Source organism: Hypanus sabinus (assembly GCF_030144855.1).
Source record: "Hypanus sabinus isolate sHypSab1 chromosome X2 unlocalized genomic scaffold, sHypSab1.hap1 SUPER_X2_unloc_18, whole genome shotgun sequence".
Lineage (NCBI taxonomy): Eukaryota > Metazoa > Chordata > Chondrichthyes > Myliobatiformes > Dasyatidae > Hypanus > Hypanus sabinus.
In genome coordinates this window covers 200,807-272,895 of record NW_026778988.1, presented here as the reverse complement: position 1 = coordinate 272,895, position 72,089 = coordinate 200,807, and the positions used below count along the sequence as shown (strand labels likewise).

At 45.4% G+C, this 72,089-nt stretch overlaps 1 protein-coding gene across 1 annotated transcript; it reads right to left on the bottom strand.

The window, feature by feature from the left end:
- Positions 1-22,400: 22,400 nt before the first annotated feature.
- On the bottom strand, positions 22,401-42,455 carry LOC132385763 (zinc-binding protein A33-like). Its single transcript, XM_059957988.1, has 6 exons — positions 42,385-42,455; positions 41,600-41,695; positions 40,984-41,217; positions 39,340-39,362; positions 39,134-39,252; positions 22,401-23,150 (listed from the first exon to the last, which is right to left on the bottom strand). Exons 1-6 carry the CDS (start codon positions 42,415-42,417, stop codon positions 22,597-22,599), a joined length of 1,059 nt encoding a protein of 352 aa, XP_059813971.1. The 5' UTR covers positions 42,418-42,455; the 3' UTR covers positions 22,401-22,596.
- Between the last annotated feature and the right edge of the window lie 29,634 nt (positions 42,456-72,089).

Below are 72,089 nucleotides of genomic sequence, written 5' to 3'. Positions count from 1 at the left end.
GAGTGAGAGGGAGATAGAGATAGAGAGAGGGAGAGACAGAGGGGGAGATGAAAGAGAGTGTGTGAGAGAGAGAGAGAGAGACAGAGGGGGAGAGAGGCAGAGGAAAAGTGGGAGAGAGAGAGAGGGAGAGCGAGATATAGAGAGAGAGTAGACAGAGACAGAGAGACAGGCAGAGTGAGAGGGTGGGGAGAGAGTGAGATGGAGAGAGAGAGAGAGAGAGAGAGGGAGAGAGACAGAGGGGGGGAGAAAGAAAGGGAGAGAAAGAGAGTGAGAGAGAGAAAGAGAAAGACAGAGAGAGGGGGAGGCAGCGAGAGAGGAACAGTGGGAGAGAGAGAGAAACGGAGAGAAGGAGAGAAAGAGTGAGAGGGAGACAGAGAGAGAGGAACAGAGAGTGAGAGAGAGAATGAGAGGAACAGAGAGAGAGACAGGGACTGACAGGAAGAGAGAGACAGTGGGGAGCGAGTGAGAGAGACGAGGGAGAGACAGAAAGGGAGATAGAGAGAGAGGTTGAGAGGAACAGAGTGAGAGAGAAACAGAGGCAGAGAGAGTGGGAGCAGAAGCAGGGAGAGAGGGTGGGGAGAAAGTGAGAGAGGCAGACAGAGAGAGAGGGAGACAGAGGAAGACAGAGAGGGAGAGAGAATTGTGAGAGGGGAGAGAGAGAATGAGAGAACGAGAGAGGGACAGAGAGAGAGTGAGAGGAACAGAGAGTGAGTGAGAGAGAAACAGACAGAGAAAGATAGGGAGACAGACGAGAGGGATAGAGACAGAGAGAGAGAGAGCGTGGGGAGAGATTGACAGAAAGAGAAAGACAGGGGGGGGGAGAGAGGCAGAGCGAGAGGAACAGTGGGGGAGAGAGACAGAGAGAGAGTGAGAGGGTGAGGAGAGAGAGAGACAGCAAGAGAAAGACAGAGAGGAGGGTGGAGAGAGTGAATGAAAGAGACAGAGACAGAGACAGAGAATGAGAGGGAGATAGAGAGGGAGAGAGAAAGAGGGGTTTTGAGAGAGTGAGAGAGACCTTGGGGAGAGAGTGAGACAGAACTAGAGACGGGGGAGAGCAGCGAGAGAGGAACAATGGAAGAGAGAGACAGAGGCAGATGAAGAGAGAGGAGAAATGGAGAGGAAGAGACAGAGAGAGTGAGAGACAGACAGAGAGAGAGAAACAGAGAGTAAGAGAGGAACAGGGAGTGAGAGAAAACAGCGAGACAGGCAGAGGGAGAGAGGAACAGAGAGGGAGAGAGAGACAGGGAGAGGGATAGAGACAGAGAGAGATGGAGAGCGGGATACAGAGAGCGAAGGAGAGAGACAGATACAAGCCGGAGAGAGAGAGGGTCGGAGAGAGTGAGAGGGAGAGGCAGAGAGAGACAGAGGGAGAAAGAAAGAAAGGGAGAGACAGAGTGAGACAGAGAGTGGGGAGAGAGGCAGAGAGAGAGGAAGTGGGAGAGGGAGGGAGAGAGGAAGAGAGAGAGAGAGAGCGGGAGAGAGAGGAACAGAGAGGAGAGAGAGAAGAGAGAGAGAGGAACAGGGGGTGAGAGAGACAGAGAGAGAGGGAGCAAGAGAGAGTGTGAGAGACAGAGAGCAGGCAGAGAGAGATTGAGTGGGACAGAGACAGGCAAAGAGAGAGTAACAGAGAGAGAGAGAGAGACGGAGGAGAGAGGGAGAGAGAGGAACAGGGTGAGAGGGGAGAGAGAGAGGGAGAGCAAGTGAGAGAGTGAGAGAGACAGCGAGACAGGCAGAGGGAGAGGAACAGAGAGAGAGAGGGGCAGAGAGAGAGGGTGACAGAGAGAGATGGAGAGCGATACAGAGAGACAAAGCAGAGAGAGAGGGGGAGGGGAGAGAGATAGGGAGAGAGAGACAGAGAGGGGGGAGAGAGAGAAAGAGAGAGACAGAAAGTGAGACAGAGAGAGAGGAAAAGTGGGAGAGGTAGAGAGGGAAGAGAGAGAGAGGAGAGAGGGAGAGAGTGATGGAGAGACAGAAGGAGAGAGACAGAGAGAGAGGAACAGAGAGTGCGAGAAAGAGAGGAACAGGGTAGAGACTGAGCAAGAGAGGGAGAGTGAGAGAGAGACAGACAGGCAGGCAGAGAAGAACAGAGAGAGAGAGGGAGAGAGACAGAGAGAGACAAAGGCAGATAGAGAGAGAGAAGGAGAGAGGAACAGAGTGAGGAAAGACAGGAGAGAGAGGGAGAGAGAGAGAGTGGGGAGAGAGTGAGAGAGCTAGAGAGAGAGACAGAAAGAGCGAGACAGAGTGAGAGGGAGAGGAACTGAGAAAGAGACAGAGGCAGAGAGGGAGAGAGACAGAGAGAGAGGGTGGGGAGAGAGTGAGAGAGGGAGAGACAGAGAAAGAGTGAGTGAGAGATTGAAGGGAGAGAGACAGAGAATTGAGAGAGGGAGAAGAGAGAGAGAGAGAGAGAGAGAGAGAGAGGGAGAGAGACAGAGAGAGAGCGAGAGGAACTGAGAGTGAGAGAGAGAGACAAGGACAGAGAGAAAGAGATGGAGACAGAGAGAGGGATAGAGACAGAGGGTGAGAGACAGTGAGAGAGCGTGGGGGAGAGTGAGAGACAGAAAGAGAGAGAGGGGAGGTAGTAGAGAGAGAGGAACAGTGTGGGAGAGAGAAAGACAGAGAGAGTGAGAGGGTGGGGAGGGAGACAGCAAGAGAAAGACACAGGGTGGGGAGAGAGTGAGAGAGAGACAGAGAGTCAGACAGACAGAGACAAATAGAGGCAGAGAAGGGGAGAGAGTGAGAGACAGAAAAGGGGGGGGAGAGGCCGCGAGAGAGGAAAAGTGGGAGAGAGAGACAGACGGAGAGGAAGAGAGAGAGAGAGAGAGAGAGAGAGAGAGAGAGAGAGAGAGAGAGAGAGAGAGAGAGAGAGAGAGAGAGAGAGAGAGGAACAGGGAGAGAGATGGTGAGAGAAGAGGGAGAGCAAGAGAGATAGTGAGAGAGACAGCGAGACAGGCAGAGGGAGAGAGGAACAGAGAAAGAGGGAGAGACAGTGTGTGGGGAGAGAGAGGGAGAGAGACAGAGGGGGGAGAGAGAAAGGCAGAGACAGAAAGAGTGAGACAGAGAGAGAGGAAAAGTGGGAGAGAGAGGGAGAGGAAGAGAGAGAGGAGAGAGGGAGAGAGAGAGAGAGTGAGGGAGAGACAGAGAGAGGAACAGAGAGTGAGACAGAGAGAGGAACAGGGAGTGAGAGAGACTGACAGTGCAAGAGAGTGGGTGAGAGACAATGAGAGAGTGTGGGGAGAGATTGAGAGGGAGAGAGAAAGAGAGAGAGTGAGACAGAGAGAGAGAGAGAGAGAGAGAGAGTAGGGAGAGTGAGATGGAGAGGGTGAGAGTGAAATCTCTTTCCTGTCTGGTTCCATTTAGTCGTTTCTCCATCTTCCCAGTATCTCCTGCTTCTCAACTTCCCCCAAGCTCTTTACCCATTCTATCTCTCCTCCTACACTCTTACTTCTCCCCACACCTCGTCATCCCTTAGTCTCCCTCCTCCCTCGCCCCCTTCCCAATTCCCTCAACTGATTCGCTCTCTCTTCCCAATGGCCTGATACTTCCCCTCGCCCTCTCCCTCCATCTCCGTTGAGGGTTTTACAGTGAATCAGTCACCGGAAGTTGAGTAAATCCGTTGTCCTGCGGAAGCGACAGCAGATAAAGCCTTTCTTCTGGATGAGGAGGGCGCAGGAGGAAGTATGTTTCATATGAGTGATGTGGGATTCAGGAAGGTAGTGAGTAAGGAGAGGCTGAGGGATCAGTGTGAGAGTGGAGTAAGGCGGAGGGAGTGGGGTGTATTGGAGGAGAGTGAGGAGGAGGGATAGTAGAGTTTGGGATGAGAGTGGAGAAGCGGAGAGAGAGACTAGACAGAGGAAGGTGAAAGTGAGAAAAGTGAGAGAGAAGGACAAGATTCGGGGAAAGCGCGTAAATAGACCCTTCAGTCCGTCTGGACAGTTCCACTCGTGTTCACAGAGCCAGTGCTGTTTGCACACGGTTGGAATTTACTCCTGTAAACCTTCTCCACCCGCGTGTCGGGTCGGAGCTGGAGAGCTTTGTGACCTGGTATCAACACTCCCCACCCCCTCCATTTCACCAACACAATAGAGCTGGTTACTGACAACAGGAAGTCAGCCGGGGCGATGCAGACATTCCTGTTTACATCAACGGCAGATGATAATGGGGTTGAGAGCTCCAATCTCCTGAGAGTGAACACCACTGACAGCCTGTCCTTGTCCAGCCACAAGGACACTATCGCCAAGAAAGCTTAGCGGCATCTCTGCTTCTTTGAGAGGCTGAAGAAAATCGGCGCCTCCTGGACGACCATCATCTGTTTTATACAGAACGCATCCTGTGCGGAAACTAGTCGTGTTGTCACGGCAACAGCACTGACCACCACCGGAAACACTGCAGAGAGCTGTGAACAGGTTCAATACATCATGGAAACTGTGGACACTTTACACATTTCTCTGCCTCAATAAAACAGTCCACTTTATCAAAGACCCCACACACGTCGAACATTCTGGCTTCCTGAGAGATGGACCACTAACTTCACAATCTCCCTAATGCAGTGTTGTGATTAATAGGTCTGTATGATTCCTTAACTTAATTAATTGTCCCTTTACATTTCGCGACACCGCACTCCCAGTCTCGAGATGATGAATTGATCTTTATGGACGCACAGCGAATCAAAATTATCACTGTACGTTGATTCATTGAAAGCAAATGTCCCAATTTACGCTCACCTCGCTTCTCTTCTACCCCCCCCCCCCCCGCTGCCTGTCACTCTTTCTCTCTGTCTCTCTCTTTCTTCCCTTTCTCTTCCCCTCTCCATTCCCCTCTACTTCCCCCTCTTACGTCCTCATTTACCCTCCCTCTCCCCACTTCTCCACACTCCTCCGCCGCCTATTCTGCAGCATACTAAACGGAAACAAACATGCCTCTCCTAGAAACCACAAGACTTTATCTTCTGAGAGAACATTGAATCTTTCCAACCGACGAGAAATTATACAACATCTGTAATCCACTGAGTGTGTAAAACCGTCATCACAGTGCGGGGTGAGGGAGGGGTGCTGGTCTGGACGGGTGGGTGGTGGAGACAGCAAGCTGCAGGAAAGGGGGAATTGGGGAGAAAACGAGAGGCAAACGAAAGGTTAGGCATAAACGGAGCAAGAGACAATAAGGGAAAGATGCAGGTTAGTGACTGTGTCGGGAAGAATGTTTGGAGGAAAGAGTTGGAGGGTGTAAAAGAGAACGGATGAGGAAAAGAGGAGATAGAGAAATTGAGAATTGTATATGTATAGAGAGTGAGAGAGAGAGAGAGAGAGAGAGAGAGAGAGAGAGAGAGAGAGAGAGAGAGAGATAAGAGTTAAGGGTAGAGAGAGAGAGAGAGAAAAGGAGAGAGAGGACTGTGGAGCAGAGTGGAGTACCAGGGCACAGGTAAACATCATCTTTGAACTGTCCCACTCTCACCTTGAAATCACGTCCTCTGGTAATTGAGATATTCACCTGGTGAACAAACGATGTCGGTTCTCTTTTCTCAGATCTCTACTCAGCCTCAGTCTGCCTCTGGACTCCCCTCAGCCCCCATCGCTACAGAGGAAACAACTGAAGCCTCTCCAACCTTTTATTCCCTCTGATCCATGAGGCAACCCCTCCATTTCCAGAACATTAACTCTCACCCGATCATCCCTCCGCCGTAACAGGGTTAGAGTTCCTCCTGTTGTCAACCAACGGCCAGCGGTTCTGTGATGGCGATAGAGTCACCCGGATGGTGAGATGTGTCCAGGTGCCAGGGACAGGGATGACTCCGATCAGGTCCCTGGCATTCTAAAGGGGAAGGGCGAGCAACCAGACTTGTTGGCAAATATTGGCACCAATGACAGGTAGAAAATGTCAGCAGGCCCTGAAAAGATATTTTGTGAGTTAGGTAAGGGGTTTGTGAACCGATGTGCTACCGCCGAGGATGAGGTAGTTGGTTTGTAGACAGAGACAGAATGTTGTGAGACTGCTGGCAATGAGAGGCTGCTGATCGGGCAACCTGGCAGTCGACAGGATGAGTTGCAATGGAAAAGACGCACAGAATCTAAAAGACTGAACACAGGACTGAAGGTATTACATTTGAATGCGCGCATTGTACAGACTGACGTGGAGGAAGAGCTGCGGACTGGCATACATGAGGTTGTGGGCATCACTGACAGCGTGGCCCTGTTGGTAAACATAACAAAATCAAACCATCAGAAAGAGCTGGCATAGGGTCGGAAGGTGCTGAGTCGTTGTGGGGAGAGCTGAGGAACTGCAAGTGCAAAGAAAACCCTGGTGGAAGGTATGTGCAGACCCCCAAACAGTAGTAAGGACGTAGTCTACAAACTACAACGGGAGATAGAAAATGCAAGTCAGCAGGTCAACGTTACAATAGTCATGTGGGATTTCAGTTCACAAATAGATTGGGAAAGCCCGGTTGGTGCTCGATGCCCCGAGGGAGAATTTCTAGAATGCCTGCGAGGTGGCTTCAGAGAGCAGCTCGTGGGTAAGCCCACTATCGCCAAATCATATCGTTCCCTCGCGGCCCGGTACAGCATGTTTTGCGGCCTGGTGGCTGGGGACCACTGCACTAAGGGATCTGCTATTCTGGATAGGGTGTGATGCAATGAACCGGGATTGAATTTGCAATTTGAGAAGGGAAGCACAACGTAGAAGCAGTGTTGCAGTGGAATGAAGGAAACTGCAGAGGCGTGAGAGAGGAGCTGGCCAAAAGTGATTGGAAAAGACCTTTGGCACCGATAACGTCAAAGCAAGAATGGATGAAGTTTCGGGAAGCAATTCAGAAAGCGCAGGATATACACATCCCAAAGAGACAGAAGTGTTCAAAAGGCAGAAAGCCCATAAGACCATGAGGTGCTGGAGCAGGTTAGGACATTCGGCCCATCCACTCTGTTTCAACATATCACCATATCATCCTGGTTGATCCAATTTCGCACCAGACCCAATCTCCTGTCTTCTCCCCGTGTCCTTTCAGACCCTGAACAATCAGTAATATATGACCTTCTGTAGTAAATGTGCAGAGAGACTCGGCCTCCACCGCTGCCGTGGCAAAGAATCCCATAGATTCTCCACTCTGGCTAAAGAAACTCCTCCTCATTTCCGTTCTAACAGGATGCCCTCATGTCTCATCCGGTCTTAGACCCGCCAATCACAGGAAAAATCCTGCCCACATCCACTCTATCAAGGCTCCTCCTTCAACGAGTTCACCCCTTATTTTCTGAATTCTGGCTGAGAGACATCAATGGTGATATGACAACCTGTTCAATACTGAACCATTTTCGTGCCCCTCCTCTGAACCCCCTCGAGATTCAGCACATCCTTTCTGAGACAAGGAGCTCAAACCTGCTCAAAATACAAGTGAGGCCTCACCAGAGCTTTTTTAATGTTCCAACATTTCGTCCTTGCTTCTAACTTTTAGTCCTCATGAAATGAATGCTCTGTATACAATCTGCCGTTTCCAATCCTAATCTGTCTAGCTCCTTCTGTGGCCTCTCTACGTCCTCAGAACTACCTTTCCCTCCATCTCTGTTCATGTCCTCTGCAGACTTTGCAACAAAGCCATCAAATACATTATCCAAGTCATCTCCATATACCAGAGAATAATCGGTCCCATCACAGACCACTGTGGAATGCCATTGGACATCTGCAGCCAGACAGAAAACGCTCCTTTATTCATACTTTCTGCCTCCTGTCAATCAGCCACTGCTTTATCTGTGCAAGACTCTTTCTGTAATTTCATGGGCTCGTAGCTTTTTAAACAGCCTCATGTCTGCCACCTTTTCAAAGGCCTGAAATTCAAAGTACACAACATCAACCGATTGTCCTTTGTCTATCCCGCTTGTTATTTCTTCAATGAATTTCAACAGATTTGTCAGGAAACTATGCTGATTCCGGCCCTTTTTATCATTTGTCCAAAGAACCCTGAGACATCATTCTTAATAATCCAATCCAACATCTTCCCAAACACTGAGGTCAGACCAACTGGCCTTTAGTTTCCCTCCCTCTGTCTCTCTCGCTTCCTGACGAGTGGAGTGACACTGTTGTACTCCCCTTTCTCCGGAATCCCTCTTCCACAACACACTGGTCTTTACTTTTCTTCCTATTCAATACTTCTTCCTATTCAATTCCCTATTCTTCCTTATCTCTCTTCATCTCCCCACTCTTTCTCGCTCTTTCAATCCCCACTGTCCTCTCTCTCTCTCTCTCTCTCTCTCTCTCTCTCTCCCCCTCTCTCTCTCTCTCTCTCTCTCTCTCTCTCTCTCTCTCTCTCTCTCTCTCTCTCTCTCTCTCTCTCTCTCTCTCTCTCTCTCTCTCTCTCTCTCTCTCTCTCTCTCTCTCTCTCTCTCTCTCTCTCTCTCTCTCTCTCTCTCTCTCTCTCTCTCTCTCTCTCTCTCTCTCTCTCTCTCTCTCTTCCCCATACACTCCCTTTTCTCTTTACTACCCCACTACCCCGTCTCTTCATAACCACTCCCTGTCTCTCTCACGGACCCGACACCCCCTTCTCTCTTCTACTGCCCTCTCTCCCTAATCTCTCTCCCAGGCCCCACTCTCCCTTTTTTCCTCTTCCCACTCCCCAGTCTTTCTCCCCAATCTCCGTTCTCTGCATTGCAGGGGCAAATCTAGCTACAACAAGACCACCATCCGTCCCGCCACCAAACTTGAGGCAGGGGGCTCCCCCAGACCCCAGACTGCCCAGCCAGACCATGCCCATAGCAACCCACCCTCTGCACCTCCCTTACCTGATACTGCCTCGCCTGCCCTCAAGACAGAACTCAGAGAGTTCCTGAGACAGGAAATGCCCCACCTCAACCACCAAGGCGCCTCACCACAGGGGTGGCAGAAATTCTCCCCCCACCCATAGGATGAAGGCCAGGGCCCCCGGGGCATTTACTCTCTCGCCCTCTCCCGCCCGGGGGACCTGAGGCCACATATACCTGTCGTAGTGCACTGGGGAAAGGGAAACACGCAGAGGTGGATGGCACTTGTCGATACAGGTGCCCAGCACACCATCCTCCCAGGCAATCCCGCCGCATAGCGCGCTGCAGCCCCTTCGAGCGCTAGCTACTAGCCCGATACCTGGCGTTCATCGACACAGAACACCAAACAGGCACCGACCCTGTCGTCCTCCGCCCCCACATCCCCATAATGCGATGGGTCACGTCTCCTGATTCCTCCCACAAAGAGGGCCGTCCTCCATTGTCCAGTGGAAGCTACATTGCGGAGGGGGCTGAACCCGGTCCTGAAGGGGTCAGCCGCCTCCATGAACAAGTCGTGGCTTTCCCCCAGTCCCAGAACACTGCCCCGGACATCCCCAAGGTACAACCCTCCTCAGCGTGTTGGGGTCAACCCTTCGATTCCCTCCATCCCGACGACAAACTGCACGCCTGGTTCACGGACGGCTCCAGCCGCTGGAAAGGGGGAGACCATTGTGGACAGCGGCAGCACTTCATCCCGCCACGGGCAAAATTTACCACAGAGAGGGAGGGGGGGTTCCAGTCAACTTTCCGAGCTGGCAGCAGTAGCCCTCCCCCTCCCAAACACCACCGGACCAATCCACATCTACACTGACTCCTGGGCTAATGGCATTGCGGTGTGGATGGCCACCGGATGCATTCCGGCCCTCACCCCATCCTCCCGTCACCACAACAGGGACCGTGTTCCCCTCGTCCTCACCTACCACCCCATCAGCCTCCGGATCCGGCATATTATCCTCCGCCACCTTCAACAGGACCCCACCACTAAGCACATCTTTCCCTCTCTACCCCTCTCTGCTTTTCGCAGGGATCGTTCCCTCCGCGACTGCCTGGTCCACACGTTCCTCCCCACAGATCTCCCACCGGGTACTTATCCCTGCAAGCGTAAGTGCTACACCTGTCCCTACACCTCCTCTCTTACCACCATTCAGGGCCCCAGACAGTCCTTCCAGGTGAGGCAACACTTCACTTGAGAGTCTGTTGGGGTCATCTATTGCATCCAGTGCTCCCGGTGCGGCCTCCTCTACATTGGTGAGACCCGACACAGATTGGGGGATCGCTTCGTCGAGCACCTCCGCTCCGCCCGCCACAACAGACAGGATCTCCCGGTCGCCACCCACTTCAACTCTGCATTACATTCCCATTCGGATATGCCCATACATGGCCTCCTCTACTGCCATGATGAGGCTAAATCCATGTTGGAGGAGCAACATCTCATATACCGTCTGGGTAGTCTCCAGCCCCTTGGCATGAACACCAAATTCTCCAACTTCCGGTAATTCCCTCCCCCTCCCTTCCTCCATCCCACTGCCTCCTCTTCCAGCTGCCTATCACCTCTCTCATGATTCTACCTTCTTCTACTTCCCATAGTGCTTTCTCCTTACATTCCTTCATCACCCTTCCTGCCTATCCCCTCTCTGCTTCCACTCCCCTACCCCTCGATCTTTCCTCTGATTGTTTTTTCAACTGGCACCTACCAGCCGTCTCCTTCCCACCCTCAACCACCTTCTCTGTAGGGCCCCTGCCCCCTCCTTCTTCAGTCCTGACGAAGGGCCTCGGACCGAAACGTTGATTGCTCGTTTGCACGGATGCTGACTGACCTGCTGAGTTCCCCCAACTTGTTTGTACGTGTAGATATTTATTTAAATGTGTTTCCTAATATGATCTCCCCATCCCAAAACTAATTCAAAAGTTTATCGAATTCCCGACTGATAAAACGTGAAATCAACTCTTTTATCAAAACTATAATTCAACCTCTCGATTAACACGCATTCCACAAGTTTTCAGAAATGAGACGTTCCTGATATTGGCCTATAACAAGGAGGATCAGACGGGGAGCTGCAGGTTTTAGAATGGACACTGTGAAGACAACCATTCTCTATGAGGAAAGTGGATGGCCAAACCTCCAAATACGATTCGAAAAGTTAATATTTTCACACAAGAAGCGACATACATACCTCTTGAATCAATAATTTCTACGATAAGTGCGACATACATTTTATTTCCGTTCAGAACTCTATACCCGGCCCCTTTCCTTATAAAACTGGCAACACCAACCCTCTACCAACTAACCTGTCAAGCCAAACGACAATAAATTCCTGCACAGTAATAAAAACTTAAAATGTGCAAGTTTCTCGAACAGATATAATATCGGAAGAGTCTGACAAATCAGAAATCAACTTCTTAAAGTCCTGACCATTATAAATCAGATTTCATGCATTTCATTGATATATTTTAATACTATTACGTATGTTCACAAGTAGACTGGAATACAGATACACGACCCAACAAAACTTCATTTAAAGCTTCCCACAGAATACCAGTTACACCGAGATAATTTTCTGCAGCTTTCACAATAATTTTAATTTCCTCAGTAGAATGAGATGTCTGAGCAGTACAATTCACCACATTGGTTACAAACATCACAAACTTCATTTTATCCAGCAATGAAGTATCTTTGGTGAGAGAACTGTAATGCCGGCATATACCCACTGACGTCACAGTCTGTTCTCTGAGTGGGATCACTTTATCCAGTTTACCTGCTCTGCTTGCTGTACTTGTCCTTGAACAGGCCCTTCTACTCACTGTGTTGTTCTGAACCAATTGAACTGGTCACCTCATGCCTTACTAAACCAATCCCTCCTGCTTACACAAGGAACACATCCCTCCATTCTCCTCACATTCCCGTGGTATCTAATAACCTCTCTCACATCTGCCTCCCCCACTGCCCCTGAATTCACTCCAGACAGCCACCACTATGGGAATGAAAAACAAAACTTGAAACGGAAATCTTCTTTAAACATTCTGAGTCAGGTTTTTAGCATCATTGTCTTTTCTAATTGTTTTCTTCCAACAGCAGCTAGGCAGAGAAAAAATAGGAAATTACACTAAATTACAAAATACTTCAATAGTGCGAAAAGGACCAATGAGGGTGTGTTCCCCTCTTTCTCCTGAAGTGCATGCCCTCTGGCATTGGACATTTCCTCCTTAGAGAAAAAATCCCGGCTGTACACTCTGTCTGTGCCTCTCACTTTCCTCTAAACTTCTGTCAGATCTCCCTCAGCCTCTGCCACTCCGGAGAAAATTCCCCGAGATTGTCCGGTCTCACTTTATCCAGGCAGCATCCTGTTAAGCCTCTTCCACTCACCATCCAAAAACTCCACATTATTCCTGCATTCGAATGCAATTCTCCAGATGAGGTTAAACTAGAGATTTATACAACTGCAACATAACTGCCTGACAATGGAACCACTATCTGGGAGTTATGAACTCAGATTCCAAGATCCCCCTGCAGATCATCACAGTCCAATCTCGCCCCATGAATATAACAGCAAAGGGATAATGCTGAGGATTTATCAGACACTAGGCAGGCCACACTTGGAGTACTGTCAACAGCGTTAGGCCCCATATCTCAGAAAGGATGTATTGTCATTGGAGAGAGTCCAGAAGAGGTTCACTTGGATGATTTTGGGACTGAAGGCGTTAAAATATGAGGGGCACTTGGCAGCTTGGACCCTTTGCTCACTGGAACTCAGAAAAATGCGGGGCATCTCATTGAAACCTACCGAATGTTGAAAGGACTGGATAACGTGGATGTGGAGAAGGTATTTCCTGTGGTGGGGCACAGCCACAAAGTTGAGGGGCCACATTTTCAAACAGAGTTAGGAAGCTTATTTTTTTAATTAGCCAAAGTGCATTGGATCTGTGGAATGCTCTGCCACAGACTGCGGTGGAGGCCGAGTGTGTTGGTATATTCAAGGCGGCAGTTGATCGTTTCCTGATCGGTCAGGGCATCAAAGGATATGGCGGGAGGTCAGATATCTTGAATTGAGTGAGATCTGGGATCAGCCATGATGGAAAGGTGGCTGTCTCAATGGGCTGAATGACCTAATGCTGTTCCTATGCCTCATGGACTTATGAACACAAGCCCCCTCAATCATGATGAATCTCCTCTGCACTCTTCCAGCACAAAACATCCTTTGTACAGAATGCTAAGCGGAAATGAATGCAACTTTTCAAGAACGTTGTCCAGTCAGGCAGCATCGGTTGAGAGGAATAGAATCGATGGTTGGGACAGAACCCCTCCCTTACGAAACTAACATAGGCCATTCGGCCCGACTTTTCCATGCTGTCCTCCTGTCCATTTAAACTAATCCCTCTGCCTGTCTTTGACACAGAACACAGAAATCTACAGCACATTACAGGCTCTTGAGCCCACAGTGTTGTACCGACCATGTAACCTACTCTAGAGTCTGCCTAGGATTTCGTGATCGTATATCCCTCTATGTTTCTAAGCTCAATGAACCTATCTAAGAGTCTCTTAAAATATCCCATTGTATCCACCTCCACCATCGCTGCCGGCAGTGCACTGCATGCACCCACCACTCTCCGTGTAAGAAACTTACCCCTGACATTCCCTTTGTACCGACTTCTAAGTAGCTTAAAACTACGTCCCCTCGTGTTAGTCACTTCAAGTCTGGGAAAATGCCTCTGGCTATCCACATGGTCAAAGCCTCTCATCATCTTAAACACCTTTGTCAGGTCACCTCTCATTCTCCGTCGCTCCAAGAAGGAAAGGCCAAGTTCACTCAATCTATTCTTATAATGTATGCTCTGCAATCCAAGAGCAATATCCCTGTAAATCTACTCTACACTATAGTATCCACATCCTTCCTGTAGTGAGGCCACCAGAACTGAACACAGGACTCCCAAGTGGTGTCCAACTAAGCCCCCAGCCCTATCGTGTTGGGGTACAATTACTTATGTACAGGTTACGAGGAATATAGCTTGAACATCACCTCACAGCTCTTGAACTCACTCCCACGGTTGATGAAGGCCATCACTCCAGACGCCTTCCTAACAATACTGCCAACCTGCATGGCAGCTTTGAACGTCGGATGGACATGGACCCCAAGATCTCTCTGACCCTCCAAGAGTCTTACCATTAATATTATATTCTGTGTTCAAATTTGCCCTGCAGAAATGAATCTCTTCATCTGTGTTGAACTCCCTCTGCCACTTCCCAGTTCTGCATCTGAGGCGAGGAGATAGATTGCTGAGCCTCTGGCTAGGATCTTTTTGTCCTCATTGTCCACGGGAATGGTACCGGAGGATTGGAGGGAGGCGAATGTTGTCCCCTTGTTCAAAAAGGGTAGTAGGGATAGTCCGGATAATTATAGACCATTGAGCCTTACATCTGTGGTGGGAAAGCTGTTGGAAAAGTTCACAAAGATAGGATCTATTGGCATTTAGAGAATCATGGTCTGATCTGTGACAGTCAGCATGGCTTTCTGAAGTGCAGATCCTGTCTAACAAGCCTGATGGAGTTCTATTAGGAGGTGGCCAGGCATATAGATGAGGGTTGTGCAGTGGATGTGATCTACATGGATTTTGATAATGCATTTGATAAGGTTCCACACGGTAGGCTTATTCAGAAAGTCAGTAGACATGGGATCCAGGGATGTTTGACCAGGTGGATTCAGTATTGTCTTGCCTGCAGAAAGCAGAGAGTTGTGGTGAAGGGAGCACATTCAGATTGGAGGGTTGTGACAAGTGGTGTCCCACATGGATCAGTTCTGGGACCCATACTTTTCGTGATTTTTATTAACGACCTGGATGCGGGGGTAGAAGAATGGGTTGGAAAGTTTGCAGAAGACACAAATGTTGGTGGTGCTGTGGATAGTGCAGAGGATTGTCAAAGATTTCATAGAGACATTGATAGGATGCAGGAGTGGGCTGAGAAGTGGCAGATAGAGTTCAACCTGGAGAAGTGTGAGGTGCTACACTTTGGAAGGACAAACTCCAAGGCAGAGTACAAAGTAAATGACAGGATACTTGGAAGTGTGGAGAAGCAGCTACATGTCCACAGATCCCTGAAAGTTGCCTCACAGGTAGACAGAGTAGTTAAGAAAGCTTATGGGGTGTTAGCCTTCATATGTCGAGGGACAGCGTTTAAGAGTCGCAATGTAATGATGCAGCTCTATAAAACTCTGGTTGGGCCACACTTGGAGTACTCTGTCCAGTTCTGGTCACCTCACTATAAGAAAGATTGGAAGCATTGGAAAGAGTACAGTAAAGATTTACCAGAATGCTGCCTGGGTTAGAGAGTATGGATTATGATCAGAGATTAAGGGAGCTAAGGCTTTACTCTCTGGAGGGAACGAGGCTGAGAAAAGAAATTATAGAGGTATAGTTGATATTAAGGGGAATAGATAGAGTGGATAGCCAACGCATCTTCCCCAGGGCACCACTGCTCAATACAAGAGGACATGGCTTTAAGGTAAGGGGAAGAAAGTTCAAGGGGGATATTGGAGGATGATTTTATACTCGGAGAGTGGTTGGTGCGTGGAATGCACTGCCTGAGTAAGTGGTGGAGGCAGATACTCTAGTGAATTTAAAGAGACTACTAGACAGGTATATGATGAAATTTAAGCTTATGGAGGCAGAGTTTAAGGGTCGGCACAACATTGTGGGCCGAAAGTCCTGTACTGCGATGTATTGTTCTATGTTCTATCTATTCCTCGCTGGAATCTCTCTTTTAATTTAATTTTTAATTGAAGGTACGACACAGTACAGAAAACGTAATGCATTACATTTTCCTCCATTTTGCTTTGATACCTTACCCCTTAACACCACAAGGTCATCAGTGGGGCCTTCTGGGAGTTGTAATCATTGTCCTCGCTCGCTCCCTGCCAAAGCATGTTTCGTCAGCCACCACAGACGCCACCGAAACAGATCCACTGAGGCGCGAAGGGGAATCACACCCGTCCTTATGGGCGCCGAGGCCGGCGACACCGACAGAAGCGACTCGCTGATCTCCGCCATGGCGTTGGAGCGCAAGAGGAGGGGTCGACCATTGGCCGATTTCCTCCAGCCTATCGTAGCTCAGACTTAACACCGACCCCCGCTGTCATTGGCTGTAGTGCCTGTCGCTCAAATGCGAACTCGGAGGGTGATTAGTTTATGTGAACGTTAGTCAGTCTTACTGTGTTCATGAGTTTGTAATTGGATTTATAACGGGACAGGAAGCAAATTGGGAGAAATGTGAGTTTTTATGTGATGGTGCATCAGTCTCCGAGTTTCATTATTAACAATAAAATGGCAAAGGCCGTGGTGAGGAAGGAGCCGATTTACTTGAGATTATATGGAGATAATTTTGGAAGGGATATCAAACTTGGCATTGTTTGATATGTGATTTAGAAAATGGGGGGTCTTGTGTTGATTAATGAGGGCCAAATGATTCTTACTGAAAGAGGGAAGGTTGTGTTACCGGCTGGGTCATTTGCTCAGATTCATAATCAGGATAATTTAACTGAAGAAGTTAAACTATGTAGGGATATGTTTTTCAGTGAATACCCTGATGTGCTGGAAGTCAGCTGTAGCAATGTTAGTATCACTGATGGAGAGCTTTCTTCGTATGAACTTAAGAAATCTATTAATAATGCAGGTCAGAGTGATATTTGAAATTGTAATTGTATATAATTCGCTTTTGTGAAAATATTAAATGTTTGAATTGTGCATCTACTTTCCTCATGGAAATAGTAGTGCCTATTCTAAAACCTGGCAGATCCCCATTTGATCCTTCTAATTAAGGGCCTATATCGTGAATGTTTCATTTATGTAAACTTATGGAATGTATAGTAATCAAGCGCTTGAGTTATATTTTGGAAAGAGTGATGATAAAGTGTTGTATTAGAGTGGATTTTGGAAGGGTGAAATGACATTAGATTTAGTTTGAGGTTTGGAAGATGATATTCGGAAAGCACAATTAAATACAGTTGTTGTAATTGCAGTATTTCTTGATACTGAAGAGGAAATGATATGGAAGAAATGACTTTTGATTAAATTAGGAGTGAGGGGGACATTGTATAATTTTTCTGAGTTTTATTTTTGGATGGACTGTCCAAGCATCGGTCGGCATGTTATGCTTGTGTTTCTATGAGATAGAGAATGGAATCCCACAAGGCAGTATTTGTAGCCCTTCATTATTTAATTTTATGATTAATTATATTTTCTCTGAGATGGGAAAATGGGATACCCTGGGTAAATCACCCTGGGTAGCTTTATAGATTAGAGGTATTAATTGCAATTTACAATTAATAGGTCAAACAGTGGGCAGATTGATGAGAATTTTAAGCTTTCAAACGTAAAAACACATTACGTGGCTCACAAACAGCATTAATAGACTGCCACTTGATTTTAAATTATGTCATTAATATCTTGAGGAAGTGTCAGTGGTAAGATTTCTCAGTATGTGGATGGACAATAAGCTGACGGGGAAGCACCTATCAGTAAAATAATTGATAAAAGTAAAGGAGCTTTAAATCTCCTCAGACATCTGTATTGGTATTCTTGGGTGCAACATGAAAATCTTTGTTGACCAATTATATTTGTTTAATTTGATCTGTTCTTGATCATCTATGTGTGACTTATGGATCAGCTTCATCTTCAAATTAAAAATGTTTGTATGTGATACAATTACGGACTTTTAGATTGTGTTCTGGTGCGGTAATGTTGTCTCCTGCTTTGGCTTTACTGATTGCAATGGGACAATTGCCCCCAAATTAACAGAGGTTCAAGTTGATGTCAACATACTGGATTAATTTGCGGGGGCAAGGAAATGATCATCCTGTTAAAGGTGCGCTGGAGGACGGTTGGGGACATCACAAGGAGAGTGTTTTTTTGTTTTGGGTGGCTGGGTTCTTACCACGCTGGGAATATGGGTGTATTTGATGATACAATATGTCCCATTGGAGCTTTCTCCGGAACCCCACCTAGTTTTTTCCAATGACTTCTGTTGATTTTAGGTTACACGATCGGACTCGGTTCTGCCTGAGAGTCTGTTGGTTTATCAGTATATTAATGAAAGTTATCATCAGACAGTAACCATTTTTACAGATGAATCAAAAGATAAGTTAACTGGGGATGTTGGTGTGGCTGTGTTTGTGTGCCTGAATTGCAGGTAATGATAAAGAAATGATTTAGTCATTTATGAGCAGAGGACGCAGAATTCTTTCCCAACAGTATAGGCTGACAGCGGGTGGAGGAAATTGATCCTTTTAATTTGCTCAGAATACAGTTCGGTTTTGATGAGTCTTAAACAGGTGATTCTGGAAGTCGGTCAGATTGACCGTTGGAAACATGTCAAACGGTATTTCATATATAAAGTTTGATTCGTATGTCTGCACATGATGTGCCCTGCACATCACACTGTTGAGGGAAATGATGGTGTTGACTGCTTAGCACCAAAAGCTGTTAAATGTTAAGCTGTGGATATAGACCTTCCACTTAGCAAATTAGAGGCCAGAGGGTTGGTAGTGTTAAGCATTAGGGGCTTATGGCAAGACGTAGGATAATGGACATAAGGACAGACACCTTTCCAGAATACATAAACCTGTTGGGTTTATAGAAGAAGGGCTTAAAACAAGTGAAGGAATGATATTGACATGACAGAACTATCCACACTATGCTTAATTATGCCTTGTAACTAATTGGAAAACTTCATTCTGTGTCGTGTACATTTTGTCATTATGAAACCGTCGAAACGCATACTATTTCAAAGTGAAGCGTACAAGGCTGAAGAAAAATCAAATGCAGTCTTCAGTACAATCTTTGCGAGGGTAGATAGTTTTCAGATAAAAACTATTAAATTATGGGACTGACTTTAAATCAATACACAGTTTGAGCTGGAAAATGCATGTAATAACTGTGTTAAACCTAAGGAAATGACATATAGGGTAGCAAAGGTGAGTGGGATGATGGATTATTAGGATGCTCTTAAAATCCAACAAAAGGCAACGAAAAAAGCCATAAGAATGGTCAAGACGAAATATGAGGGCAAACTGGCCAATAATATAAATCAGGATACTAAAAGTTTAGTTTTCAGTTACATGAATAGTGAAAGGTAGATGAGAGTTGATACTGGACCGCTGGAAAATGATGCTGGTGAAGTAGTAATGGGGGACAAAGAAATTGCAGATAAACTTTATGAACAATCTTCACAGTCTTTTCCGGTCAGCACCGCCCCCACTTGCCCCATTTAACCTGTCTCATTACGGGTGGACTTTAGGACCCGGGGGAGCTCAGTAAACGCCGCCCGCAACTGCTGCTGAATCCCCGGTGTTTCTGTTCGGTTGATGAAAGCGGTGAACGAGTTAAAATTAATATAACCATATAACCATATAACAATCACAGCACGGAAACAGGCCATCTCGGCTCTCCTAGTCCGTGCCGAACTCATAATCTGTCCTAGTCCCACCTACCCGCACTCAGCCCATAACCCTCCACTCCTTTCCTGTCCATATACCTATCCAATTTTAACTTAAATGACACAACTGAACTGGCCGCTACTACTTCTACAGGAAGCTCATTCCTCACAGCTATCACTCTCTGAGTAAAGAAATACCCCCTCGTGTTTCCATTAACTTCTGCCCCCTAACTCTCAAAACATGTCCTCTCGTTTGAATCTGAATGGATCGACAATTCTCATGTCGTGTTTAGTTCACTCCATGGAACGATAGAACACTACAGCACAGAAAACAGGACATTTGGCGCTTCTAGTCTGTGCGGAAACTTTATTCCGCTCGTCCCATTGACCTGCACCCAGTCCGTAACCCTCCAAAACTCTCCCGTCCATGTATCTATCCAATTTATTCTTAAAATGTAAGAGAGAGCCCGCATTTACCATGTCAGATGGCACCTATTTCCACACTCCCACCACTCTCTGAGTGAAGAAGATCCTCCTAATGTTCCCCCTAAATCTTTCCCCTTTCACCCTAAAACCATGTCCTCTCGTATTTATAGTTCCTAATCTAAATGGAAAGAACCTACTCGCATTTACTGTATTGACCCCCCATAATTTTGTAAACCTCTAAACCTTTCTTCATTCTTCTGCGCTCCAAGGAATAAAGTCCTAACCTGTTCAATCTTTCCCTGTAACTCATCTGCTGAAGACCTGGCAACATCCTATTAAATCTCCGCACTCTTTCAATCTCTCCAACCTCTCCATGAATTCCTCATGTCTAAACTTTCTGAACTAACCTCCCATGTGGGACCTTGTCAAAGGCCTTAGTAAAGTTCATGTAGACAACATCTACAGCCTTTCCTTCACCTACTTTGCTGGTTACCTCCTCGAAAAACTCTTCAAGATTCATTAAACACGATCTACCACGCACAAAGCCATACTGACTATCCTTAATCAGCCCTTGGCTGTCCAAATACTTGTAAATCCGATCTCTCAGAACATTTTCCAATTATTTAACTACTACTGATGTCAGGCTCACCTGCCTGTAATTACCTGCTTTACTATTGGAGCCTTTTTTAAGCAACGGAATAACATGAACTACACTCCAATCCTCCGGCACTGCACCCGTGGCTGAGGACATTTTATATATTTCTGTCAGGGACCCTGCAATTTATACACTAGTCTCTCTCAAGGTCCGAGGAAATATCAAGTCAGGCTCGGGAGATTTATCAACCTTTATGCGCTGTAAGGCAGCAAGCACCTCCTCCTTTTTAATCTACAAATGTTCCATGACACTACTGCTTGTTTCCCTTCCTTCCATATACACTATGCCAGTTTCCTGAGTAAATACTGATGCAAAAAAACTGTTTAAGATCTCCCCCATCTCGTGAGGCTCCACACATAGACGATCACTCTGATCTTCTAGGGGACCAATTTTGTCCCTTACTATCCTTTTACTCTTAATATACTTGTAGAAACCCTTCAGGTTTTCCTCCACATTATCTGCCAAAGCCATCTCATGTCTTCTTTTTTTTTTCCTTCCTGATTTCCTTCTTTAGTATTTTGTTACGTTTTCTATACTCTTTAAGTAACTCATTTGCCCTTTGTTGCCTCTACCTGCTGTACACTTCTCTCTGTTTCTTAACCAGATCGCCAATATCCCTTGAAAACCAAGGTTCCCTATGCCTGTCAACTTTGTCTTTAATTCTGGCAGGAAAATACATACTCTGCACCCTCAAAATTTCACATTTGGAGGCCTTCCACTTACTGAACACATCCTTGTCAAGAAAAAAAAACATATCTCGATCTTTTTTCACATCCACAAAATTGGCCCTTCTGCTATTTAGAACTTCAACTCGAGGACCAGAACCATCCTTATCCATAATTAACTTGAAACTGATGACATTCTGGTCACTGGACCCAAAATGTTCGCCTACACGTACTTCTGTCATCTGACCTGTCTGGTTTCCTGATAGGAGATCAAGTATTGCATCCTCTCTTGTAGGTACCTCTATATATTGATTTAGAAAACTTTCCTGAAAACATTTCACAAACACCAAGCCATCTAGCCCTATTACAGTTTGGGTGTCCCAGTCAATATGTGGACAGTTAAAATCCCCTACTAGTACAACTTCCTGTTTCTTTCTTCGGTCTACTATCCTTATACAGGTTTGCTCCTCCAATTCTTTCTGACCATTGGGCGATCCATAATACACCTCTATTAGTGTGGTCACACCTTTCCCGTTCCTCAGATCCACCCAAATGACCTCTGTAGACAAGCCCTCCGGGCTGTCCTGTCTACACACAGCTGTGATGTTTTCTCTGACTAGTAATGCCACTCCTCCCCGTTTCATCCCTCCCCCTCTATCTTGTCTGAAACAACGAATATTTCTATCATGTATAAACCTTAGGTGACAGGTTATCTTTTTGTATTAATGTATTAAAAATAAATTGTAAATTTTACCAAATTACTAAAGGATTCATATTCAATTTTGTATCCAACAAATCAGATTCTTGCATATATGGAAACTTAGATAATTATTTTTGTAAAATTGTCTAACCTGAAGATATTGCAGTAAGTGTGTATGAGAGAGAATATTTGCGAATTAACTCTTCAAAAGTCATTAATCGACCATCACAAAATAAATAATAATAAAAATAAATAAATCTTGAAGAAAAAAAAACAGATCCCCTTGATCACTAAAGATTAAACAAGTTTGGGAGAGAGAACGTAATATGACCTTTGTTAATGAAGATGGTCAATTCTTCTTTAATATGTGCCCATCAGTGTTTAATTCAATTTAAAATTGTTCACTGTTACTATTTACCAAAGGAGAGACTATCCAAAATATTTCCTAACATAGACAATTATTCCGATCGGTATAAAACTGAAGTAGCCACTTTTTCACGTATGTTCTGGTCATGTTCTTCATCAAAATGTTTTTGGAAATGTTTATTTTGTACAATTTCTAAAGCTCTGAAGGTTAATTTACAACCTAATGTACAAACCCTTGATTTCTGTCACTACATGCAGTCCTCGCTTGACCTTTATCCTCCTCCACCTCACTATCTGCTCTAACACTCTGGTTCCCCTCCAACTGCAAATCTAGTTTAACCCCTTCACCCCCCCCCCCGAGCAGTACTGATAAATCTACCCGCAAGGATGTTAGTCCCCCTCCAGCTCAGGGGCAAACCGTCCCGTCGGAACAGGCTCCACCTTCCCGGGAACAAAGCCCAATTGTCCAGAAACATGAAGCCCCCTCCCGCATCATCTCCTTAGCCACGTATTTAGCTGCAGTCTCCGAACACTTATATTTACAGGGACTTTACTCCTGACGCCGGACCCGGGACGCTACCCGTTTACAGACCCTTAGCGGAACCAGAGCAGATTCTCAGCCACTGGTTTACATCCCAGGTCGCGAAGAGAGGATAAAGTTTCCCCGTGAATTTATTCCCAGTGAAGGTGTGGAGATGGGACTTGGTCTCCGCGTTGTAAAATGAAACTGTTCCGGACTCGTAACTGAGATAAACTCCCACCCTCCCGGGGATGGGACAGGCAGCGAGACGGAACTCGGGGGAGGTGAGATCAAGGATTACGTCAAAATCCCGATGTAACACGTCACCACGCCGCCCGATGATCCAGAATCCGTTCTCCGGACACAGAATGACCCCTCCCTTCCTCTCTCCAGACTCTGCGGCGACACCCAGACACCAGTACCGATTCCCCGTCACCTCCACCTCCCAGTAATGTCTCCCCGATGTGAATCCCTCCGATCCCAGCACACAAGGCCAGATTGTGAATCTCTTCCCGGTGTCAGGGAGATCCGTCCAGGTCCCGGTCAATCTCACACTCTTCCGATCCTCAGACACCTCGAGATCCGGACTCGCCGTTTCCACATCCAGGGTGACAGAGACTGCGAGGAGAAGCAGAAAATTAGAGAGTCCCCGGGGATCGGGGGGAGACTCGGACAGCGCTGCCCCGGGGATCGGGAGGTGGGGGGGGGGAGACTCGGGCCGCGCGGCCCCGGTGATCGGGGGGAGACTCGGGCAGCGCGGTCCCGGGGATCGTGGGGGGGTGGGAGACTCGGACAGAGTGGTCCCGGGGACCTGGAGTAGATGCGGGCAGCGCGGCCCCGGGGATCGTGGGGAGACTCGGACAGCGCAGCCCCGGGGATCGGGGGGAGACTCGGGCAGCGCGGTCCCGGGAATCGGGGGGAGTCTCGGGCAAAGCGGCCCCCGGGTTCGGGGGGAGACTCGGACAGCGCGGCCCCGGGGATCGGGGGAAGAATCGGTCAGCGCGGCCCCGGGGATCGGGAGGTGGGGGGGGGGGAGACTCGGGCCGCGCGGCCCCGGTGATCGGGGGGAGACTCGGGCAGCGCGGTCCCGGGGATCGTGGGGGGGTGGGAGACTCGGACAGAGTGGTCCCGGGGACCTGGAGTAGATGCGGGCAGCGCGGCCCCGGGGATCGTGGGGAGACTTGGGCAGCGCGGCCCCCGGGATCGGGAGTCTCGGGCAGCGCGGCCCCGGGGATCGGGAGTCTCGGGCAGCGCGGCACCGGGTATCGGGGGAAAGGCCGCTGGGCCTCAGGGTTAAATGTCTCCCCAAGGGTTTTCCGTTGGACGGAGAGCAGAGAGTCCACTGGCCCTTGACTCCTCAGACAGGGGAAAAATCCTCCCTCACTCCTGCCTGTTGACCCCTGAAAGAATTTTGAGTTTTCATGAGATCTCCTCTCATTCTTCGAAACTGTGGACAGAGAACATGGAGCAGTACAGCACAGGAACAGGCCCGTCATACAATGTTCACATTCATTTGTGAGTGTGAAGTGGGGGAGTGTGATGGTTTGAGACAGTAAAGGAGGTGATAATGGGAACCAGTAGGGGAGAGATGAATGGCAGATTGAACCAGTAGGGGGAAGGGTGGAAAGACCGTGGGTGAACTGCGTGTAGACGTAATGAGAAGGTGGAGGGGGCAAAGATGGCAGATGAGGATGACTTTGCCCTCTTTCCCACAACCCCACCCCCGCAGTCCCTCATTAGGACAGGGGATGAATTTGCAGGAACCCTTAAGCAACACAGGTCCTGATGAAGTGTTTCAGTCTGAAACGTGGACTGTTTACTCTTTTCCACAGAAACTTCCCGGCCTGCTGTTCCCACAACAATTTTTTAAATTGAATTTTCAAATAGGTTACAGAAATTTAAAAAAAACCCTTCCCCCTCCCCCCAACATCCCGATAGAAAAAAAAGAAGAAAAAATAAATAAAGAAAGAAAGAGTGCCTGGATATCGGAAGATCCCCACATGCTCGATGGAGTTCATAATAGCTTTAATATGTATATTTTTCTCTTTCCCCAGATAACCAATAATTTTATCTTCGGAGCACCTATATATATAACGCTATTTTTTGTAAATAAGGGCGCCAAATGTTCAGAAATATTTCATATTTATCTCTTAAATTTTAAGTCATTTTTGCAAGTGGAATGCAGCTAATAATTTTATTCTTCCGACTTAAGTACGCATCCGTTTTCCAAGTAACTGCAATAGCCTTTCTGGCTACTGCAAAGGCAATTTTTATGAATTTTTTCTGATGTTTATTCAATTTGGATTTTGATTTTATCCCTTCAATATCGCCTAGTAAAAACAATATTGGATTGTGTGGAAGTTGTATTCCAATAATTTCTTCCAGTAAAACTCTTACATTTGTCCAAAAATGTTGAATTTTAGAACAAGACCAAGTAGAGTGTAAAAGATTACCAATTTCTTGATTACATCGAAAACATTGATCGGATAAATTTGAGCTTAATCTATTTATTTTTGTGGTGTAATATATATTTGATGTAAAAAGTTATATTGTACTAATTTTAGTCGAACATTTATTGTATTTGTCATACTGTCAAGACATAATCTTGACCAATTTGTTTCATCAATTTTAATATACAAATCAGTTTCCCATTTTTGTCTTGTCTTATGAATTCCTTGTTTAATTGCCTGTTTTTGAATCAAATTATACATACCAGAAATAATTTTTAAAATTTTTCCTTTATGTATTAAAGTTACTATTTCATTAGGTTTCAGCAATAACATTGTTTGACACAGTTTACCTCTTAAATAAGACCTTAATTGGAAATAACAGAAAGGAGTGTTAATTGATATTTTATATTTATTCTTTAATTGGTCAAATGGCATTAATATACCTCCTTCAAAACAGTCTCCTATATATCTAATCCCTTTGTGAAACCAGTTATATAAAAGTTGATTATACATTGTAAAAGAGATAAGTTTATTTTGAATTAAAGGTTTCTTTGCGAATAAAGATGCAAATAATGTAAGTTGATTTGCTTTGTAATAATTATTAAAATTTGGTAATTGTAACCCTCCTCGGTCAAATTTCCATGTCAATTCTTCCAACGATATTCCTGACAATTTACCTTTCCAAAGGAATTTCCTCACACATTTATTTAACTCTTTTTAAAAAATTCTGCTGAAATTGTATTGGTAATGTTTGGAATAAATATTGCAAACTAGGGAATATATTCATTTTTACAGCATTGACTCTACCTATTAATGTTATTGCTAACATCATCCATTTATCAAGATCCTCTTGATTTTTTTTTCAATAACGGCAAATAATTTAATTTATATAAATTCTTTATATCATTATCAACTCTTATACCTAAATAATTTATACTATTTATTGGCCATCTAAATAGGGTTATTAATCGACATTGACTGTAATCTCCTCTAGTAAGTGGTAGAATTTCACTTTTATCCCAATTTATTTTGTACCCTGATATTTTCCCAGATTCTTCCAATCTAGAAGATAATTTACGCAACGAATGTAATGGGTTAGTTAGATAAATCAGAACATCATCAGCAAATAAGCTAATCTTATATTCCTCCAGATTAACTCTGAAACCCATAATATCTGAGTCAGTTCTAATTAATTCAGCTAATGGTTCCATCGCCAACACAAGTAAAGCAGGTGGTAATGGACAACCTTGTCTAGTTGACCTTGTTAACTGAAATTATGTTGAAATTCGGCCATTTGTCACCAGTTTAGCTTTGGGGTTAGTATTTACGGTTTTAATGCATTTTCTAAAATATACTCCTAATCCATATTTTTCCAATACATTAGATAAAAAATCCCATTCCAATCTATCAAATGCACTTTCTGCATCCAAAGCAACTGCTACACTCATTTCTTCCCTCTTTTGTGCCAAATGAATTATGCTAAGTAACCCAGTTACATTATCTGCCGATTGGCTATTTTTAATAAATCCTGCTTTGTCCATGTGTATTAATTTTGGTAAGTATTTATATAATCTGTTAGATAAAATCTTTGCTATTATTTTATAATCCGCGTTCAACAAAGAAATAGGTCTATATGATGTTGGTTTTAAAAGATCTCTGTCTTTTTTTGGCAATACTATTAAAATAGCTGTCGAAAAAGATTCTGGAAGTTTATGCGTTCTATCCGCCTGGTGTATTAGTTCCATAAAAGGAGGAATTAATAAACCTTTAAACCTTTTGTAAAATTCAGACGGAAAACCATCTTATTACTCTGACGTGATTCGAGAGCTTCTTCGACCTCTTTTAATGTAAAAGGCACATCTAATCCCATCTGTTCTTCCAAATTCAGTTTTGGGAGATTTATTTGTGATAAAAAAACCTTTCTATCTCAACAATATCATTTTGTGATTCTGATTGATACAATTCAGAATAAAAAAAATATAAGTTTATAAAGCTTCATAAATAATTTTATTTACAGTTGTTCTAATTGCATTTATCGTTTTGGAAGCCTGGTCTGTTTTTAACTGCCAAACAAGTATCTTGTGTGATCTTTCAACTAATTCATAATATTTCTGTTTAGTTCTCATAATTACTTTTTCTGTACGATATGTCTGGAGTGTATTATATTGTAGTTTCTTATTAACAAGTTGTCTTTGTTTTTCTTCTGTCATATATCTTTGAGATTCTTTTTCTAATTTTGTAATCTCTTTTTCCAATTGATCTATTTCTACCATATATTCCTTCTTAATTTTAGAAGTATAACTTATTATCTGGCTTCTCAAACATGCCTTCATCGCTTCCCATAATATAAATTTATCATCAACTGTATGTGAGATTGGATCTAAGAAAACTTGAATCTGTTTTTTCAAAAAATCACAACAATCTTGACGTTTTAATAATATTGAATTAAATCTCAATCTGTAAATCGATTTCACCTTATCCATCATTATCATTGTCATTATCAAGAGGGAATGATCTGACATTATTCTTGCTTTATATTCCATATTTTTCACTCTGTCTTGAATATTCGCTGATAGTAAGAAAAAAATCTATCCATGAATAAGTTTTATGTCTAGTTGAATATAATGAATAATCTCTTTCTCTTGGGTTAATTCTTCTCCATTTATCAATCAAGTTGAAATCTTTCATCAACGATAAAGTTAATTTTACTACTTTTGGTTTTGTAACAAACTTTGTTGACCTATCTAAAACTGGGTCTAGACAAAAGTTAAATTCTCCACATATTAATATTTTATCCTGTGCGTCAGCCAAATTCAAAAAAGACTCCTGTATCAATTTTACATCGTTTTCATTTGGTGCATCAATATTCATAAGTGTCCATAGTTCTGAAGAATTGATAATGTATAATTACATATCTTCCCGCAGAATCAATTAATACATTTTGTATTTTAATTGGAAAAGTATTGTTGACCAAATTTGCAACTCCCCTCGCTTTTGAATTAAATGAAGCTGCTATAACATTTCCGACCCAATCCCTCTTTAATTTCTGATGTTCTATCTCTGTTAAAGGCCTTTCTTGTATAAAAGCTATATCTATTTTCATTTTCTTAATGTATGTTAAAATTCTGTTTCTTTTCACCGGTCCATTAAGCCCATTAACATTAAAACTTGAAAAAATCAGTAAATTATTCATTATGTTTAACGTGGTTACTCCATTCTATAATAATACATAATATTTCAACTCTCATAGTACCTTGGGGAATTATTTTAAAATTCTCCATGTTGCTATGTGTCTCCCCTCCGATCATCCAGGCAAGGAAAGAAAGATAAAAGAAAAAAAAACTCCTGCTAATTTTGTGAATGAAAAAAAATACACAACATCACCCCCCTCCGTTGTGCGGGTCATGGCAAACGCCAAGATTACACACGTGAATCCCGTAGCGATCGATCCGAAGTATCCCCAGTTCACCCGTAGCGTGAAAAAAGTATATATAAGAAAAAATATCACTATTCTCGATAAATATTTCTCACATTTTTACCTGTCCCCCCCGTATCATATAATAAAAAGAATATTTAAATATTCTTCTGCTCTTAATGTCCATCATCTCACTTCAGTATCCCTGTCTTCATCTTTGAACTGTTTCAGTTTTAAAACTTTACTATGACTAGTGAGAATTTTGGAGTTTTTGTGCAAACTCCTCTGCATCCTGATGATTAGTAAAAAATCTTCTTTTTCCGTCATCGAAAAATTATCAGTGTTGCTGCGTGGCGCAATATAAATTTCTAACCCTTTTCCCATAAAACATTTTTCGCTGGCGTAGATTTTTTCTTTCTCTTCTGAAGGTCATAACTTCTTTCAGGATAGAAAAGAACTGCTTTCTCTTCTATCATCAATGGCTCATTTTTCATTCTGGCATATTGGGCAGCCGCCTTCAGGATCTTTTCTTTATCTTGATACCTTAAGCATTTTATCAAGATTGGTCGTGGGTTTTGATCTTAAAGCTCTGTGGACCCTTTCGATTTCAATCAACTGGGTTCCCTCTTCCATTTCCAAATTTTCCGGGATCGATTTTTCAAACAAATTTTATTGGATCCTCTCCCTCTATCCGTTCTTTTAAGACCAACAATTTTAATATTATTTGGTCTACTAAAATTTTCAAGCACGTCTATTTTTTCCAACAGTCGTTTTCTTTCTGATGTCCAGGCAGGAGTACTTTCTTCCATTTTCTTTACTCTCTCAATAGTGTCTCCCGATATTTCTTCCAGGTTTTTAACTTTCTTGTCCATTTTCTCCTGTTTTTTTTCACTATTTTATCAAACTTAGCCTTCATATTTTTAATATCTTCTTGTATTATTTTAATTTTTTAAATTATTTTAATTCATGCATTATTTGCACCAAAGAAGGAAAACTTATATGTCCAGAATATCTTCCACCTCCAATCTCTTCCTGTTGTTCTTCTTTTACCTCCTGATCTTCATCTGTTTGTTCCAGAGAATCCGAATCCACCGCGGGTTCATAGTCACTTCCGCTTCCAATGGTAGCTGGGATTTGGAGTACCTTATGCTTATGTTTGCGCATGCCCTTTCCTGCGCGCACGCGCAGTTCCTGTTGTTCCTTCTTGGAGACTACAGATGCTGCGGGCGATTTCTGTTCTGTCTCGCCGGATTGAGGTGCACTTGAGTCCGAGGCTTCTTCATGGTGGCCGGCTCAACTTGTATTATATTCAAAGTAATAGTTTTCTTTTTTGTCTCTTCAGAAGGCATCTCTAAGGAAAATCCTGAGTAGTTTAGACGTCGTTTTTAGGAAATATTTACTAACTTTTCTTTATTTAAACATTAATTTATTAGTTTTTTACGGGAGAGCTGGATATCCGCGTCTCGATCCCACGTCATCACGTGACGTTCCCCCCCCCCCCACCCCCAAACAATTTGTGTGTGTTACTCTGCTTTAAATAGAGTCAATTATTTGGGCTCCACAGCTGCCTGTGGCAGATTCAGTATCCCGTGGATAAAGGAATTCCTCCTCATCTTTGTCCGAAATGGACATCCCTATAGTCGGAGGCTGTGCTTACCGTTCTCGGCCCACCCACATCCTCCCAACATCAACTCTCTCCAGACAGGTGACAGAGAGATCTGGCGAGACCCTTCATCAGGACCTGTGTAGCTTGGATTACCAGCATCTGCAGATTTTCTCCTGTTTAATTTTTAATGCGAAGTTAATAAGTAAACTTCTCGATTAGTCAGAGTCTCAAAAGTTATGGGGAGGAGGCGGGAGAATAGGGTTGAAAGGGATAATAAATCAGCCATTCTTCTAAACTCCTGTAAGTACAGGCCCAGAACCATCAAACTCTCCTAATATGTTAACTCTTTCATTCCCGGAATTATTCTTGTGAATGTTCTTGACCCCATCCAATGCCAGTACATGTTTTCCGACAGAAGGGAACCAAAACTGCTCACAATACTCCAAGTGTGTTCTGACCAATGCCTTATTAAAACCTCAGAATTACATCCTTGCTCTTGTACTCTAATCCTCTCGAAATGAAAGCAAACATTGAGTTTGCCAATCTTACCACTGACACAAATAGCAAGTTAACCTTCAGGGAATCCTGCACAAGGACACCCATGTCCCTTTGCCCCTCTGATTTTTGAATTTCGCCCTGCTTACAGAATTGTCTATGCCTTTATTCCTTCGACCAAAGTCGTACTTGCCTAAGTTTGTACCTTCCAAACTCTACCTGTGCTACAACATCCTTATTACGTATACTGGTGCATTCAAATAAGACCATAAGACAAAGCAGCAGAAGCCGGCCGTTCGGTCGTTCCAATCTGCTCCGCCATTTTATCATGAGCTGATCCATTCTGCCATTTATTCCCACTCCCCCACCTTCTCACCATGACCTTTGATGCCCTGGCTACTAGCATACCTATCAATCTCTGTCTTAAATACACCCAATGACTTGGCCTCCACTGCGCAAGAAATTCACAGATTCACCACCCTCTGGCTAAAAAAAAATACTTTGCATCTCCGTTCTGAGTGGGCGCACTTCAATCCTGAAGTCATGTTCTCTAGCACTGGACTCCCCCATCATGGGAAACAACTTTGCCACATCCACTCTGTCCATGCCTTTTAACATTCGACATGTTTCTGTGAGGTTCCCCATCATTCATCGAAACTCCACGGAGTACAGTCAAAGAGCAGTCTAGTGTTCCTCACCTGTTAACCCTCTCATTCCCGGAATCATTCTAGTCAATCTTCTCTGAACCTTCTCCAATGTCAAAACATCCTTTCTTAAATAAGGAGCCCAAAACTGCACACAGTATTCCAAGTGAGGTCTTACCAGTCCCTCAACATCACATCCCTGCTCTTATATTTTATTCCTCTGGAAATGAATGCCAACATTGCATTCGCCTTCTTCACGACCGACTGAACCTGGAGGTTAACCTTAAGGGTATCCTGCACGAGCACTCCCAAGTCCCATTGCATCTCAGAACTTTGAATTCTGTCTCCATTTAAGTAATAATCAGCCTGTTTATTTCTCCTACCAATGTGCATGACCATACACTTTTCAACATTGTATTTCATTTGCCACTTCTTTGACCATTCTCCCAATCTATCGAAGTCTCTCTGCAGACTCTTTGTTTCCTCAGCACTACCGGCCCCTCCACCGATCTTTGTATCATCAGCAAAATTAGCCACAAAGCCATCTATTCCATAATCCAAATCATTGATATACAACGTCAAAAGAAGTGGCCCCAACGGACCCCTGTGGAGCACCACTGGTAACTGGCAGCCAACCAGAATGGAATCCCTGGCCAATCAGCCAACACTCTATCCACATATATACCATGGGCTCTTATCTTGTTTAGCGGCCTCATGTGTGGCATTTTGTCAAGGGCCTTCTGAAAATCCAAATAAACAACATCCACTTCATCTCCTTTGTCTAGCCTACTTCTAATCGCCTAAAAAAATTTCAATGGGTTTGTCAGGCAGGATTTTCTTTTGAGAAAACCATGCTGAGGTTGGCCTATCTTGTCATTTCCCTAGAGATACTCCGTAACCTCATCCTTGACAATCGACTCCAGAAACTTCCAAACCACCGATGTCAAGCTAACAGGTCTATAATTTACTTTTTGCTTCCTTGCCCCTTTCTTAAATACCAGAGTGGCATTTACAACCTTCCACTCCTCCGGAACCTCCACTCCTCATGCTCCGATCATTGCTATTGCCTCTGCGATCTCCACAGCTACTTCCTTCAAAACACAAGGGTGCATTCCATCTGGACCTGGAGATTTATCTACCCTGAGACTATCCAGCTACCTGAGTACTTTCTCTGTCGTAATTGTGACTGCGCACACTTCTCATCCCTGACACCCTTGAGTGTCCGGTATACTGCTGATATCTTCCTCAGTGAGGACAGATGAAAATACTTGTTCAGTTCCTCAGCCATCTCCTTATCTCCCATTACAACTTTCTCCAACATAATTTTCTATTGGTCCTATATCCACTCTCACCTGTTTTTTTACTCTGTATATACTTGAAAATGCTTTTAATATCTTATTTGATATTATTTGCTAGCCTCCTTTCATAGTTCATCTTTTCCCTCAATCACCTTCTTAGTTTCCTTTTGTAAGCTTTTAAAAACTTCCCAATCCTCTATCTTCCCACTATTTTTTGCTTCCTTGAATGCCCTCTCCTTTGCTTTTACTTTGGATTTGACATTTCTTATCAGCCACAGTCGCATCCTTTTTCCATTCGAAATTTTTTTCTTTTTTGGAATATATCTGTGTTGCGCCTTCCTCACTTCTCGCATAAACTCCAGCCACTGCTGATCTGTCGTCCTCCCGCTAGTGTCCCTTTCCAGTCAAATTTGGCCAGTTCCTCTTTCGTGCCACTGTAATTTCCTTTACTCCACTGCAATACCGACACATCGGATTTCGGCTTCTCTTTCTCAAATTTCACAGTGAACTCAATCATGTTACGATCACTGCCTCCTAACGGTTCCTTCTCCTCAATCTCTCTAATCACCTCTGGGTCATTGCACAATATCCAATCCGGTAGCTCTGATCCCCTGGTGGGCTCAACAACAAGCTGTTCTGAAAAGCCATCTCGTAGACATTCTACAAATTCTCTTGAGATCCAGTGTCGACCTGATTTTCCCAATCCACTCGCATGTTAAAATCCCCACAATTATCATAACACTGCCCTTCTGGCAAGCCTTTTCTATTTCCTGTTGTAATTTGTAGTCCACATCACTGCAGCTGTTAGGAGGCCTGTAGATAACTGCCATCAGGGTCCTTTTATCCCTGCTATTTCTTAGCTCAACCCAGAAAGATTCTGCACCTTCCGATCCTATTTCACCTCTTTCTAATGATTTAATATAATTTCTTACCAATAAAGCCACGCCCCCCCTTCTGCCAACCTGCCTATCCTTCCGATACACCGTGTATCCTTGGACGTTCAGCTCTCAGAGACATGCATCCTTTAGCCACGTCTGAGCGATGGCCACAAAATTATACCTGCCAATCGGTAGCTGTACGACAAGATCATCCACCTTATTCCTTGTGCTGTGTGTATTTAAGTATAACACCTTAAGTCCAGTATTTGGTACTTTTTATTTTGATTGCACTGCAACTCATCCGATTGGCTGCAAATTTGCCCCATCACCTTCCTGTCCTTCTGACATATTTACTGCTCACTATCTTAGATGTATTTATGTTTTCCCCTCCTCCACTCTATCATTCCGGTTTCCAATCCCCCTGCCAAATTAATTTAAACCCTCCCTAACATCTCTATTAAACATTCCCGCTATGATATTGATCCCACTGAGGTTCAGGTGCAACCCGTCCTGTTTGAACAGTTAATACTTCCCCCTAAAGAAATCCCAATGATCCAAGAATCTGAAGCCCTGCCCCCTGCACCAGTCTCTCAGCCACGCATTCATCTGCCTGATCCTACTATTCTTGCCCTCGCTAGCATGTGGCACAGGTAGCAATCCTGAGATTACTACCCTGGAGGTCCTGCTTCTCAGCTTCCTTCCTAACTCTCGGAAATCTCTCTTCAGGACCTTCTCCATTGTCCTCTCTATGTCATTGGTACCAACAACTACCAAGACAGCTGGCTGCTCGCCCTCTCCCTTCAGAATATTCTGGACCCGATCCGAGACATCCCGTACCCTGGTACCTGCGAGGCAGCACACCATGCGGGTATCTCTATCAGGCTCACAGAATTTCCTGTCTGTTCCACTGACTATGGAATCCCCTATGACTACCGCATTCCTCTTCTCCCTCCTTCCCTCCTGCACAACAGCGCCAGGCTCAGTGCCAGAGACCCGGTCACCGGGGCCGTCCCCTGCCAGGTCATCCCCCTCAACAGCATCCGACACGATATTCTTGTTGCTGAGGGGGGCAGCCACAGGGGTGATCTCCACTATCCGGGCATTTCCCTTCCCTCTCCTGACAGTCACCCAGTTTTTTGACCCCTGTAGCCTAGGGATGACTACCTCCCTGTAGCTCCTGTCTATCACCTCTGCATTTCCTCTAATAAGCAGTAGGACATCAAGCTGCTGTTCCAGATCCCTAACACAGTCTCCGAGGAGCTGAATCTCGGTTCACCTGGTGCAGATGTGGCTGTCAGGGAGGCTGGAGGTCTCCCCGGATACCGACATCTGACACCCTGAACAAAGCACTAACCCTGTAGACATGCTACCAAATTCTTCAGGAATTAAACAAAGAAAGATAGGTCTACTCCCCCACTTACTTCGCCAAGCACACGAACTATTTAAACCGTTAGTTAATGTACCCTGCTGTTCCCCCGTCCGTCCGGGCCGATTTGCCAAGGGGAGAAAAAGAGTCGGTGCCTCGCTCTCGCCTCTTCCCGTTACCGCCTGAGCCCGTTGAGCCAAAGCCCTACACTCTGCTGCCACCCACTCCGCTGCCCGCTGTATAGGATGGTCATTCTTTTATACTCTCCGCGCTGTCCTGCGCTGTCTCGCTGTTCTTGTACGCGAAGTTTTTTTTCATCTGCCTTCCTTCAGAACATAGCTCCCACGCCGCCCTTCTTGTCCCAGTCCTGTATTCATCAGCCTATTCCTCACTGTCCACATGAAAGTCAGCAAGGCCTTTGATATCGATGATAGACTACAAGTGGAGCATTGTCTGCATTTCCGGTTCCCGAATATGGGGAGGATGTCATTACACTGGACAGGAGGCTTCAGGAGGATGTTACCAGGTCTGGGGGCCTGGGTTAAAAGCTTGGGCTATTCAGCTGTAGTGTAGGATGTTCAGGTATGACCCCTTATCAAAGTAAATAATTCATAAGGAGCTTAAATAAAGTTTATTTTTCCAAGAAATGGGAGGACAGAACCAGAGGGCTCGGACTGAACGTGAGACGGAAATTTTTTCTCAGTGGTCTATCGGGTAAGATTCTCACAGAGAGGGAGGTCGGTAAATGGAATTTGCCCTCAGTCGCTGTAGAAACAGGTAAAAATAAAATATTTTAAAATAAATTTGGGCAGGATGGGGAATGGTTGGTGGAATGGGGGGGGGGGGGCGCAAACACACACAAATGGGCCATGCTGAAGAAGACATCATAGTCTTGCAGATTGATGAAGTGGGCGTGGGTTCAACATCCATCAAACCCTCTCAGATCATCCTCCTGAGGAATCTCACCCCGGAGTCTGTCTGTGAAGTGTTGATGTGACGTCACGTCAGAGGGCAGCTTAGTGTCACAGAACAGACAGACTGGGTAAGGACGGCAGATTCCAATCCTAACTGGGAATTTGTGCCTATTTCTGTGGCCGTGTGTCACACTCTGATAGTGTGTGTGTGTGTGTGTGTGTGTGTGTGTGTGTGTGTGTGTGTGTGTGTGTGTGTGTGTGTGTGTGTGTGTGTGTGTGTGTGTGTGTGTGTGTGTGTGTGTGTGTGTGTTGATTGTGGTAAATATCTGTGTGGTGTGTATACACATTGAAGGACAGTGTGCACGTTGAAGAATTTGTATGTTACAGTGTGTCATCACATGTCTGGTGTGTGTTGACAATGTGTCACACGTGATTGAGTTGTTTAAATGAATTAATGACTGTCTCTGAAGAGATTGGTTTCCAGGTTACTGAGGGAAATAACAACGTACATTGCTGAGACTCTGACTACAACCTGCCAGTCCTTCCTGTGTATGTGTGTGAGGGAGCTTTGCCAGGGCGGTTATGCTGTGTGTGCTTCTCCAGAGATGAAATCTTGACCCATGTCAATGCTTGTTGGTGTGTCCGAGCTCATTCTCACAATGCTTCAATATCGTGGTCTGATCACCATAAGACATAGGAGCAGAATTAGGCCATTTGCCCATCGAGTCTGCTCCGCCATTCAATCATGGCTGATCCTTATTTTTCCTCCTCAGCCCCACCCCCTGGTCTTCTTCCCGTAACGTTTGATGCTGTGTCCAACCTGGAAACTATCAAGCTCTGCCTTAAATACACACAACAAGTTCCACAAATACACCAGCTGCTAGCACAAATTTCTTCGCATCTCTTTTAAATAGACGCCCCTCTATCTTGAGGCTGTGCCATCTTGTCTTAAACTCCACCACCATGGGAAACATCCTTTCCACATCTACTCTGTCTAGGACTTTCAACATTCGAAACGCTTCAATGAGATCACCCCTCATCTTTCTAAATTCCAGCTAGTACAGACACAGAGCTATCAAAAGTTCCTCGAATGATAACCCTTTCATTCCTGGAAGTATCCTTATGAAACTAAACTTCTGAAATGCCAGCACATCTTTTCTTAGTTGAGGAGCCCAAAACTCCGGGACAGCTTCTTCAAACAGGCCATCAGACTGATTAACTCACTGTATTTCTATGTTATATTAACCAGCCTGTTGTACATAATATTCATCATAAATTACTATAAATTGCACATTGCACATTTAGACGGAGATGTAACGTAAAGATTTTTAATCCTCATGTATATGAAGGATGTAAGTAAAAAGTCAATTCAATTCAAATCAATTTCTTGTTTTTGTTTTCATCCTAGTCATTCTTTCAGTTCCTCTCTGTAGATATTTAAAAGCTTCCCAATCCTCTGTCATCCTACTAATTTTTGTTTTCTTGTATGCCCTAACATTTGCCTTTCCGTTAATTTGTCTTCCATTGTCAGCCACAGTTTTACTATTTTGCCATTTGAGTATTTATTTATTTTTGGAATACATCTATCCTTCACCTTCTTCATTTTCCCAGAAACTGACACAATTTCTGCTCTGCTGTCATCACTGCCAGCATCTCCTTGCAATTTGCTTTGGCCAATTCCTCTCTCAGACCACTGTAATTTATCTTGCTCCTCTGAAATACTACAATGTCAGGCTTTACTTTCTCCTTCTCAGATTTCAAGTTGAACTCGGTCATGTTGTGAGCTCTGCCTCCTAAGGGATCTTTTAACTACTCACCTCTGGTTCAAGACATAACACCCAATCCAGTAGAGCTGTTCCCCGAGTAGGCTCAACGACAAACTGCTCTAGAAAGCCATCACATTGCATTCAACATACTCACTCCCTTGAGATCCTTTACCAACCTGATTTTCCCAATTGACCTGCATGTTAAAATCTCCCATGATTATCATAACATTGTCCTTTTTATCAGCCTTTTCTATTTCCAGTTGTAATCTGTGGTCCTCAACCCACTGACTGTTGGGAGGCCTGTATATGACTGGTGTCAGTGGCATTTTTACTTTTGCAGTTCCTTACCTCAACCTACAAGGATTCAACATTTTCTAATCCGATGTCACATCTTGCTGCTGATTTACCAACAGAGCCACACCACTCCCTCACCCGACCTTCCTATCCCACCGATACATTCTGTAACCTTGGACACTCAGATTCCAACTACAACCATCCTTCAGCCACGATTCCGTGATGGCCACAACATCATACCTGACAACCTGTAATAGTGCAACAAGATCATCCACCTTATATCTCATACTCCATGCATTGAGATATAGCACTTTGTGTACTGTATCTGCTACCCTTTTTAATTCTGCATCCCTAATGCACTGATACTCATCCTACTGGCTGCAATTTTCTCTTCTCCTCTGTCCGCCCTATCTGATAGTCTGACTGCACGCTATCTTTGCATTTTTACAATCAGTCCTATCCCTTCACTCCATTTCCCGAGCACCCCCCACCAAATTAGTTCAGACCCTCCCTAACAGCTCTATCAAACCTCTCTGTGAGAATATTGTTCTCCCTTGGGTCGAGGTGCGAACCATCCCTTTTGAGCAGGTCATTCCTCCACCAGAACAGATCCCGATGATGCAAGAATCTGAAGCCCTGTTCCCAGCACCATCTTCTCAGCCATGTTTATCTGTCAAATTATCCTGTTTCTACCCTCACCAGCACGTGGCACAGGCAGCAATCCAGAAATTACAACCCTGGGGGTGCTGCTTCTGAACTTTCTACCAAGCTCTCCAAATTCTATTTTCAGGACCTCTTTGCTTTTACTTCCAATGTCATTGTCACAAATTTACAAAGATATCTGGCTCTTTTCCCTCCCTCTCTAAAATGCTGCGGACACGATTCGAGTCATCCCTGACCCTGGCACCCAGGAGACAACATACCATTCGGGTATCCCGTTCACATCAATAGAGTCTCCTGTCTGTTCCCCTGGCGATACAGTCCCCGATCATGACCACTCCCCTCTTCTGCCTCTAACAACAGTGAGAGATGCTGATCCGGAAGGGGGAAGACCTGTGTCAGTCAGAGTCTGCACTCACAGGGCACATGAAAAACTTGTGTATTTTCCTGACAATCCCTGTCACCACACTGATACCCACTTTTATTCCCTACTATATAATCGTCAGTATTAAATTCCCAGCTCCTCTGGTAGATCCAAACTCATGTCCTGGTGTGTTAGTGCATTTGCCTGGGATTGGAACACAGTGGTTCATCTGCCAGTTCCGTGTGTTGGTTGTATTGTGACCCTGTGCTGGTGTGTCCAGGGGTCTGACATCTCCAGCTGACCATGTGACAGTGATGTCCCCCGGCTGGTGGGCTTGATGTGGAATAAAGTTCAGTTCCCCTTCAGCCCAGTATTACAGACAATCTTTGCCTCAAATTGGAACTAAATTGAGCTTCATTAACAACGAGAAATGAAACTTTATAATTTTTACCTCGATTAATAGCATCAAGCGTTTCTCTCAGCACTGTTTTCAACAAATAGAGGTGATCGAATTTTTCAACCGTTTGGGTCTCATCTATCACTGACAATTCCTGGATATCATCATTAATCCTGTAAATATTAAACTGCTGGTTATAACTTGCTATTCTGAACTATTTTACAAATCCATTCAGGGTTTCAGTAAAGAGTCTGTCCTACCTTCTGTTCCGACGAGCTTCCGCCTGAAATAAATAAAACACAAATGCGATTAGACTTGGAGGTACTGTACATATCCTGAATTTCATCCGGATCATTACAAGGTGATGAAAATTCCCACTCCCGCAATCATTCACACACACGGACAATGCAGAACTTACAAGGAAAGTGTCTGAATGTCAGACCATTACTGAGAGGATGAAACTTACAGGGAAGACAGGACAGGCTGTGCATTATCATCCGGATATGACGTCAGTGTGATAGGATGGAGGAATTTAAGATCAGTGATGTGTGTGATTGTGTGCGGGTGGAGGAAGTACCTCTATTTATGGGGAGATTTGTGGGGAGATGTAATTCCAGATGGATTTTAACAAATTCCACAAGAAATTTAGTGAGGAGGATGTGGAACTCAGTGCCACAAGAGTGGCTGAAATGGAACAGCAGAGACTGAATGTAATGGGGAGGCTGGGTAAACACGTGAAGGACCAGAGATTTCGGGGCACTGTTGCTGGTTGTGGTGAGCAAGTGGCAGGAGAATTGTGAAGAGGGAAATTGAGATGAGAAAATGGGCCGAATGGCCTGGTTATGTTTTGAACGATTGAACGTTCATTTGAATGTTATCTATAAAAGTAAAGAGACAATAATAGTTTCCCTAATCTGATGGGAACCAGATAGAGAAGATAAGCCTGATGTGTGGGTCAAATTCTTTGTTCTCACTGATTGATAAAGAGACCCTCACAGCCACCGCACCAGATACACTCACAACCTGTGAATGGAAATGGGAGTTAATGAGAGTTTTAGAGGATATTTAATGTAGAATTAAGGATATAGTCCGCAGCTCTGTGTTATGATCGGAGTAAATAACTTCAGAGAAATTTGCATTCTGTCCTGGGATGTACAGAAGTTGTGGAAGCCCAGTTTTAGGACAATAGACAATAGGTGCAGGAGTAGGCCATTCGGCCCTTCTAGCCAGCACAGCCATTCACTGTGATCATGGCTGATCATACACAATCAGTACCCCGTTCCTGCCCTCTCCCCAAATCCCTTGACCCCACGATCTATAAGAGCTCTATCTAACTCTCTCTTGAATGCATCCAGAAACTTGGCCTCCACTGCCTTCTGGGGCAGAGCATTCCACATATCCACCACTCTCTGGGTGAAAAAGTTTTTCTGCATCACTGTTCTAAATGGGCTACCCCTTATTCTTAAACTGTGGCCTCTAGTTCTGGACTCACCCATCAGCGGGAACATGCTTCCTGCCTCCAGCGTGTCCAATCCCTTAATAATCTTATTATTATGGGACAACAACAACCCTGAATAGTTTTGGGACAATAAACAATAAATGCAGGAGTAGGACATTCAGCCCTTCTAGCCAGCACCACCATTCACTGTGATCATGGCTGATCATACACAATCAGTACCCGGTTCCTGCCCTCTCCCCATATACCTTGACAGCACTATCTATAAGAGCTCTATCTAACTCTCTCTTGAAAGTATCCAGAGACTTGGCCTTCACTGCCTTCTGTGTGAAGTCGCCAGAGCGGCAATTAATTTGTTAAAATTGGCCTCGGTGCTGTGTTTATTTCAAATATACCACTGTTCATTTCGTGCCCTTTGACAGAAACAAATTGAAATATAATCCCTCACCTTGAGAAATATCACACTGTCTTTTTGATCCATCTGTTCCTTTAACTTAGTGATTTCCTCCTGAATAAACCTTATATTCTCTTGAATCTCCCGAAGATTTGTCTTCATTGGGTTGAGAATCCTCTTCTCTTCTTTCCTGAGGTGCCTGAGTAAGCTCTGCTCTTTCTCAGTGATAATCTGGCGCAGTTCAGCAAACTGGGATGTGACGTGGGACTGAAGGCTGTGTGACTGTTCCTGTCCAATGAAAGTGAAGATTAATATACTGCATTGCTGTGCTCTGTTTCCTTTTGTCGTTCAGTTCGGTCTGTCAAAGTCCATGCATTCCCGTCAACACCATTCCCTCACGTTTTCCTGAAACCTACCCATAAACTCCCATCTGATTCACACACACCGTCCCCACCTTTACAAGGTTAACGGTAATATGCCATTCATCCAGTATGTCCTTGGGATGTGTCGGAGTCTCTCGTGGTCACAGGGGGAGTCTGCAAACTCCACACAGACAGCAGCGGAGGTCAGGATCGAACCCAGGTCACTGGAGCTGCGATACTCGGCTATTCTGCATGAAATGGAGCAAAAATCGACAGTAATATCAGAAATTCCGCTCAGGAAGCCTCACCCGAACTCCGGAAATCTTCTCTTTCTGTTGCTGCTCCTTTTCCTGGAAGTCTGATTTCTTTTTTGTGAGAGAGTCTAAGGAAGATTTTATCTGATCCTAGAAGTAAGAGAGTGAAGGAAATAGAAACAAAGATGCACCAAAAGAAACAGGTGATCAAACCCGATCATCACACAAAATGCCGGAGGAACTCAGTGAGTCAGGCAGCATCTATTCAGGGGAAATAAACAGTCGGTGTTCCGGGATGAGACCCTTCATTAGGACTGGGAAGCAATGGGACAGGAGCCAAAATAAAAAGGTTGGGGATGAGAACCAGCTGACAGGTGACGGGTGAGACATCGTGAGGGGGAACGTGGGGGAGGATGATGAAGTGAGAAGCTGAGAGGGGACAGGTGGAAGATGTAAAGGGCTGTAGAAGAAGTAATCTAATACGAGAGGACAATCGGCCATGGAAGAAACGGGAGGAACTGGGCTGTTTGCGGCCCTGAATGGTGACGAGGGAGGAGGTTAGGAGTCAGATCCCACTTGTCCCATTTTCAAGTATCAGTGCCAGGAGGGAGATCAGTGGAGAGGAGCGACTGGATCAGGGCGATACAGTATGTAGAGCGCGATCCGTATCGAGAGCGGTGAGTTGCGGGGTGAGGAGGTGGGCTGTGGGACGGAGAGATGCTAGAATCCCGTTGGAGACGGCAGAAGTTGCAGAGAATGATGTGTTAGTTATAGAGGCTCGTGTGATGATTTGTAGGAGAAAGGAAATGCGTTAAGTATTAAATTAATGTTATTTTTACCGTGTAGATTTTAACAGCTTCTTTAATCGGCATGAAGCGGTGCTCTCTGTGTTCCTGCGCGTCTCTACAGATCACACAGATCGATGTCCTGTCCGTTTCACAAAACAGCTTCAATTCTTCCTCATGTTCCTTGCAGTGACGTTTACTTTCCTTCCCTTTCGGGTTCAGGTTTAGATTTCGAGCTTTTTCAGCCAGATTTGCTAAGGCCCGATTCACCCTGAGGGTGCAGTCAGCAAACGCCTCTCTACATTCCGGGCAGGAGTTTCTCTCCTGCTCTTCCCAACACCGTGTGATACAAGAGCGACAGAAGTTGTGTCCGCACTCCAGTATAACCGGATCGGTGAAGAAATCCAGGCAGACGGGACAAATTGCCTCCTCGGTCCAACTCTCGGCCTTTCTTTTCGAAGCCATGTTAACTTCCTGATTCAGAATGTTTTCACTTTCGGGGAGCAACTGATCCCCTGCAGTACCGCGATTGACCACTACGCGCGCTGCAGTCTCAGGGAGTGAACATTCTGCTGCTGGATATGTTCAGTGGAAATTCTGGCTATTTCCATGTTAGTGTGGGATCAAAAACAAATTAAACAGGGAAAAGATAAGAAAACGCCCAATGGACTGTCTAATCCCGGCGACGAGCGTAGGTGAGTTGGCCATAAACCCAGCAACCCCATCTCGTGAACACCTAGAGCGACAAAAAACGTTAGCTGAATGTCGAAAGGCCCCATCGCTCCGATCGGAAGGACCTTTCCGGATCGAGATCCTTCACCTGAACTGTCTCAACCCGAAATGCCGATTGTCCATTTACCTCCACAGATGCTGCCCGACCCGCTGAGTTCCTCCAGCAGCTCGTTTTTTTATCTTTCTCCAGGTCTAAGAGAGTCAGACTGGAGTGTAAAACGGTGGATAAGTAAACAGTGAAAACATGCCATTAAACTGGGGATGCGGAGAGAATATTGTGCTGTGAGGAGAGAGATGCAGTGGTGATGACCGACCCGTGGCTGCAGGAAAAAGCACAGGACTGGTCATTTTACGTCACAGGGTGGAAAATGTTATTTTCTCGGTGAGGTCCTGATTTGAACAGCCCTTCGTGAGAAAAACTTCGTGACTTGACCCATGTCCGACCCATCTCCCATCAAGGGCCTGGTCTCCTTCACTCTGGATACAGATCAGATGTTGATACATTTTTTTTTAATCAAAATAAGCTTTATATAAAATACTTAGAATGATAAAACGTGCCAATCCCTTTACCCAATGAAGTTACATTCGTTCTCTGTGGGGTATTCTGTTGTCTGTTGTCGCTCATGTGCCACCTGGGGTGGTGAACAATAATTGTGAGGCTTCCTCAGCCAACCCGGCCTCTCGCAGTCGAGCAGTAGAGGGACCCGATAGTTCCAGTGGCGTCCCTGTAGTCTGGACTGTGCCAGTCGGCAGCATTCCTGTATGACAGGGTGTGGTGAACTACATATACCTGTCTGGACACCCCCCCCCCCCTCCCCCGCGCGCTGACTGTTCCTGAGGCTCCTCCCACAGACCCCTGTATAAAGGCGATTGGTGGCACTGCTCCTCCCTCAGTCTCCAGGACGTTGTGTGGAGGTCGCTTGCTGCTGACGGTGCTTTCTTCCAGCCAATAACAGCCTACCTTGACTCACTTCTCCGAGAGTTATTGATGGTGCATCACAGGGGTTTCCAACATTTTGTGCCAAAGACCGATACCAGTAACCGTGGACCCGAGGTTGGGAACCGCTGCTCTCCGGACATCTCGATGTGATGGCAGGCCAACAGGTTTCGAGGGTCTTTCCCCGAGTTGACGATCTTCCAGCAGCACTCGCTGTCCGTTTCTCTGCGCGTCCTAGGAACAGCCTGAGGATCAGTGAGCCTTCTGTCACGCAGTTGCTGTGGCACAGGCCCTTGCATCTTTCTCCACAGATCTTCGCCAGCCCACAGTCCGCAAAGAGGTGAGAGACCGTCTCGTCTCCACTGCAGTAATCTCGGGGCAGCGCGCTGTGGGAGTGATCTCCGGGCATGCAGCAAGGATCAGACTGGGAGGGGCCCTCTCGCCGTCAGACGAGGCGAGGACTTGGTGCCTGTTGGTGAGATGTGGTGATGAGGCATTCTGCCAGATGTTCTGGACTGTCTGCTCAGGGAACCACTCCACTGTGTCCATCCAGTCCTTCTGCTGCAGTAACTGCAGGACATTCCGTGCTGACCACTGTCTGGTGTCCTTGTGGTTAAAGCTGCTGGTCTGAAAGAACTGTCACCAATTTCATTAACACAAGGTTTATATGGAGAAACTTCCTGATTGAGACAGACACAGTCTCACAGGGTATTTACAGGGTAGGGGCAGGAATGATATTTCTCCTGGCTGGGCAGTGGAACCAAGGATCACAGAATCAAAATCCTAAGAACAAACTGTGACTGACATGTCCAGCTCCCAGCAGCAGCCCGTCCTCTCACACACACAGCCAATCAGAGATCACCGCAGGGAGAGAGGTGCTCCCATTGGCTGAGGGTGTTAGTGGGCGGGACGCTGAGCGCCCGGCCGGGCCTGAGTTTGGAACCGGGACCGAGTGGGCCGGAGACCGGGAGCTGCGCCTCGGATTTCGGCTGCACCACCGGCGGGTCGTGAATCCTTTCGAAGGCAGAGCTGAAGAGACTGGCGAAGATTCCGTGAGATGTTTCAGCTACACGGAGGGCGCCTGGCCTTTCCCCGTCGAGGATCGGGGCCTGTTGTCTGGAGTTCTCTCCCAGACCCGTCCCTTCCTGCCCGGAGACGGGAGCTGCCCCGCAGCGGCTGCCGATGGATCTCCGGAGCTCTCACCGCTCCCCTGTGCAATCCGAACGGCTGAAAACCAAGGGAGAACAAGGCACAAAGGTAAACTCGTGCTTCTGAAAATAAGAAACAGGAGCAGGCGTGGCCAGTCGGCCCTTTGCGCCTCTTCCACCCTTTCCTCAGAATACCCGATCTTTGACATCAGCGCCACTTTCTTGCAACGTTCCCATCATCGCTGAGCCCCTAAATTTGACTTTTGAATTTGAAAACTTGTGGAGAAAATTCCAAATATTAACCAGCAATCTGGGTGAGGAAATTTCTCCGGATCTCAGCCCTGTCTGTGACCCCTTGATCAACACCCCCCCCCCCCCCCGGACAGGGGAGTGTCGTTCTGTCCCCCTACCCTGTCAATACCCTGTGTTTGTGTCTATTGCAGTCAGACCAGCTCTTATTTCTCTAGTTTTGAGACATGCCCCATCATTGTAATCTCTTTAAGGTCTCTACCACAACCCAAAATCAATCTGGGAAACTTCTTCATTCCCTTTATCCGATAGACTGGGTCGGGGACCAAACCTGTGCACAGTGTCCCATGTAAAGGTAAACTCGGACTTTAGAAAAAGGAACCAGGAGCAGGCCATTCGGCCCTTTGCTTTTGTTCTGTCTTTCACTCAGAATATGCCTGATCTTTGAGATCAGCGCCACTTTCTCGCAACGTTCCCAGCATCGCAGAGCCCCAAAATTTGTCCTTTGAACTTAGAAACCTTGTGGAGAAAATTCCAAAGATTCACTGCCCTCTGGGTGAGGAAATTTCTCCTCATCTCAGTCCTGCTGAGGTGAACTCGGATTCTGTGACCCCGGTTCCTCACCACAGCCAAAGGAAACATCATTCCTGCCTCTACCCTGTCAATACCCTGTGAGACTGTGTCTGTCTCAGTCAGACGGCCTTTTATTTCTCTAATTTTGAGACAGGCCTGGTCAGTATAATCTCTCCGAGGACACTACCTCACCTCCTAAATCAATCTGGGAAATCTCTTCATTCCCTTCATCCCACAGGCTGACTCCGGGAGGGAGACCAGACCTGTGCACAGTGTTCCATGTACGCTCTCACCAGGACCCCATATACCTTCAGAGGAGATCTTTATTCTTCTATTCAAACCTTCCTTCCCATTCAATGCTCTTCATTTAATATTGAACTCAAACAGCGAACAGATACAACACAGCCTCAGCCATGAATTTAAAGGGTAGGTGTTGCAACAGTTTGAGCTTCATACCGGGGGCCACGGAGCAAGCAGGGTGTCACAAAGGGAAGAATAGACAATAGACAATAGACAATAGGTGCAGAAGTAGACCATTCGGCCCCTCGAGTCTGCACCGCCATTCTGAGTCCCTGCCTTGTCCCCATATCCCTTGATTCCCCTATCCATCAGATATCTATCCAGCTCCTTCTTGAAAGCATCCAGAGAATTGGCCTCCACCGTCTTCCGAGGCAGTGCATTCCACACCTCCAGAACTCTCTGGGAGAAGAAGCTCTTCCTCAACTCTGTTTTAGATAACTGACCTCTTATTCTCAATCCATGCCCTCTGGTACTGGACTCTCCCAACATCTGGAACATATTTCCTGCCTCAATCCTACCAAATCCTTTAATTATCTTAAATGTTTCAATCAGATCCCCTCTCAATCTCCTCAATTCCAGCGTGTACACGCCCAATCTCTCCAATCTCTCTGCGTAAGACAGCCCTGCCATCCCAGGAATCAACCTAGTGAATCTACGCTGCACTTCCTCAATTGCCAGAATGTCCTTCCTTAAACCTGGAGACCAAAACTGTACACAATATTCCAGGTGTGGTCTCACCAGGGCCCTGTACAAATGCAAAAGAACATCCTTGTTCTTGTATTCAATTCCCCTTGTAACAAAGGCCAACATTCCATTTGCCCTCTTCACTGCCTGTTGCACTTGCTCATTCACCTTCATTGACTGGTGAACTAGGACTAGGTCTCTTTGCATTTCTCCCTTACCTAACTCGACACCGTTCAGACAATACTCTGCCCTCTTGTTCCAGCTTCCAAAGTGGATAACTTCACATTTATTCACATTGAATGACATCTGCCAAGTATCTGTCCACTCACTCAGCCTATCCAAGTCTCCCTGTATTCTCCTAACATCCTCTTCGCATGTCACACTGCCACCCAGTTTAGTATCGTCAGCAAACTTGCTGATATAGTTTTCAATGCCCTCACCTAAATCATTGACATAAATTGTAAAGAGCTGTGGTCCCAATACAGAGCCCTGTGGTACCCCTCTAGTCACCCATTCACTGCTACCCTTTGCTTTCTATCTGCCAACCAGTTTTCTATCCATGTTGAAACCCTGCCCCCAATGCCATGAGCTCTGATTTTACTCACCAACCTCCTATGTGGCACCTTATCGAATGCCTTCTGAAAATCTAGGTACACAACATCTACTGGCTTACCGTCGTCTAACATCCTTGTTACACCCTCAAAAAACTCCAACAGATTAGTCAAGCATGATTTGCCCTTGGTAAATCCATGCTGGCTCGGCCTAATCCTATTTCTGCCATCTAGATGTGCCACTATTTCGTCCTTAATAATGGACTCAAGCATCTTCCTCACGACTGACATTAGGCTAACAGGGCGATAATTCTCCGTTTTCTCCTTCCCTCCCTTCTTGAAAAGTGGGACAACATTAGCCACTCTCCAATCTTCAGGAACTGATCCTGAATCTAAGGAACATTGGAAAATGATTACCAATGTATCCGCAATTTCCTGAGCCACCTCTTTTAGAACCCTCGGATGCAGACCATCTGGACCCGGGGATTTATTAGCCTTCAGTCCTACCAGTCTACTCATCACAGTTTCTTTCCTAATGTCAATCTGTCTCAATTCCTCTGATATCTTATGACCCTGGCCCATCCATACATCTGGGAGATTGCTTGTGTCCTCCCTGGTGAAGACAGATCTAAAGTATGCATTAAATTCTGTTGCCATTTCCCTGTTTCCCATAACAATTTCTCCCAATTCATTCTTCAAGGGGCCAACATTGTTCTTAACTATCTTCTTTCTCTTCACATAGCTAAAAAAGCTTTTGCTATCCCCTTTTATATTTCTGGCTAGACTGAGCTCATACCTGATTTTTTCTCTCTGTATTGCTTTTTTAGTTAAGATCTGCTGTTCCTTAAATCTTTCCCAATCATCTGTATTCGCCCTCATCTTAGCCATGTCATACTTCTTTTTCTTTAATGCTATACAATCTCTGACTTCCTTTGTCAACCACTGTGGCCCCTTCCCCCTCTTTGAATCCTTCCTTCTCATTGGAATGAACTGCATTTGCATCTTTTGTATTATGCCCAAGAATATCTGGCACTGCTGATCCACTGTCTTTCCTGCCAGGGCATCCGCCCATTTAACTTTGGCCAGCTCATCCCTCATGGCTCCGTAGTCTCCTTTATTTAATTGCAACACTGACACCTCTGATCTGCCCCTATCCCTCTCAAATTGGAGATAAAAACTTATCATGTTATGATCACTACTTCCTAATGGCTCCTTTACTTCAAGATCACTTATCATGTGGGAGTGTGGGAGTGTTGTATGTCTGAGCCCAGCTGTGTGTGTTTGTTTATCAGGATCAGGTTTAATATCACCGGCGTTTGTGGTGAAATTTGTCAGCAGTAGATTGCAATATTTAGTAATAAAATCTACAGATTACAATTAGTATGTGTGAAATTATATTTAAAATGAAGTGCAAAAAGTGAGGGAAAATTCTGAGGAAGTGTTTATCGGCACATTGTCATTTAGAAATCTGATTGTGGGGAAGAAGCTGTTCCTGAACCGGTGAGTGTGTCGCCATGGTCCTGTACATCCTCCTTGATGGTAGCAATGAGAAGAGGTCACGTCCTGTGTGATGGGGGTTCTTAATGATGGATGTCACCTTTTTGTGGCATCATCTTTTGAATGTGTCCTGGATGCTGTGCAGTCCAGTGCCCGTGAAGGAACTGGCTGAGTTTACAACTTTCTGCAGCATTTTCTGATCCTGTGCAGTGGCCTCTCCACACCAGGCAGTGATGCAACCAGTTAGAACTCTCTCCACAGTACATCTGTAGAAATCTGCAAGTGTCTTTAGTGACAGACCGATTCCCCTCAGTCTCCGAATGAAATACAGTCGATGTTGTTCCTTCATTGTAACTGCATCAATATGTTGGGCCGAGGATAGTTCCTCAGAGATGTTGGCAGGCAGGAAATGGAAACTGCTCACCCTTTTCTCTTCTGATCCCACGATGAGGACTGGTGTGTGTTCCCTCGACTTCCCCTTCCTGAATCCACAATCAATTCCTTTGTCTTCATGATGCTGAGTGCAAGGTTTTTGCTGCGACACCACTCAACTTGCTGATCTATCTCACTCCTGTACTCCTCCTCGTCACCGTCTGAAATTCCAGCAACAATAGTTGTGTTGTCGGCAAGTTTATAGATGAGCCTAGCCACACTAACGTGGTGTAGAGAGAGTAGAGCAGTGGACTGAGCACGCATCGTTGAGCTGTGCCAGTATTGATTGTCAGTAAGGAGGAGATGTTATTTCTGATCCACACAGACTGGGGTCTCCTGGTGAGGATCCAGTTGCAGAAGGAGGTACAGAGGCCCAGGTTTTGGAGCTTGTTGATTACAGTTGAGGGTCTGATTGTGTTGAGCTGTAATCACCTGCCTGTCTTGTGTATTGCTATTGTCCAGGTGATCTAAGGCCGAGTGTGAGCCAGTGAGTATTGTTGACAGATTGTAGAGATTGGCAAATTGCAGTGGGTCCCTGCTCACAGACAGGATTTGATTGACCATGACCGTCCCGTCAAAGCACTTCATCACAGTAGTGAGCGTCACTGGGCGATAGTCATTGAGGCAGGTCACCCTGGTATTTTTGGGCACTGTTATGATTGTCGACGTTTTGAAACGTGTCTTTGTGTGTGTCTCCGTGTGTTCGCAATCTTGAACAGAGAGACAGAATATTTGAGGCTTTCAAGTTCGATGCAGGAATATTTCCAGTAATTGGTGTGCCTTGAAATACGGGACACAGTGTTGGGCCGACCATTCAGATCAGAACAAAATCATTTACCCAGCAGACTGAGCTCACAACCCGCTCTTATGTTTCAGTTATTTACAAATTGAAATGTAGAACTTAAAATGTGCAAAGTAAATTTATTATCAAAGTATAGGTACATCACCATGTATAATCCTGGGATTTGATTATGTTGTAAATTCAGTAAACTCAAGAACCATTATAAAATGAATGAAAGATCGCCTCCCAACAGGACAAACAAAACCATGTGCAAAAGACAACAAAATTCAAATACAAAAGAAATAAAACTAAAAAATAACCCAGAAATAAGCATCAAGAACATGAGATGAAGAGCTGTTGATTGTGTCCATTGGTTGTGGGAGTAGCAAAGTTTAGGGATCTGGTCTCAATTAGGAAAATGTTTTGGTTTAGCGAATTTTTCATTATCATCTCCCATTCTCCATAATTATTATTTTTTTCCTTCTATGATTGACAAAGTCTTTAAGGATTGGGATGAACTAGGTATTAAGTGTTTTTGAGACTTGTTTATCTCAGGATCTTTTGCATCATTTGACCAATTGTCAAATAAATTTGCACTCCCACAATCGTATTTTTACGGATACCTTCAAATTAGAGATTTTCTACGTTTCCAATTAGCTACTTTTCCTATAGGTCCTGAAAAAAATTTACTGGACAATCTGTTAAATTTAAAACCTTTTCTTAATGGTTCTATTACCGGTATCTATAACTTGTTGATTGATTCGAGACAAGATTCTTTAGATAAAATAAAAAAAAAATCTTGGCAGGATGACCTAAATTGTCAGATTTCTGATGATAGATGGAATAAAATTCTTAAATGGGTAAATAAATCATCTTTCTGTGCTCGTCATTCTCTTCTACAATTCAAAGTGGTTGATAGATCTTACATTTCTAAACAGAAGCTCTCCAGTTTTTACCCGAATGTTTCTCCACTTTCTAATAAATGCAACTCTGCTGATGCCTCTTTAATTCATATGTTTTGGTTTTGCCTTACAATTGAAAAGTTTTGCCGGGAAGTATTTCATACCTTCTCCCAACTTTTTAGGGTCCAATTTGACCCAAATCCCCTTACTGCCTTGTTTGGTATTATTGCAAATGAAGATATAACTTTAATTACTCCTAACCTACATGTTTTAGTTTTTACCTCTCTTTCAGCAAGAAGAGCAATCTTGCTTAAATGGAACGTGTCTACCCCTCCTACACATCTTCAATGGCTACGTAATATTATGTCGTATTTAAATTTAAAAAAGATCAGCTGCTCAGTCTTAAATTTGAAACAATCTTTTTTACGATATTTGGGGATCATTCCTAAATTACTTTTCCAATTTATAAAGTTTAACAGTGCACAGACATTTATGTATATTTTTATCTTCTCTTCTGAAGTGAATATGTTTTTTTTCTAATCCATTGTCATCCATCAGCTTTTTTGTTTGGTAGTTGGTCGGGGATTGACTTTTTATATATAAAAATTCTTTTATGATGTATGACCTATCTTTAAATTTTTGATTAGATTGGTAGATCTTCATGTGTTATGCTATGACATTTTGATCAATTTTACTACAATATATGAATGTACACAAGTTATGTTCAAATGTATCTATGTGTTGCACTCTAAATCTTTTTCTTTCTTCTGAATAAAAATATTGTTAAAGGAAAGAAGGACCTGTTGGTTGAGTGTAATAACTGTTCTTGAACCTGGGGTTGAGGCTCCTGAGGCTCATGCAACTTCTTCCTGATGGCAGCATTGAGAAGAGAGCATGGCCTGGGTGGTGGGGGTCCATGATGATGAATGCTGATTTCCTGCAACAGCGCTCTGCAGAGATATGCTCAGTCGTGAGGAGAGTTTTACCCGTGATGTCCTGGGCCATATCCACTATGATGTGCTGGGCCATATAACTGAGGACAGACAGTTCCTGCTTTTTTGTAATTGCACTTGTGTCCTGGGCTCGGGACTATTCCTCTGAAATGTTCACACTGTGGAATTTAAAGTTGCTGAACGTCTCCACCTTTGAGCCCCGATGAGGATTGCCACATGGGTTCCTGTTTCCTCCTCCAAAGTCCAGAACCAGTTCATTGCTCTTGCTTTCATTGAATGAGAGGCTGCTCTTGGACCATAAGACCATGAGAGACAGAAGCAGAATTAGGCCATTTGGCCCATCAAAACTGCTCTGCCAATTCATCATAGTAAATGCATTTTTCCTCCCAGCCCCATTTTCCTGCCTTCGCTGCGTATCCTTTCATGTCCTGACCAATCAAAAATCCATCAACATCTGCCTTAGCAAAAGGAAAAGCAGCATCCGTCATCAAGGCAAGATGAGGTGAGGCACCTCCCACTCCATACCCATCCATTTCTGTCCCTCCCCCTCCCCACTCTCTTGCCTACATACCTCACTTTCACTCCTTACCTTTCTCTTCTCTCTCTCCCTCCCCTCCCTCAACTTTCCCAACTCTCTCTCACACTCTCCTCCCCTCTTCCACACTCTCCCCACACTTCCCACTCTGCCAACTCTCTGCTTCACTCTTTCCTCCCCAATATACCCCATTCTCCTACTCTTGAACCCTCTCTCCCCACGTACTCTTTCTTTCACTCATCCCTCTCTTCCCTCCATCCCTCTCTTCCCTCCGTCTCCCCGTTCCATTTTCCCCTTTCTCCACCCATCTCCAGTTTCCCTTACTCTCCCCCTCACCCCCTCTCCCCTATCTCCCCCTCTCTAAGATCAATGATTCAGTGCTCTGTTTACACTTGTTTAGTAGAATGTTCATATCACTTGTTCCTTTATCAATTCTTTCACTCTTTGTTTTAGACTTGGGATTGTGTTTTTCATTATATATTGTACTTCTCACTTACTGTAATCCAACAAACAATCCAGCAGCATCCTCGGGAAGTTCCCACTCCCCACTGATCGAATCCTCTTATTTTGCTGATCTCGGTCCGACAAGTCCACTCTTTATTAATTTCCATAGAGTTTGTCTGACCTGCTGAGTTCCTCCAGCATTTTGTGTGTGTTGTTCTCCGTTACACCTCCTTCTACTGTGCCCCTTTCTTTTCCCATTTCCTGCACCTCTCTCCCTTCCTCCATTCTTACCCATTTCTCCCACGCGCTCTCACTCCCTCTGTGGACTTTTCATTGCAGTCTCTCTCCCCCTTTTTCACACTCTCTCTCTCACACACACAAAAACCTCTCCCCTGTATTCCTCTCTCAATCACTACCACACTCTCCTCTGCTCCAGCCCTCTCCATCTCTTCCACCTCCACGCTAGTCCACTCCTTCCTTTCTCCCTATTTCCTTCCCTCCCTCTTTATCCCACCCCTGATCCCGCTCTCCTGCTCTCCTTTTCTCATTTGCCCAAATTTCACATAAAATGGTTCTCCCTCTCTGCCACCCCTCCCTCTATCGCTGCTCACGTTCTTACCCTCCACCTTCCTTCCACCTTCCCTCGGTGCCTCTCTTCACCCTCCCTCACTGCATCCACTTGCTTATCCCACTTTCACCGTCTTCAACCTACTTACCGCACTCTCCCATCCCCCCCCCCCCCATAGTCTACCCTTTGTCAGTGAACATCTCTCTCCCTCACTCTCTTTCTCTCCTCACCACTGTCGCATCTGTCCTTCGACCACGGAGAGAGGGGAAAGAGTTAGACGGAGATGGAGAGGGAGGAGTCAAACTGATCGAGTCAGCAATTGATTGTATCGGCATTGGCTTCGTTCAGTGACCCAGCTCCTTTCTACCGACTGCATATCATTCCCTCCATCCGAACCTTTATAGGAGAGAGAGAGAGAGAGAGAGAGAGAGAGAGAGAGAGAGAGAGAGAGAGAGAGAGAGACTGACAGAGAAGGACAGAGAGTGAGTGAGAGAGAGGGAGATAGTGATAGAGAGAGAGTGAGAGGGAGACGGGGAGAGAGAGGAAGTGAGAGGGAGAGTGGGGAGACGAGGGCGTCAGAGAGAGGGAGAGGTAGAGTGAGAGAGAGAGAGGAGGGGGATTGAGAGAGGGTGACGTATACGGAGAGGGAGATGGAGAGAGAGAAGGAGAGGGTGAGTGAACTTTCTCTCCTGTCTGGTTTCATTCAGTCCTTTCTCCATCTTCCCAGTATCTCCTGCTTCTCAACTTCCCCGAGCTCTTTACCCGTTCTATGCGCTTGGGAGAGATGGGTAAGAATGGAGGAAGGGAAAGAGGTGCAGGAAATGGGAAAAGAAAGGGGCACAGTAGAAGGAGGTGTAACGGAGAACAACACACACAAAATGCTGGAGGAACTCAGCAGGTCAGGCAAACTCTATGGAAAGTAATAAAGAGTGGACTTGTCGGACCGAGATCAGCAAAATAAGAGGATTCGATCAGTTGGGAGTGGGAACTTCCCGAGGATGCTGCGGGATTGTTTGTTCAACACACTTACTTCATCCCACATCTCATCATCCCTTCGTCTCCCTCCTCTACCGCCCCCTTCCCAATTCCCTCAACCGTTTTTCTCCCTCTTCTCAACTTCGCCTCGCCCTCTCCCTCCCGCTCCACTGTTTGGCAGTGAATCAGAGTTACTGGAAGTTGAGTAAATCCGTGTCCTGCGGAAGCGACAGCAGATAAAGCCTTTCGGCTGGATGAGGAGGGCGCGGGAGGAATATGTTTCATATGAGTGATGCAGGATTCAGGAAGGTAGGGAGTAAGCAGAGGGTGAGGGGTCAGTGTGAGAGTGGTGTAAGGAGTAGGGAGTGGGGAGTAATGGAGGAGAGTGAGGGGGAGGGATAGTAGAGTTTGGGATGAGAGGAGAAGCGGAGAGAGACTAGAGAGAGGAAGGAGAGAGTGAGAAAAGTGAGAGTGAGAAAAGTGAGAGAGAAGGACAAGATTCGGGGAAAGCGCGTAAATAGACCCTTCAGTCCGTCTGGACAGTTCCACCCGTGTTCACAGAGCCAGTGATTTTACTCCTGTAAACCTTCTCCACCCGCGTGTCGGGTCGGAGCTGGAGAGCTTTGTGACCTGGTATCAACACTCCCCACCCCCGCCATTTCACCAACACAATAGAGCTGGTTACCGACAACATTTTTATAGAACACATCCTGTGCGGAAACTAGTCGTATTGTCAAGGCAACAGCACTGGCCACCACCGGAAGCACTGCAGAGAGCTGTGAACAAGTTCAGTAAATCATGGAAACTGTGGACACTGTTTACACATCTCTCTGCCTCAATAAAACAGTCCACGTTATCAAAGACCCCACACACGTCGAACATTCTGACTTCCTGAGAGATGGACCACTAACTTCACAATCTCCCTAATCCAGTGTTGTGATTAATTGGTCTGTATGATTCGTTAAGTTAATTAATTGTCCCCTCACATTTCGCGACCCCGAACTCCCAGTCTGGAGGTGATGAAGTGATCTTTATGTACGGGATGCGAATCAAAATTTATCACTGTACCTTGATCCATTGAAAGCAACTGTCCCAATTTACGCTCTCTCCTCTCTCCCCTCTCTCCCCTCTCTCATTCAGTCTGCCTGCCTGTCTCTCTCTCTCTCTCTCTCTGTCTCTCTCTCTCTCTATCCCCCCCCTCTTTCACCTCTCTTTACACCTCTCCTTTCCCCACTCCTTCCCCCTCACTTACCCTCTCTCATCCCCCTCTTCTCCACATTAAACGGAAACAAACAGGCCTCTTCCGGAAACCACACTGAGAGAACATTGAATCTTTCCAACCGATGAGTAATTATTCAATATCTGTAATCCACTGAGTGTGTAAAACCGTCATCACAGTGCGGGGTGGGGGAGGGGTGCTGGTCTGGACGGGTGGGTGGTGGAGACAGCAAGCTACAGGAAAGGGGGAATTGGGGACAAAACGAGAGGCAAGCGAAAGGTTAGGCATAACCGGAGTAAGAGACAATAAGGGAAAGATGCAGGTTAGTGACTGTGTAGGGAAGAATGTTTGGAGGAAAGAGGGGGAGGGTGCAAAAGAGAACGGATGAGGGAAAGAGAGGAGATAGAGAAATTGAGGAAAAGCATCTGTATAGAGACAGTCAGAGAGAGAGGAAGTTAGGGGAGAGAGAGACGGAGAGAAAGGGAGAGAGAGGACTGGAGCAGTGGAGAATCTGGGAAGGGGATTGGAAGAGGGTGAGTGAACAAGGTGTGAGAAGTGAGGAAAGAAAGAGAAAGGGGGACAGAGACTGATATATAACGGATCCGAGATAAGCCGTGAAGGGGAAGAGAGGGTAAGAGGGAAGGGCGAGAAGGGATTAAGGGGAACTGGGAATGAGGCGCAGAGAGAGTGGAAGAGGCGAATATGGGTGAAGGGAGAAGAGAGTAGGTGGAAATGGGAGACAAAGTGTGGGAAAGAGACACTGGGAGACGAGATGGAGAGAAAGAGAGGGTGAGGGAACAGGGACAGAAAGTGGAGATAGTGGGAAGAGGTGCTAATGGGGCCGGGGTGCGGGGAGAGTTTGAGACAAAGTGGAGGAAGTGGCGATTTTTTGGATGCGGGATGAAGGTCAATAGGATGATAGAGATAACGGATAACGTGTATGTGTGTGTGTGTGTGTGTGTGTGTGTGTTAGTTTGTATGTATGTGTGTGTGTGAGTGAGTCTTGTTGTGTGAAAGAGAGGGAGGAAGAAACGCGGAAAACGAAAGATACAGAATGGAGTAAAGATTGGGGACAGGGATAGAGAACGAAGTCAATGTGGGGTCGGAGGAACACGGTGAATGACACGACCTCATGGAGTACCGGGACACAGGTAAAGATTGATAGACAGGGCCGTGACGTGGTACAGGCCGTAACGTGACCGCACTGGGAGTGTTGTGTGCGGTTCCAGTCTCCCAGCAACAGGACGGCTGTGAGAAAGCCAGAGAGGACGCAGTAAAAATACACCGACAACCGAGTGATACGGCAGAGGAAGAGGCCCCGAACTCCGCAATGTTCTGCCGGAGTAATTAATCCAACGAAACCTAATATTAATCTCTTTTTCCCTCGTTCCAGGCACGTGTCTGAAAAGGCCTCTTAAAAACCCTTGTGGTATCGATCCCCGCCAGTAGCCGCGCCGGCAGATGCCAGGCACGCAGCGCGCTCTGTGTAAAAAAGAAACTTCTGCCTCACATTGTCTTTGAATTGTCCCACGCTCACCTTGAAATCCCGTCCTTTGGTAATTGAGATATTTACCTCGTGAACAAACGATGTCGGTTCTCTTCTCTTAGATCTCTACTCAGCCTCAGTCTGCCTCTGGTCTCCCCTCAGCCCCCATCGCTACAGAGGAAACAACTGAAGCCTCTCCAACCTTTCATTCCCTCTGATCCATGAGGCAACCCCCTCCATTTCCAGAACATTAACTCTCACCCGATCCTCCCTCCGCCGTAACAGGGTTAGAGTTCCTCCTGTTGTCAACCGACGACCAGCGGTTCTGTGCTGGCGATACAGTCACCCGGATGGTGAGATGTGTCCAGGTGCCAGGGAGAGGGATGACTCCGATCAGGTCCCTGGCATTCTAAAGGGGGACGGCGAGCAACCAGACTTGTTGGTAAATATTGGCACCAATGACAGGTAGAAATTGTCAGCAGGCCCTGAAAAGAAATTTTGTGAGTTAAGTAAGGGGTTTGGGAACCGATGTGCTACCGCGGAGGATGAGGTAGTTGGTTTGTAGACAGAGACATTATGTTGTGAGACTGCTGGCAATGAGAGGCTGCTGATAGGGCAACCTGGCAGTCGACAGGATGAGTTGCAATGGAAATGAGGGCACAGAATCTAAAAGACTGAACACAGGACTGAAGGTATTACATTAGGGCATCTACAGATGCTGGAAATTCAAACAACACACACAAAATGTTGGTGGAACACAGCAGGCCGCGCAGCATCAATAGGGAGAAGCACTGTCGAAGTTTCGGGCCGAGACCCTTCGTCAGGACTAACCGAAAGGAGAGATACTAAGAGATTTGAAAGTATTGGGGGGAGGGGGAAATGCAAAATGATAGGAGAAGACCGGAGTGGGTGGGATGAAGTTCAGAGCTGGAAAGGTGATTGGCGAAAGTGATACGGAGCTGGAGAAGGGAAAGGATCATGGGATGGGAGGCCTACGAAGAAAGAAAATGGGGAAGCACCAGGTCTACCGGGACAGCCAGGTTTGTGGCTCTTGGATAGGAGGTAGAAACGGGAAGTGCGGGGTGTGGGACTTGGTGGCAGTGAATGGGAGATTTCCAGAGCTGAAAAGGTTGGTGATGGTGTAGGCGACAGTTGCCTGGTGCTCCTTAGTGGAGTCATGATCAAGGGGTAAATAAGAGGAGGTATCAGAGAGTTGTCGCTGTGCTTCGACCAGGTAGAGGTCAGTATGCCAGACAACAACGGCTCCCCCCTTATCAGGGGGTTTTATAATGAGGTTGGGATTGGTGCGGAGGGAGCGGAGAGCAGAGCGTTCGGAAGGAGTGAGGCTGGAATTGGAACAGGGTGTGGTGAAGTCGAGACGGTTGATGCCCCGACGGCAATTAGCAATAAAGAGATCGAGAGCAGGCAGAAGACCAGAGCGGGGTGTCCATTAAGAGGAGGGGTTGTGTTGAAGACGGGGGAATGGGTCATCGGTGGGGGTAGGAGAGTCCTTGCCAAAGAAATAATCTCTGAGACGGAACCGGCGGAAGATGAATTCAGCGTCATGGCGTACGCAGAACTCGCTGAGGTGTGGACGAAGAGGGATAAAGCTGGGTCCCTTACTGAGGACAGAGCGCTCTGCCTCAGAGAGTTGAAGGTCGGAGGGAATGTTAAAGACCGGAACGGTTGAGAGATGGGATCAGAGGGGGGAGGGAGGCTGTTAGTGACAGCGGAGAGGGAAGGGTTTGGGTGAGAGGAAGATGGAGCCTCTAAGGGCCCAGGAGCTGACGATGGGATCTGAGGGAGAGGGGATTGCAGAGTGGTGGTGGTGGGGGAAGTGGAGAACGTCCTTTAATAAAGCCGGTTTGATTCATAGAGATAATTTTAGTTCAAATATTTTCAGGATAAAGTGATCGAAATGGTGATGAACAACAATAAAAAGAATCTGGGATTCCATAATGGGGGTTAAAAAAAAAGAAAAAAAAACAACACCCAAATTACAAAGCCCAGAAAGAAAGTTGATATCTATTGACGCAAGCCCCAGGAAATGCATCGATGCTGTTATAGCTCCGCCAACGTGAATATATAAAAAGTAATCTCTGTCCCCCTCTACCGGAAATAAATCTCATTACCGTCGACATATATCTCAGTATAGTTAACTTGAAAGGATAGTGTTTTTCCTATAAAACAAAACCACCTTCAATTTGAAAGTAACCTTCAAAGTATTAGATAAGTGAAGAAAAACACATTCAAAACAATTCTTGAAATATTTGCTCAAAAGAGAAACAATCGCCATCTTTAAATTATCCAATCTGTCTTTAAAACACAAGAAACGCCAAATAATTACTTAAAAGATCTTCAATAAAGCATACAGAATAAAACAAAGCAATTAATTCATTTAAATCCTGCAAAAAGAAAAAAAAAGTTCTCGGTAGTACAAACCAGTCTTTTCAAAAGTAGAAATTAATTTTAAGTTAACAACTTTCTGTGACCATCGGATCTTCCAGTCTTATCAGTCTTTACACCGCGAGACTCTCAAGCCATTATAAATCATTCAAACTTCAGGCTTCAGGCCCGCCGTGGTTGAAATATTTGCACAAAAAGAAATTCGATCGCCATCTTTGAATTATCCAGTCTTTCTTTAAAACGTAAAGATATCTAAACAACTACTTAACAAAAAAAATTTAAAAAGCATAAATAACAAAAAAAAAGTTGGTTCATTTAAATGCTGCAGAGAAAAAAAAACTAGATGGTTCAGAATTATCTGCAGTCTTTCAACAGTTCTCCCGCTATATCATCGAAAGTTAAAATCATCCGAACCGGTCTTTTTCGAAGCTAAGAATGCATTTTAAGTTAAAATCTTTCTATAACCATCACATCTTCCAATTTCATCGCTTTACACCACGAGACAGTCAAATTATTATAAATTATTCAAACTTCAGATTCGCCATCGGACTCGTCAGACAAAGAGTTAATAAAACGCAATGCTTCGGCTGGTTCATCAAAAATACGAACTCGAGAATATTTAACAAAATCCCTTAATTTTGCTGGCTATTGTAATAATGGAAAGAGCTTTTTTTGAAAAGATAATCTCATAGAAGGGACAAATGCAGCACGTTTCTTAACAATTTCATGTGGAAAATCTTGAAAAAACCCCCGAAATTCTGAACCTTGAAATTGAAATAATCTTTGTTTTCTTGCAAGTTTAATCATGCGGTCCTTGTGTCTGAGACGGAGAAAACGCAAAACAACATTCCTGTGTTTACCTTCATCCAAAGATTTTAAAGCACCCGTTCCGTGAGCCGATTCAAGCTCCGGGGGTTGCGAACAATCCTCCGGAAATAAAGACTGAAACATTTTAGCGAAATAATCCAGTGAGTCGGCAGATTCTGATTTCTCTTTTAATCCAACAATTCGAATATTATTCCGACGCGATCGAGCTTCCAAATCCACGATCCGTTGCTGAGCCTTTTCCAAACGAGAAGAAAGGTCAGCCGCATTTCGATTCACTTCTTTAAGATCGAGGCTCAGACAGTCAATTTCTTCTTCAAAAGTCTCTTTCAGTTGAGTTATTTCAGTACAGATACCGGTGATTCGAGATTCCAATCTCTTGCCCCAAGGGGCTTCTTCCGAGAACCAGTCAGCTTTGTTTAGATTTTCTGTTAGAGGGGTCGGGATTTCGTCTGGTGCTATTCGAAGTCGCCATAATTATAACTATTGTGATACAAATTCGACTGAATAGAGTTAAGATTTCAAAGTTTAAATCGGAAAAGGGAGAGATTAAAGGCGGACAATAAGCAACTAAGTCTTACATGTCCGTAGCGGGAGGCGGAGTCCGGAAGGACTTTGGATTGAATTATGGAAAGGATGTTTCCCATGGTGGGAGAGTTTAGGATAAGAGGGCATAGCCTCAGGAGAGAGGGGCGCCTTTTCAAAACAGAAATATGGGGAATCTTTCAAACAAAGGATGGTGAATTTGTGGAATTTCTTGCCACATGCCGCTGCAGAGCCCACGGCGTTGGGTGCATTTGAGGCAGGCATTGATAGTTTCTTGATTGGACATGGCATCAAAGCTTCAGGGGAGAAGGCCGGTAGCTGGGGTTGAGGAGGACGGAAAGGAAGGATCAAGCATGAGTGAATGGTGGAGCAGACTCGATGGGCCGGATGGCCTAACTCTGCTTCCATGTCTTATGGCTTTATGGAAATGAGGATTGAGCAGGAGACTGCGAGACTTTGTCTGTGTTTTATATTTGGACGGTCGGTGCTGGTACGGGTGGGAACCCACAACGCCGGGTTTGTAACCCTTTATTATCTAATGTTATGATTAATGATATTCTGTCTGAGACAGGCACTTAGGATGTAAATCACTATATGCAGATGATGGAGCTTTATGGCGTAGAGGCATAAATTGCTATTATACTGTATATGGGATACAATTAGCAGCTAATGATTTTGAACAGACGGCAAATATATGAGAATTTAAGCTTTCAGTCGCTCATGAACAAGTTCTGTGTTTTATAAATGTGATTAATAGGCATGCAGTTGATTTGAAATGATATGGTCAAACTCCAAGACGTGACAGCGGTAAGATTTCCAGGCATGTTGATGGATAATCAGCTGGCATGGAAGCGCCATATCAGAAAGTAATAACATTAAATATTCTCAGTTGTCAATATGGGTATTCGGGGGAGCTGCATGAATATCATTGTGGACCATGTTAATTTGTTTAATTGGATCTGTTCTTGATTATGGCTGTGTGGCTTGTAGATCAGCGTCATCTTCAATTTTAAAGTGTTCGGAAGTGTTCTGGGGCAATAAGTTGGTCCCCGGTTTCAGCTTTTCTGGTTGAAATGAGCCAAGTATAATTACGGAGATTGCAGTTGATATTAACAAACTGGATTCATTAGACGGGACAAATAAATTACCATCCTGTTGAAGCTGTGTTCGAGGACGGTTGGCAACATCACACGAAGAGTGTTTTCAAGTTTAGGTGGCTGGGATCTTATCGCGCTGGGAAGATAGGATTGTGCGATTACGCAATGTTCCCCAATGTCACGTTCTCTGAAACCCCATCTTGTTCTGCCTCTGACTAGCTGGTTTTAGGTCACAGAGCTTAATAAGTCTAAGAATTCTGCAATGTCCGAGAGACTGTTGGTGCATCAGTATATTTCGGAAAACTTTTATGAAATATTAAGTGTTGCAGAAGAATCAAAAGATAACAACTGAGATGTTCCTCTGGCTGTTTCTGTGCCTTAATTACAGGTAACGACAAAGAAACAACTTACTAACCATTATATCAGTACATCGAGAAGAACTTGTTGCCATCATTTTAAGCTTACACTGGGCGGAGGAAATTTGTCCGTGTAAAGCTCTAATTTATTCACATGCCTTTTCGGTTTTGATGATTCTTAAAACAATTTACTCTAGCGGTCGGTCAGATTTACTGTTAGAAACTCATTGGCCCACTTCTTATGAGTTTTATGGGTCTTCTTAGGGGTCTCAACCTGCACGGAGAGGATGAGTTATAAAAGCTGATACAATTCCAGCGGTGGATAAAGACCTTCCACCCCGCAAATCTGAAGCTAAGGGGTTGGTGGGATTGAGAATTATAGCAAGACTGTCGGGATAATGAGCATAAAGGAAACACCACTGCAGAATGCGTAACTGTCAGCTTAATGGTGGAGCGGAGTAAAACAAGAAGAGAGAGAATTTTATTCAAAAATGAAGCAGGGAAGGTTTTTTTTTCTAATTATCTGCACCACACTCCAGTCCAGTTAATGGCGGGAATGCGACTTTAATTTGATCTGTCAAGCGCCTTTTAACGAAAACCCACCCCATTTCGAATTATATTAGCAAATCATTCAAGGGGAAGGCGGGGAGTAGTGTGATTGACAAAGGATTAGGCAGCCAGTAATCGACTAGATCCCTGCCGTTTTGTGGGCTGTAAGGTTGGTGGGCCGCAAAGGGAACAGATGGACATATGCACGGACCAATGGCTGGAGAGCGTTTCGGTGCAGGTCTTTGACTGTCATCTGGCAGGTCCAATGCGGTACTGAGTCTCCAGGACGATGCTTTGTCCCTCACAAAACTCATACTATCCGAACGATCCAGAGCTGCCAGTCGATGCGACAAACTGCCGGGAATAACACCTGTGTGATCGGGGGGGGGGGTGAATGTGAGGAGCTGGGACCCTCACTGCAACCGCCTTTGGCTTGTGCTCAGGTCGCGGCTTTATTAATGAACTGAAGCACCGAGGTGACCGGATATTTCACCGCGCTGATCATCTGCTCCCTGAATTTTGACTGAGTCACCGCGTAAATAAATGTGTTCGTGCAGCAGCTGAAATTCTTCAGTAAAACACCGGCGTAGTGAAAGATCCATTGAGAATCATTGAATTCGAATCCTTTTCCTGAGACCTGATAATATATGACATTTACAAAATGTGTCATCCACAGGAGGATGAAGCTGCCGGAGAGGGTGAAGAGTAAAACCACAGACCTCCTTCTGCTCTCCATCTCCGGGTCACTGCGGTTCTCCCGCTTGCTCTGACCCTTCAGCCGCTTACGGACCCGGCTGGCCACTAAAATGTGCCTGACTGTCAGGGCGTTGAGCAGCAGGATCCCAGCGAAAGGGAGGAACGGAGTTAAAACAGTATCGAGCCAGTCATATCCTATCCACCCGGGGTCGGCGAAAACATTGTCCCTGAGATCACACAACCACGGTATGTTGTCGATTATTACCCGGGGATCCCACGTGAAGTATCGGGGAATGTTTTTCAGACAGAACAGTACACCGGTTGTTGTCAGAACCACAGCCGCAGTTTTCCCGGTGCAATATTTTGTTCTCAGCTTCTGGCAGCAAATGGCGACAAACCGGTCAAAAGTGAAAAAGACGGTGAACCAGACAGAACAGTGTGTGGCTGTGTAGCCCACTACATCAATAACACTGCACACAGGGGTGATGTCCAGGAAACTCCACCGGAAGTAATATAATTTGATTTGCCACAAAATGACCTCGGTGACAATGGTCAGTAGATCGGCCGCTGCCATGGCCACCAGGTAGCGGGTGGTGCAGGTAGAGAGGCCGCACTTTCCCCGGGACAGGATCACAATCGCCACTACATTCACTGGAGGGTCAGAGGGAGAGAAACAGACACTGGGCATTACCTGACACATTCTCCGGGTATTAACACCGGATTGAGTTGCAGCTAAAGATGTCTGTGAACGGCTGCTAATCTAGCACCAGACGCGGGTCTTTGAACTGTTTTCTTCAGTGTGGAGATAAAGCAATATGTGGGGAATCGTCGGCGATATAAACGAGCTGAATGAGCAACAACGATCGCTGCTGATCCGATTCCAGTCGCTGATGGGGCCGGTTTCACTGACTTTACCGTGACTGACCAGGACTCTGGATAATCAGCATCTGATATTTCCAAGATGAGATACAGAGGGGAGACACACACTGAAAACACTGGAAACAGTATTAGCAAACAGAGACTGAGTGGCTCAGTTTACGGATTGATTCTACACCGCAGATCAATTCGATAACACACATGAGCAGATCCCTGGACAGCGGATCGGGTGATCAGACCAAACTATTGACCTAAAGGCAGCGGGATACGATCGTGACAGACTCCACAGGGAGACACGAAACAGCACCAGGGGCTCTCTTTGATCAATAACTCAGAAACAGTGAACCTGACAATGTACAGCCCCTCCCCGACCCCAGTCACACCTTCTCGGAGAGCTACCTGTCCTCAGCACTAGGACAAATCTGGACAAGGTATCATTAAAGGCAAGAACAGCGTTTGAGTCGATCCCGTGAGTTAGAGGAGAGACAGAGGATTAGTTCCCTTTGGCATTGAACATGAAAAATCGGAAAGTGGAATTGACAGGATCGATATCTCTGATGGATATTTCTGCAACGATCAACGATTTGGAGAATTGTAAAATGATCAGGAATAGGTTCACACAAGTAACAATCAGAAAATCCAAACATGAATCCCTCTGCTCACTCACCGGGAAATCCAACAACGGCAATGAACACGTACAATATTCTCTCCACTCTCATGTACACATCCAACAATGCAGACATTTTCTCTGTCGAGTGATTTGACCCCCCCCCCCCTCCCGGGTTACACGCGATCTCTCGGAATGAAATGCAGAGGCAGCACATGCATCGGGTTTTTAATACAATTTAGTCACTCCACAGGGACTGGTTTAAAAATAAAGATTTTCAATTATTCACAAATCGATTACATCAGACAGGTGAAAATCCCGCGGTGACGAATGGCGATTAAACTGTTCAATTAATATGAAGATAATTTGTCCCAACGCAGGTGACTGAACCGTCCGAGTTATCTCTTCAATTAAATGTGCTTCCAGTGTAAATATGCACTTCAAAGTAACCATTTATCAGACACAAAATATTGAAATAAATTATGCCATTGTAGCTTGTGAAATTGTATTGAATCACGAACACTATGCCGGCTAGTGATAGAGTGGGATCAGCGACTTTGGAGCGAAGGTTCCCGAGTTCGAATCCAGTCGGCTCCAAAAAAACCTTTTTGTGTCTGTGTGTGGGTAGACCGACTGTCTCTGCCTGACCCAGCCGGACTATACACGTGTCTATCTCCAATTCACTTTATCCGCTTGGATTAGTCTCTTCTCATCTGTCTCCGCAAACTGCACAGTTCCAACACTTCACAAAATGGCTGCCTGAACAATAAAAAAGACAAGAACAGAGGGCATAATTCAAATTGCATTTATTAGTAATGTATGTACAAATGAAATAACTTCGAGACTTGTCGCAGCTCCAAATCAGGAGGCACCCCTACATGCACATTAGATTGTCCCAGAGAAAGAATCATTTCAAACATTTCACAAAATGGTTGTCTCCATTTAAAACAAAGCAAGAACAAAGGTCAACGTTGATTTTGCATTTATTATTAAAGTATGGATAAACGGAAAAACCTCGAGATTCAACACCCCTCCAGATGCCCCGCCTCAGCCAGGTTAGTGTTCACCCCCAAATCCGCCAACACACCCAACTCTGTGCAAATCAGTCTGCACCCACAAATCCGTGCACACCAGAAATGCATCATTCAATCCTCAAATCAGTGTCCACCACAAAGCATCCGACACCAGGAAATCCTTGTGCACCCACACATTCGCTGACATACACCTAAAGCTGAGCACATCTGCAAACCCGTCCGCACCACCAGATTCACTGGCAAACCCCGAAATATGCCTGCATCCCCATTTATCTGACCAAACAATAACATGTATCATCCTGGCCTGGTGACGTCTGACCTACCAATCCCCCGCAATATTATCACAGTATGTCCCTAGAAAATCTTTTTCTCAATCTTCACCACTTTCCTCACGACGGCTTCTGCCCTTTTATACTTCATAAGGTTACTGGGACACTGATACTTCTACACTTTCCTAAACGCCTTTTCCCAATCTTTAATCGCCTCTGCACACTCCTCAGTCCAGAGTGATAGATTGTATTCCCATACTGTTTGTAATGGAAATCACATCCATCGCAATTTGCGATGGAATAACGTGACATAACCTTTCATTGTAAAAATACACATCTTCTTCAACATTCTGTAGCAGTTCCAGAACTACTGTGAATATTATATCTGGTGCCCATTCAGACACACAAGTTGAAAAACTGTTCTTTAATGAAACCATTACCATCATTCCGCAAACAATCCCTCAGTGAACTGCGTTAAAATCTCAGCAGCAGACAAATCTTCGTGAGCGAGAAGAAAATATACTTTCTCACAACTCAGTAAAAAGTTTTCCACAAGCATGTACACCATAATCTGTTTCATACAACTATCTGCTGAATCAAAAATTTCAACAGCAAATCCCACATACGGTTCATTCACATTCACAACTCTACACCCTGCCTCCTTTCTTATAAAACTGACAGCACTACCTCTCTCTCAAATGACCAATCACGCCAAACGACAATATAATCCTGCACAGAAAAACTTAACTGTGAAGATAAACTCTGTTCCTCAAGAGTCAAAACATCTGACAAATGAGAAACAGACTTCTTAATGTGTTGACGATGAAAAATCAGGCTGGGATAGACTAGGATGCAGATACACCACCCATCAGATCTTCATTTACAGCTTCCAATATAACACCGGTTAAACCGAGATACCTTTCTGCAGCTTTCACAATCATTTTATGTTTTTGCCAGTAGGACGAGATGTCTGATCAGTGCAATTCACCACATCCATTATAAACTTCACAAACTCCATTGTATCCACCAGTACAGTATCTTTCCTGAGAGAACTGTGATGCGGACATATATCCACTGACCCCCTAGTCTATTCTCTGACTGGGAACACTTTATTAAGTTTAACAGTCAGAGTCAGGTTTAACTTTTTGCAAGGTCTCTGCATAATACACACCCAACTGTACTTTAACCTGTTGAACTGATCCGCCTCTATTTTCCTAAAGCCACATAGTTGTTGTTTTCACATTCTCACCTCTCTCCATGATTGAAATTCACATTAACCGATCATCTCATTTGAACGACAGGTTCCTCTACCAGTGACAGCAGGGACAGTGAAGGGTCTGAACTACGATAGGCCTGGTTGAAATCTGCCCCAGACTCACACCCTCCTCGTCTGCTCTATCGCTATGGCGGAGTTCAGCGATACTGCTGTCGGTGGTCGTCGGCAGCGGCATCTACAGGGACGGTGTGGCTCTCCGTCCACACCTCCGAGTGTCTGCTCCGGCGATTTTTGCCAGACCTCCCTCAGCCTCCGCCGATGCAGAGAAAATTGCGCCACCAGCCGGCAGCAGGCACTCTGGGAGTTAAGAACTACGATCCTCCACACTCCTGGTGAATCTCCTCTGGAGATCTCCTGCACAAAATATACTTTGTTTAGGATGCAACAGTTTAAGAAACATACCAGGTCAGGCACAATCTCCTGAGAGGAATACTGTCGAAGTTTCGGATGAAACCCTCCAGTTTCAGCATTGAGAGTGGCCCTTCCAGGCTGCACTGGGGCCCACCAAAGTTGTCCCATCTGCCTGCGTGTGAGCCATTTCCTCTGGGCATGAGTCAGCTTGAATAGTCACATGGGCACAAGAGCTGAAAGTTTATTTTCCCTGCTGCAGGAGTCTTTAACTAAACCTTTCCTATCCTATACTTAATCACAATGCCTTTTAAATTTGTATCAGTACAGGACCACAAAGAAGTTAGTGTTTAGTCTCTCATCGAGCAGTAAGGTGGATTATTTACTCAGAGCCTGGTAGGATATACTGCAGATTATGGATAGAGACAGGAAATGACATCACTAGTGACTTGACCAATATATTTGTGCTCTCTGAAGACACGAGTAAGATCTCAGAAAAGCGCTGATCGATCTTATTCTGTTATTTAAGAAGGGGGTGGATAATCCTGGAAAATATAGACACTTGATGGGTAGACACTTTTCTAAAGAAGATTCTTAGGGATTGGATGTAGAGTTATCAAACTCCTCACACATCAACATACCCATCGTCTCCTCCAGAGAGTGATAGTCTGTTTCCCGACGGCACTTTCGGCCGGCACCAGGACCATCCCTCCCGTCCATGTACCAGTCCAAGTGTCTCAATGGAACCTCTTTTCACCACTTCCACTGGCATCTCATTCCACACTCACATTGTCCACTCAGTAAAGAAGTACCCTCACATTTTACCCTTAAACTCCCTTCCTTTTACCCGGAACCTATGACGTCTTATTCAGGCCTCACCCAACCTGAAGGGGAAAAGCCTCAGCTTCGATGCGACAAAACCCTTTGAATCTTTCTCTCCAACTCAGGTCCTCACCTCTGGAAACATCATTATAAATGTTCGCTCTAATCGTTCAAGGTTCTTGATGTTTTTCGTATAGATTGGAGACCCTGGATAGATACACGGAGCTTAGAAAAACAGAGGGCTATGGGTAAGCGTGGGTAGTTCTAAGGACAGGTTCAGCACAGCTATGTGGGCCGAAGGACCTGTATTGTACTGTAGGATCATACTTTCTATGATCCAAACTGCACACAATACTCCAGGATTGTCCTCAGTAACGTCCTTTACAACTTCAACATAACATTGCTATTCGTGTACTCAGTACTTTGATTCATGAAGGCCAATGTGCCAAAGGCTCTCTTCATGACCCTGCCCTGAACTATGGAACTGTATTCCCGGATCCCTCTGCTCCCCGCAGACCTCAATCCCCGACCAGTCACTGTCTGAGTCCTACCCTGTTGTTCCCGGTAAAGCGCAACATCTCACATCGGTCCTCATTACATTCCAGCTGCAAAACCGTCAGCCCATTTATCCAGCTGCTAAACTCATCTCCAAGTTCCGATAATCTGCCTCACTGCCACTCATGCTCTGTATCCAGGTGTCAGCTGCAAATCCAGTTTACCATATTCCCATTGAAATCCACAGTCACGTGGAGCTGAGGAGGACGATGGCGCCTAACGGCGACTCCTTGTTTGCAACTTCGGAAAGAGCTCTAGTTCCATTTTAATATCTCTATTTTCCCTCTCATGTTGCTTTTGAAGATCCCGACCTGGAATTACAAACCGACTTTGGTTCTTTGCGGGAATGGGCACCATTCCCGGAGTCTGACGACTGGCCGTTATTCGATATACCAAGGACGAGGGCTAAAACACCAGCGCGCCTTCAATATTCCGGGATTTCGTGGCTCTGCAGGCGGGTGGAGTCGAAGTCGGTGCCGTTGCAGGAAATCGGTGCGTCGTGGGAGACGGAAGATCGAAAGCATCGAGCTGGCTGCTGGCCGTGTGCCCAGAGACCCGAGTTCCTCGGGCACAGAGCTCGGAACAAGCAACACAGACATTTAAATTCTTAAATCAGCGAACTGTTTGTTACTTCCCATTTGTCGTTATGAAAGCGGCACACCCATTTTTCCCTTATTAGGGGTGGGGGGAGAGATCGAGAGAGAGAGAGAGATGGGGGTAGAGGCTGTGGTGTGTTGAATTACCGGGTGAAAGTGTAGTATTTGGGGTTCTGAAAGTCCGTTTCTGTTACTGACGCTTTGCTGCACGTTTCAGTGCTCGGTGGAGGGCGCCGATGCTTTCTTTAACTAGTGGGTGGGGGAGGGGAGATGGTTGCTTTACCACTGTTTATGCGTGGGTGGGGTCAACTGGGGGAAATTTGGGGTGCTAGCATTTAACTGTCATTCATTCATTGAGGGTCTCCTCTGTTTTCCTGGATGGTTGCGAAGAGAGGAATTTCAGGATGTATATTGTAAACATTTCTCTTACATTAACTACACATTTGAAACATTTGATACCTTTGAAATATTTCTATATCCTGTCCCTCAGAATGTCTGACAATAAGTTAACCGCTGGTGTCAGGCTCATCCGCCTCTACTTTCCCGGCTCATTGTCAGAGCCTTTCTGGAACAATGAAAGCTAATCTACAGCACCTCACAGGTGTCTAAAGCCATTTTAAATACTCCTGGAGACAGGCTAAGGCCCCTGCAGTTTCCGTACTCGACTTCCACAAGGGTCGATGCGATGTCTTGTCACTAATTGGAAATTGATCTGCCCTGATTGAGCCCATTATACTATAAGATACAGAAGCACAATTAGGCCATTTGTCCCATCGCGTCTGATCCGCCATTTCATCATGGCTGATCCATTTACAGTACGCCACTGGCCACCATCTCCATCCTTCTCTCCATATCTATTCATGCCCTGAGCAGTCGAGAAACTGTCAACCTCTCCCTTAAATGTACGTAAGGACTCCACTCACTGCTGCCTGTGACAACGAGCGAATTCCACAGATTCGCCATTCTCTTGCTGAAGATATTCCTCTTGCTTTCATTCTAAATGGATGCCCCTCCAATCTGAGACTGTCCTCTAGTCTTACACCAGAGGCATGATCCTCTCCACAACGACTCTGTCAGAGGCATTCACCATTCGGTAGGGTTCAGTCGGGTCAAACCTCATTCTGCAGACCACAAGAACCATGAATATCTCCAGACCGCCAAACGACTGAATTCCCGACAGGCCCGTGGGTCATTATTTTTTGGCCGGTGCAGGTTTACTCTCCCCTTTCGTCCGGGAACCAAGAACGGGAAGCCCGATGCTCTCTCCGGTCAATACGTTTCCGAGAAGGACCTTCCCAACCCCGAGACCATTCTTCCACCATCCTGTGTAGTGGCTGCCCTCGCCTGGGAGATCGGGTCCAGAGTCACGGAGGCCCAACGGACTCAACCTGATACCTGATCAGGCATCGGATCTCCCAATCGCCTCTTTGTACTCGATTCTGCTCGATCTCAGGTTCTCCAGTGGGGGCGCACTTCTCGTTTCGCCAACCATCCCGGGACCGATCGGACTCTGACCCTCCTGAAGAGACATTTCTGATGACCCGCCATGGACGCCGACACCCGTTCCTGTGTCTCTGCATGTTCCGTCTGCGCCCGGGGAAAAGCCTCGGTCCAGGCCCATATACAAGGTACCGAAAGATCTGGGAAGACACAAGCACGGCCCTGCTTCGCTCAGCCCACCGTAACCGAGAAATTGACGACCGCCATCGTACCCCTGCTCCTGAGTATCGACCTGGGCAGATGGTGTGGCTCTCGGCTAGAGACATTCCTCTCAAGAACGAGCCCAAGAAGCTCGTCACCCGCTTCCTGGGACCCTTCGAGTTTGAGAGCATTATCAATCCCACGGCAATCCGGCTCAAACTACCTTCGTCAATGCAGATCCATCCTACAGTTCACGTCTCCCAGTTAAAACCGGTTTCTATCAGCCCCTTGTGC

Excerpts from the sequence above, each read along its gene's own strand:
- LOC132385763 (XM_059957988.1), bottom strand. The coding sequence starts at position 42,417 with ATGCCGATTAAAGAAGCTGTTAAAATCTACACG. Across the intron at positions 41,218-41,599 it reads AGAAGATTTCCGGAGTTCGG|GAACAGTCACACAGCCTTCA; the intron begins GTGAGGCTTCCT and ends TTCATTGGACAG. Across the intron at positions 39,253-39,339 it reads GAAGCTCGTCGGAACAGAAG|GATTAATGATGATATCCAGG; the intron begins GTAGGACAGACT and ends TAATATTTACAG.